At 48.6% G+C, this 70,070-nt stretch overlaps 2 protein-coding genes and 1 long non-coding RNA gene across 4 annotated transcripts in view; 2 read left to right on the forward strand and 1 right to left on the reverse strand.

Moving 5' to 3' along the window:
* The first annotated feature begins 1,676 nt into the window (after positions 1-1,676).
* TNFRSF4 (TNF receptor superfamily member 4) lies at positions 1,677-11,618 on the forward strand. The gene is made up of 7 exons (XM_071575789.1): positions 1,677-1,822; positions 3,403-3,525; positions 4,354-4,452; positions 5,991-6,057; positions 6,551-6,780; positions 7,792-7,917; positions 10,775-11,618. Exons 1-7 carry the CDS (start codon positions 1,687-1,689, stop codon positions 10,843-10,845), a joined length of 852 nt encoding a protein of 283 aa, XP_071431890.1. The 5' UTR covers positions 1,677-1,686; the 3' UTR covers positions 10,846-11,618.
* A 12,582-nt stretch (positions 11,619-24,200) lies between these two features.
* TNFRSF18 (TNF receptor superfamily member 18) lies at positions 24,201-32,384 on the forward strand. 2 transcript variants are annotated; one of them, XM_071575724.1, is made up of 6 exons: positions 24,201-24,427; positions 25,823-25,957; positions 27,444-27,531; positions 28,029-28,117; positions 29,176-29,313; positions 31,145-32,384. In XM_071575724.1, the coding sequence occupies exons 1-6, from the start codon at positions 24,268-24,270 to the stop codon at positions 31,303-31,305; spliced, it is 771 nt and encodes a 256-aa protein (XP_071431825.1). In that variant the 5' UTR covers positions 24,201-24,267; the 3' UTR covers positions 31,306-32,384. The 2 variants fall into 2 exon arrangements, with proteins under 2 accessions (XP_071431825.1, XP_071431823.1); XM_071575722.1 differs by having other exon boundaries at positions 31,167-32,384.
* A 27,705-nt stretch (positions 32,385-60,089) lies between these two features.
* LOC139682015 (uncharacterized) overlaps positions 60,090-70,070 on the reverse strand; it is a 10,128-nt gene continuing 147 nt past the window's right edge. Inside the window, exons 1-3 of the long non-coding RNA XR_011699584.1 lie at positions 69,962-70,070; positions 64,201-64,313; positions 60,090-61,478 (exon numbers count right to left, since the gene is read on the reverse strand). The exon at positions 69,962-70,070 is cut by the window's right edge and continues 147 nt beyond it. This is a non-coding gene — a long non-coding RNA (uncharacterized lncRNA). The remainder of the gene's footprint in view (positions 61,479-64,200; positions 64,314-69,961) is intronic.

Consider the following 70,070-nt stretch of genomic DNA (forward strand, 5'->3'; position numbering starts at 1 on the left):
CAGATCTGTGACCAAATGAGTGACATTTCAACAGACTAGAAAGTTAAACTCACTAATTCCTGCTGTAATACTCTGATAGACTAGAAAATAAACTCACTAATTCCTGTTGTAACATTGATAGACTAGAAAATAAAACTCACTAATTCCTGTTGTAACATTCTCATAGACTAGAAAATAAAACTCACTAATTCCTGTTGTAACATTCTCATAGACTAGAAAATAAAACTCAGTAATTCCTGTTGTAACATTCTCATAGACTAGAAAATCAAACTAATTCCTGCTGTAACATTCTAATAAACCAGAAAACAAAACTCACTAATTCCTGCTGCATTCTAATAAACTAGAAAATCAAACTCACTAATTCCTGATGTACCATTCTAATAAAGTAGAAAAATAAAAATAATTCCTGCTGTGAGTAACATTCTGGTAGACTAGAAAATAAAACTCATTAATTCCTGATGTACCAGACAAGAAAATCAAACTAATTCCTGCTGAAACATTCTAAGAAACTAGAAAATAAAACTCACTAATTCCTGCTGAAACATTCTAAGAAACCAGAAAATAAAACTCACTAATTCCTGCTGAAACATTCTAATAAACCAGAAAAAGAAACTCAACTCATTCCTTCTGTGAGTGACATTCTGATAGACTAGAAAGTAAAACTCATTAATTCCTGCTGTAAAATTCTGATAGACTAAAAAACTAAACTTGCTAATTCCTGCTGTTTGTGTTGGGAGAGGGCTCAGCTTCCATGTTCACCCTCCCCATCCCTGCTTTTCCTGGCATTCCCAGCCTGAGCTTTGCTGCTCCTGGAGGGGAATGGACCTGCCTGGGGGGGAATGGACCTGCCTGGAGGGGAAAGGAGCTGCCTGGGGAGGAAAGGACCTGCCTGGAGGGGAAAGGACCTGCCTGGAGGGGAAAGGACCTGCCTGGGGGGGAATGGACCTGCCTGGGGGGGAATGGACCTGCCTGGGGGAGAATGGACCTGCCTGGGGGGAATGGACCTGCCTGGAGGGGAATGGACCTGCCTGGAGGGGAATGGACCTGCCTGGAGGGGAATGGACCTGCCTGGAGGGGAATGGACCTGCCTGGAGGGGAATGGACCTGCCTGGGGGTGAAAGGACCTGCCTGGAGGGGAAATGACTTGCCTGGGGGGAAAGGACCTGCCTGGGGGGGAATGGACCTGCCTGGAGGGGAATGGACTTGCCTGGAGGGGAAAGGACCTGCCTGGGGGGGAATGGACCTGCCTGGGGGCGAATGGACCTGCCTGGAGGGGAATGGACCTGCGTGGGGGGAATGGACCTGCCTGGAGGGGAATGGACCTGCCTGGAGGGGAATGGACCTGCCTGGGGGTAAAAGGACCTGCCTGGAGGGGAAATGACCTGCCTGGGGGGGAAAGGACCTGCCTGGAGGGGAAAGGACCTGCCTTCGGGGGGAAAGGACCTGCCTGGAGGGGAATGGACCTGCCTGGAGGGCCCTGCCAAGAGCAGAACCCTTCTGAGAATGCAGTTCAGCATCTTGCCTTGCTGCCCGTGGATGTTTCAGAGCACAGGGCTGGGGAGGAGTGGGAAGAAGGAAGGGGGGGTGGAGCTGGGAATTTCCCAGGGCCCCACACACCCATTTCTGCTGCTCCCCAGGGCTGTGCAATCACTTCTCCCAGAGCACAGAACGTGTGCCTGGCCAGGGATGGCACTTGGGGGGTTGAATTTCTCTGCTTTTCTCTCCCTGCTGCTGCTGGTTGCTGTGCCCCCTTCCCTGGCACTGCAGTGCAAGGAGCACCAATACCCTTTCCATGACAAATGCTGCAGTGACTGTGCCCCAGGTAAGTCCCTGCCACTGGAATTCTGCTTGTTCCGTGTAAAATCTGTTTATTTGCAACCCTGGGGTGGCACAAAACAGCTTTGAGGAATGTTTAAACACGGGAAAAATAACATGGAGAAAAAGCATCTGGTGATGAGGAGCTTTGACAGATTTTTTTTTTCTAGAAAACAAAATTTAAGAATCTTTTTATTCTTTGCCTTCTTTTCTGTCTCTCTAATGTGTCAATCAAGGGCATTTTCATTTTGGGAGTGTTACCTGAATAAAAAGGTGGAAGTATTTATGTCACTGCCCTTCACCACAGAAAGAACCTCAGAAGTTCTGCATGATAAAGGAAGTGAATTAATTCTGTTGCTAAAGACGTTTTTTAAGCCTTCCTTTGTAGCAGGTTTAGAGGACTTTGTATTAACTCCCATCACTGGGCTTTTCCTGAGGGAAAAATCAATATCCCTGGTTATGGAGATCAGCAAAGTGTGACAAGACTTGGTGGGGTTTCTTTGAAGGAAAAACAGGATTCACAGATGAAGTTTAGCAAAGTTTGACTTGACAGGGATTGTAATTATTTCTTCTTTTTCTGTTGTAGAAATAAAGTTTTTCTACAATCCCCAACTCTCCAGGAGGGATTTGAGCCTTTTGTCAGGAAAATCCAGCTCGGTTTTCCCTCCTTATTTTTTATCTTCATAATTAAGTCTATCCCCGAAATGGTGTGAACTGATGCAGGAGTTTTATCCTCAGAGATGCTAATTGGAATAATTATGGAATTATGGAATAATTAAATGAATATTAAATTATGGAATAATTTAATCTAAGACTTGGGGCAGTTTGTTGCATTATTCTCAGAACTACTTAAACCTGAGTGTTTCTGAGCTCAGTTTAAAGCCAGGCATGTTTGGGGACAGAGGCAGATAACTCTTTTATCTCTCAAGGTCTGTTCCCCCTTCAACTGACAGAGCTCTTATCGTGTTTTTGGTTGTCAGAAGATCTGCTGCTGTTGGGGAAATGTTTTTATCACAGTCCCCTCCTGATGGTGCAGATACCAAAAATGGCATTTTTTACACGTATTATGATCACAAGAAACCATTTTTTTGCCTCTCAGCCCTCGACAGAACACAGAACTAGGGTGAGCAAGAGGCTTGGGGCTCCTTGTCGACCTGCAGGAGGGAAAACAGAACCACAGTGAGGAGGAACAACCATTTTTTCCCCCTGTCTGGGATGTCTTTGGGCTGGATTGAATCATTTAAGCCCTAAGGGAAGGCAGGTGCTGTTGCAATGCTAAAACCTGCTTTTTTTTTCTTGCCACTGGCTGCAAACTGAGGTATCCAAACCACATGGAAAGCTGGTCTGGAGAAGTTGGGATCTGCTGGGAGCATCACCTGGGGCTTTGCCTCCCCCAGGCCCTTCGGATCCCGTTCCAGCAGCTCCTGGAATGCCAGTCCTGCCACGGGGCAGAGTTTTTAGGGTGTCCAAACCAGCTGAGTGTGCGAGCTGGGAGTGGAACTGGCACACTCTGGGCACTCTTTGCTCCTGCTGGGCAGGCTGCAGGAGGTTTTGTGGTGCCCCCAGCCTGCTGTGGGTGTTTTGCAGGGCAGAGGATGCGGCACCGCTGCACGGCCACGGCAGACACCGAGTGCAGCCCCTGCCAGGACGAGTATTTCAGCAGTCAGCACCACCACAGCTTCTGCAACAGCTGCACAGTCTGCAACACCAGTAAGGCACCTGCCCAGGGGGCATTTCCTTCCCCTCAGTTGGGCAGGAGCTGCTTTCTCCGCTCTGTGTGCTCCTCCATCCCAATATCTGAGCCCTCCTGTTTGGTGCTCCTGGGGCTGCCTGAAAACTTCTCTCTTCAGGGTTGGTACAAACCCTGAGATCAGCTCAGTTGGTTAAAATTTGGTTGTAATAACACCAAGGTCGTGGGTTGAATCCCCTGTGTGGGCCATTGACTTAAGAGTTGGATTCATGATCCTTGTGGGTCCTTCCAGCTCAGAATAGTCTGGGATTCAGTGAAAAGTCCAACCCTTAATCCAACCCCTTTGGTAACCAGATCATGGCATTAAGTGCCATATCCAGTCTCATCTTAAACACCTCCAGGGTCAGAGAATCCACCCCCTCCCTGGGCAGGACATTCCAGTGCCTGAGCACTCCTTGTGCTGCAGAGCTGCTGGTTGGCTGAGCAGCCACACAGGGGGCTCCCTCCTCATTGGAATGATCCCTGGGATCCTGGGGGAAGCTGCAGCCTTGCCATGGGTACAGGTGGGTGTAGAATCACAGAATCATAGAATCAGTTGGGTTGGAAGAGACCTCTGAGATTGGTTACAACGTGGTTGCAATAACACCAAGGTCATGGGTTCAATCCCCTGTGTGGGCCACTGACTTGAGTTGGACTCATGATCCTTGTGGGTCCTTCCAGCTCAGAATAGTCTGTGATTCTGTGAAACTGTTTTCTCTGCAGGTGCTTCTACCCACAGTGGGGAAGTAGTTCTTGTCCTTATCTGAATGTATTTCTTGTCTCTCCCTCCCCCTTCAATCTGTTCTCAGAGAGGGGCAGTGTGGAGGTGAAGAAGTGTGAGAAGACCTCGGACAGGGTGTGTGTGTGCCGGGCAGGGTTCATGCCAGCTGGGCTGCCCCTGGGCAGTGGTAAGTCAGGGCTGTGCCAGGCTCTCCCAGCTGCTGCCTCCATGCCAGGGAAGGGGGTTATTTCCAGTGGAAAACTGTTGTCATTTACCTCTTGGAGAGCAGGAGAATTGTGCAAACTGTTGCTCTGTGGTTCCTGTTGGAAATGGGAACCTTCTCCTTGGTAATATCCAACTGTTGCTCTGTGGTTCCTGTTGGAAATGGGAACCTTCTCCTTGGTAATATCCAACTGTTGCTCTGTGGTTCCTGTCAGGAATGGGAACCTTCTCCTTGGTAATATCCAACTGTTGCTCTGTGGTTCCTGTCAGGAATGGGAACCTTCTCCTTGGTAATATCCAACTGTTGCTCTGTGTTTCTTTGTCAGAAATGAGAACCTTTTCCTTGGTAATATCCAACTGTTGCTCTGTGGTTCCTGTTGGAAATGGGAACCTTCTCCTTGGTAATATCCAGCTGTTGCTCTGTGGTTCCTGTCAGGAATGGGAACCTTCTCCTTGGTAATATCCAACTGTTGCTCTGTGTTTCTTTGTCAGAAATGGGAACCTTTTCCATGTTAATATCCAACTGTTTCTCTCTGTTTTCTGTTGGGAATGGGAACCTTCTCCCCATTAATATCCAGCTGTTGCTCTCTGGTTTCTGTCAGGAATGGAAATTTTTTTCCTTGGTAATATCCAACTGTTGCTTTGTGATTCCTTGTCAGAAATGGGAACGTTTTCCTTGGTAATATCCAACTATTGCTCTGTATTTCCTTCTCAGACATGGGAACCTTCTCCATGTTAATGTCCAACTCTTGCTCTCTGGTTCCTTGTCAGAAATGTAAACCTTTTCCTTGGTAATATCCAACAGTTGCTCTGTGGTTCCTGTCAGGAACGGGAACCTTCTCCCCATTAATATCCAACAGTTGCTCTGTGGTTCCTGTCAGGAACGGGAACCTTCTCCCCATTAATATCCAACTGTTGTCCTGTGGTTCCTGTCAGGAATGGGAACCTTCTCCCCATTAATATCCTACTGCTGCCCTGTGGTTCCCTGTCAGAAATGGAAACTTTTTCCTTGGTAATATCCAACTCTTGCTCTGTGGTTCCTTCTCAGAAATGGAAACTTTTTCCTTGGTAATATCCAACTCTTGCTCTGTGGTTCCTTCTCAGAAATGGGAACCTTCTCCCTGGTAATATCCAACTCTTGCCCTTTGGTTTCTGTCAGAAGTGGGAACCTTCTCCCTGGTAATATCCAACCGTTGTCCTGTGGTTCCTTGTCAGAAATGGGAACCTTCTCCCTGGTAATATCCAACTCTTGCCCTCTGGTTTCTGTCAGAAATGGGAACCCTCTCCCTGGTAACACCCAGGAGGAGCCAGCAGGTGAAGCAGAAAGTCCTGCCCAGCTGCTGATTAGAATGAGCACTGGGTGTGTTGTGTTACTCCTGCCCCAGTGTCTCTGCTCTTCAGAGGCTTTTGTTGGGTCTGTTCTACAAGCCAGACTGTTCTGTGTGTCTGTCCCCCAGTGTGTGCTCACTGACCTCAAATCCTGCTTTATTCCCTTTTTTCCAGTCTGCTCCCCATGTCCTGAAGGAACTTTCTCCACGGGAAGGAATGAGAAGTGTCAGCCTTGGACCAAGTAGGTGTCAGTGCCCCAGAGATGTTCAGAGCAACATTCTGGCTGTCCATCTCTACCAGCTGATGCCCAAATCATGCTGGGCAGAGTAAACCTCCTTGGGTGCAGTGAAACCATCTCCCTGTGGCCCTCAGGAGCCTTGAGCAGCCTGATCTGAAGCATCTGCCTTTGGCTCTTTCTCTCTTCACCTCCAACAAGAGAATTCTCAGCCTTTTTTTCAAGCTCTGCTGCTTTGTTTCTGTAGCAAAGGTTCCCCTGCAGAGGCAGCAGAGCTTTGGGGCTGGTCCTTGCACACAGGCTGAGAAAAACACAATAGAATTGGGTTTTCCAGTGATAACTTGGATTGGGTTGGGTCTCCAAATATCTGGGGATTTCAGGAAAGGCAAATCCTGAGTCTGTGCTGATAAAACTGGTGATGTTCATTCCTGGTTCTGGGGCTATCCCTGAGGAAGTCACTGCATGGAGTGCTTGAAAACCCTCCTGAATTTGTTCCCAGCTGCAGCAGCCTCGGGAGGACCACGCTGAGAGCAGGCACAGAAGCCCAGGATGCCCTTTGCAGCAGCCCTGGCACCCCCCCAGAGGGGCCTGGCACTGCCAGCCCTGCCCTGAGCCCCCTCAGCACCACCCCCAGGGACAACAGCTCCACTGCCACGGTGGCCCCATCCAGGCCTGGGGAGGGTCCTGCCATCTGCCTGGGTCCCACCAGCCCCTCGGACGCCAACTGGGGTAAGGAGGGCACTGCCCAGCCGGGCTTGGCAGGGCTGGCCAGGAGCTTTCACCTCCAACTGGGGGCCTGGGAGGTGGAATCCCAGTGGATTCCTGGGAGGTGGAATCCCACTGGGTTTCCTGGGAGCTGGAATCCCACTGGGTCTCCTGGGAGCTGAGATTCCAGTGGATTCCTGGGAGCTGAAATCCCACTGAGTTCCTGGGAGCTGGAATCCCACCGGGTCTCCTGGGAGCTGGAATCCCACCGGGTCTCCTGGGAGCTGAAATCCCACTGGATTCCTGGGAGCTGAAATCTCACTGGGTCTCCTGGGAGGTGAAATCCCACTGGATTTCCTGGGAGCTGAAATCCCACCGGGTCTCCTGGGAGCTGAAATCCCACTGGATTTCCTGGGACCTGAGATTCCAGTGGATTTCCTGGGAGCTGAAATCCCTCTGGATTCCTGGGAGCTGAAATCCCACTGGATTCCTGGGAGCTGAAATCCCACTGGATTTCCTGGGAGCTGAAATCCCTCTGGATTCCTGGGAGCTGAAATCCCGCTGGATTTCTTGGGAGGTGAAATCCCTCTGGGTTCCCGGGAAGTGAAATCCCTCTGGGTTTCCTGGGAGCTGAAATCTCACTGGGTTTTTGGGAGCTGAAATCCCACTGGATTCCTGGGAGCTGAAATCCCACTGGATTCCTGGGAGCTGAAATCCCACTGGATTCCTGAGAAGTGAAATCCCTCTGGATTCCTGAGAAGTGAAATCCCTCTGGATTCCTGGGAGCTGAAATCCCACTGGATTCCTGGGAGCTGAAATCCCACTGGATTCCTGGGAGCTGGAATCCCTCAACTCCTGGGAGCTGGAATCCCATTCTCTCTCAAAACCACACCTGTATTTTCCACATCCTTCCAGTCAATCCCAGATTTCCAGGCTTTGTGGCTCAGGACTGACCCCTTCTTTCACAGCAGGAAAGCTCCAGCTCCAGCCATGACTGTGTATTTTTCCTTCTGCCTTTATTCTGGATTTTTCCAGGCTCTCTCTCACTCCTCCTTTTCTGTCTGGTGTTGCTGATGGTGAGTGGCACGTCCATCCTCCTGCTGATCATCCAAGCAGCCAAAAAAGACACCCAGAGGAGACCCTGTGGGAGCAACAATCACAGTGAGTTTCTTTTCATGGGGGGAAATAGATGGGGGGAAAAAGAATCATCAGGGCCCCCTGCTGGAGAATTGCTAATTAATCCTAATTAACTACCTGGCTGGGGAGAAGAGTGTCCCCTGTGTGGTCCTGGTGGTTGGAGGGCACCGTTTGCTGCCTTTGGAGCTCAGATTCCCCAGGAGGGGCCTCTCTGAGTTTTAGAATCATAGAATCATAGAATCATAGAATCATAGAATCGATTGGGTTGGAAAAGACCTCCAAGATCATCGAGTCCAACCCTTGGTCCAACTCTAGTTCATTTACCAGATCATGGCACTCAGTGCCACGTCCAATCTGTGTTTAAAAATCTCCAGGGATGGTGAATCCACCCCCTCTCTGGGCAGCCCATTCCAATCCCTGATTACTCTCTCTGTAAAAAATTTTTTTCTGATCTCCAACTTCAATTTCCCCTGGCAGAGCTTGAGCCCATCGTGCCCCCTTGTCCTATTGCTGAGTGCCTGGGAGAAGAGACCAACCCCCACCTGGCCAGAACTTCCCTTCAGGCAGTTCCAGACAGTGCTGAGGTCACCTCTGAGCCTCCTCTTCTCCAGGCTGAACACCCCCAGCTCCCTCAGCCTCTCCCCACAGCACTTGTGCTCCAGTCCCTTCTCCAGCCTTGTTGCTCTTCTCAGTTGGGTTGGAAGAGACCTCTGAGATCATCAAATCCAACCCTTGATCCAACCCCACTGTGATCACCAGCCCAGGGCACTCTGTGCCCTGGGCTGGTGATCACAGTGGGGTTGGATCAAGACATGTTGGATTCTCTGTCCCTGAAGGTGTTTCAGAGGACACTCAGTGCCACATCCAGTCCCTTCTCCAGCCTCGTTGCTCTTCTCTGGCCCCGCTCCAACCCCTCAATCTCTTTCCTGAACTGAGGGACCCAGAACTGAACACAACACTCAAGGTGTGGCCTCCCCAAGGCAGAGTCCAGGGGAAGGGTCACTGCCCTGGCCCTGCTGGCCACGCTGGTTTGGATCCAGGCCAGGATCCCATTGGCCTTCTTGGCCACCTGGGCACACTGTTGGCTCCTGTTGAGCTTCCTGTCAATCAGTACTCCAAGGTCCCTCTGCCTGGCTGCTCTCCAGCCACTCTGTGCCCAGCCTGGAGCACTGGCCTTTTGCCCTCCCCGAATCCCTGCCCAAGTTGTGTAATCCAGGCAGGGAATTCCGTTTGGTGCAAACAGGACCAGAATTGGCTTTAAGGAGTTTAGTGTGAGTTTGGTTCTCCCTTGGAGAAGTGAAATGTCTTAAGTGTCTCCTGCAAACACAGGGAAGGTCTGACTGAGAAGAGCTGGGTTTGGTATTCAGCAAGAATTTGGTATTCAGAATGAGGAATTTTGTATTTAGAATGAGGAATTTTATATTCAGAATGAGGAATTTGATATTCAGCATGAATTTTATATTTAGAATGATGAATTTTATATTTAGAATGAGGAATTTGATATTCAGAATGATGAATTTTATATTCAGAATGAGGAATTTTATATTCAGAGTGAGGAATTTTATATTCAGAGTGAGGAATTTTATATTCAGTGAGGAATTTTTTATTCAGAATGATGAATTTGATATTCAGCATGAGGGATTTTATATTTAGAATGAGGAATTTTATATTTAGAATGAGGAATTTTATATTTAGAATGAGGAATTTTATATTCAGAGTGAGGAATTTTATATTCAGAGTGAGGAATTTTATATTCAGTGAGGAATTTTTTATTCAGAATGATGAATTTGATATTCAGCATGAGGAATTTTATATTTAGAATGAGGAATTTTATATTTAGAATGAGGAATTTTATATTCAGAATGAGGAATTTTATATTCAGAATGATTAATTTTATTTTCAGCATGAATTTGATATTCAGCATGACGAATTTTATATTCAGAATGAGGAATTTTATATTTAGAATGAGGAATTTTATATTCAGAGTGAGGAATTTGATATTCAGAATGATGAATTTTATTTTCAGCATGAATTTTATATTCAGAATGAGGAATTTGATATTCACAATGATGAATTTTATATTCAGAATGAGGAATTTGAGATTCAGAATGAGGAATTTTATATTTAGAATGAGGAATTTTATATTCACAATGATGAATTTTATATTCAGAATGAATTTAATGTTCAGAATGGTGAATTTTATATTCAGAATGATGAATTTTATATTTAGAATGAGGAATTTTATATTCAGAATGATGAATTTGATATTCAGAGTGAGGAATTTTATATTCAGAATGAGGAATTTTATATTTAGAATGAGGAATTTTATATTCACAATGATGAATTTTATATTCAGAATGAATTTAATGTTCAGAATGGTGAATTTTATATTTAGAATGAGGAATTTTATATTCAGAATGAAGAATTTGATATTCAGAGTGAGGAATTTTATATTCAGAATGAGGAATTTTATATTTAGAATGAGGAATTTTATATTCACAATGATGAATTTTATATTCAGAATGAATTTAATGTTCAGAATGGTGAATTTTATATTTAGAATGAGGAATTTTATATTCAGAATGAAGAATTTGATATTCAGAGTGAGGAATTTTATATTCAGAATGATGAATTCGATATTCAGAATGAATGTTATATTCAGACTGATGAATTTTCTGTTCAGCCCAGATCTGCCCCGTGTTCCATGGCCAGGGGGATCCTCTGCCCCCTACACTTGGGGTTTCCCAGCTGGAAAGACAAACACCATCCCAAATGTCCCTCATTTTCTGACCATCCCCAAACCCAGCAACGTCCCTGCCTTCCCTTTTCCTGCCCCTTCCCCTCTCCAGGACTGATTTCCCCATTCCCTGCTGCCTTCCAGAGGACAGGAGCTGTCGAATCCCCATCCAGGAGGAGCAGATCGACTCCAATTCCAGCCTCATCAAGAACTGACTCCCCAGGAGCTGCTGAGTCCTGCATTTCTGAGCCAGAGGGTTGGCCCGAGGGCTGGGCCTGTCCTGGGGCTCTCAGTGCTGTGTGGAACTGATTTGGTGCCCCTTGGGTGCCCCTTGGGTGCCCCTTGGGTGCCCTGTGGCATCAGGAGCTGTTCCACCAGCTCTTCCTGGTGGGACTGGGGGGCTCTGAGGCAGATCCCGAGCTGAGATCTCCTCTCTGCATTCCCAGACACTGAGGTTTGGATGGGACAGTGTTTAGGGAGCTGATCATTGCAAACCCCAGGATGGTTTAGAAAAGATTAACTCCATGAATGCTCCCTGGGAAGGGGCAAGAGCTGAATTATTAACCCAGTGCTGAATGTCTGGGCAAAGACTCTGCTGCCTGAACTCTGCTCTGCCCTAAACTCTGCCCCTGGATGATCCCTTTGTGCACCCTGGCAGTGGATCCCACATCCAGAACTGAGCAGTGTCCTTGATCCCTGCAATTAAAAATTCCCATACACTGCACAAAGTGAATTTTCCTCCTCTGATGCTTTCCCCCAGCTCAGGCAGCCTGGAAAGCATTCCAGTTTTACAGAGCAAGTTCCAAACCTGGAGTGTCTGGGAGGAACCTGAAGTGTTGCTGTGAGGAACTCTGGGTGTGTTTTAGATGCCTGAGTGTCAAAGACTCAAGAGGAAGGAAACTTTAAAATGATCTCCTTTAGGAATTGTTTGCACTTCAGTAGGGAACTCATCAGAAATGGTGCTTTGGACCCACGGTACCAAAACATGCAGCAGAAAATGTATTCAAGGATACAGGTGGGGTCTGAACCCATGTTTTGAAACATGTGTCTCCTTATATGTTATACATATGGTGGATTTGGGGGGATTTCCTGGTTCCAGGGCCATATACAATGTATAGAAACGTTTGTATCGTATACAAAGTGTGAGAGTGACCTGTGGAAATAAACTGTGGTCTCAGCTCTGCACCTCTGTGGGGTTGGGGGCACCTGCAGGAGGTGGGGACACTGGGAAGGGACACCAGAGCTGCTGCAGCTTCCTCAGGAAGGGCAGGACCCAGGAGTGGCTGGAGCTGTGCCAGGGAGGGGGCAGGTGGGCATCAGGGAAAGGGTGGTGGGCACTGACCAGGCTCCCCAGGGCAGTGGCACAGCCCCAAGGCTGCCAGAGCTCCAGGAGGGTTTGGGTGATCCTCTGGGGCACAGGGTGGCATTGTTGGGGTGTCTGCAGGGCCTGGGCTTGGACTCTGATCCTTGTGGGTCCTTTCCAGCTCAGGATTCAACGATCACCAAAGGATCAGTCCTGTGGCTTGGAGTTCCCCCTGCCCTGCCCTTGGCTTCCTGTGTGACCTGAGAACAACCTGAGCAGTGTTTCCTCTGCAAGCCTGGCCTGGCAGCAGCTCTGACCACAGGGGTGATGGCACGGGCAGGGTGATGGCACGGGCAGGGTGATGGCACGGGCAGGGTGATGGCACGGGCAGGGTGTTGGCATGGGCAGGGTGTTGGCATAGCCAAGGTGATGGCATGGTAAGGGAGATGACATGGCCAAGGTGATGGCACGGGCAGGGTGATGTCATGGGCAGGGAGATGGCATGGGCAGGGAGATGGCATGTCCAGGGTGATGGCAGGGGCAGGGTGATGGCATGGGCAAGGTGTTGGCATGGTAAGGGTGATGGCATGTCCAGGGTGATGGCATGTCCAGGGTGATGGCAGGGGCAGGGTGATGGCATGGCCAAGGTGATGGCATGGTAAGGGTGATGGCATGGCCAAGGTGATGGCATGGTAAGGGTGATGGCATGATCAGGGTGTTGGCATGGGCAGGGTGATGAGGCTCAGCCCCTCCAGAAGAGCCCTGGAGGTGTCTGTGCTGTGGCCTGGCAGGACCCTGGAGGGCAGAGGACCCTGGAGGGCAGAGGACCCTGGAGGGCAGAGGGCCAGGGGGTTCCAGGGAACCCCCAGCACGTTCTGGGAAGATGAGCAGCAGCCCGTGGGCAGCCCCCACATTTCCACGGAAGTGAGCAGGGTGCTGATAACTGTGAGCCACCCACTGTGGGCTGTGGGGAGAGCAGCTCACAGGAACACATGAGCTGTGCTGCCTGGCACAAGTGCTGCTGTGCCAGCCTGGCCCCTCTGCCCCCTGGGCTCAGCAGCTGCTTCCAGGAATCCCCCTCATTTCCTGGCCCAGCTGCCCTAGGCCAGAGTGTTCCTGTGCCTTCCTGCAGCCTCCCCACCCTGAGCTTTCCAGAAAAAACAGGGCAGGGCTTCCCTCTGCCTGGAGAAGGAGCAGATACTGGCCCTGCTGGGGGAGCTGAGGACAAGTGCATTTGCTCATCAGTGTTGGGAAAACTGGACAGACAATTCCTCCTCTAGAGTTGGATCCCAGCCCTGTGCTCTGGGTGATCCCATCCCATCCCTGTGCTCTGGGTGATCCCATCCCATCCCTGTGCTCTGGGTGATCCCATCCCATCCCTGTGCTCTGGGTGATCCCATCCCATCCCTGTGCTCTGGGTGATCCCATCCCATCCCTGTGCTCTGGGTGATCCCATTCCATCCCTGTGCTCTGGGTGATCCCATCCCATCCCTGTGCTGGGTGACCCCATCCCTGTGCTGGGTGACCCCATCCCTGAGCTCTGGGTGACCCCATCCCTGAGCTCTGAGTGATCCCATCCCATCCCTGTGCTCTGAGTGATCCCATCCCATCCCTGTGCTGGGTGATCCCATCCCATCCCTGTGCTCTGGGTGATCCCATCCCATCCCATCCCTGTGCTGGATGACCCCATCCCATCCCTGTGCTCTGGGTGATCCCATCCCATCCCATCCCTGTGCTGGGTGATCCCATCCCATCCCTGTGCTCTGGGTGATCCCATCCCATCCCATCCCTGTGCTGGATGACCCCATCCCATCCCTGTGCTCTGGGTGATCCCATCCCATCCCATCCCTGTGCTCTGGGTGATCCCATCCCATCCCATCCCATCCCTGTGCTCTGGGTGATCCCATCCCATTCCATCCCTGTGCTCTGGGTGATCCCATCCCATTCCATCCCTGTGCTCTGGGTGATCCTATCCCTGTTCTCTGGGTGATCCCATCCCTGTGCTCTGGGTGTGATCCCATCCCCATCCCCATCCCCATCCCCATCCCATCCTCATCCCATCCCCATCCCCATCCCATCCCATCCCATCCCATCCCATCCCATCCCTGTGCTGGGTGATCCCATCCCATCCCATCCCATCCCTGTGCTCTGGGTGTGATCCCATCCCCATCCCCATCCCCATCCCCATCCCATCCCATCCCCATCCCCATCCCCATCCCCATCCCTGTGCTGGGTGATCCCATCCCCATCCCATCCCCATCCCCATCCCCATCCCATCCCATCCCATCCCTGTGCTGGGTGATCCCATCCCATCCCATCCCTGTGCTCTGGGTGTGATCCCATCCCCATCCCCATCCCCATCCCCATCCCCATCCCCATCCCCATCCCCATCCCCATCCCCATCCCCATCCCCATCCCCATCCCCATCCCCATCCCCATCCCATCCCATCCCATCCCATCCCATCCCTGTGCTGGGTGATCCCATCCCTGTGCTGGGTGATCCCATCCCTGTGCTGGGTGATCCCATCCCCATCCCCATCCCATCCCCATCCCATCCCATCCCATCCCATCCCATCCCATCCCATCCCATCCCATCCCATCCCTGTGCTGGGTGATCCCATCCCTGTGCTGGGTGATCCCATCCCATCCCATCCCTGTGCTCTGGGTGTGATCCCATCCCCATCCCCATCCCATGCCATCCCTGTGCTCTGGTGATCCCATCCCTGTGCTGGGTGATCCCATCCCTGTGCTGGGTGATCCCATCCCATCCCATCCCTGTGCTGGGTGATCCCATCCCTGTGCTGGGTGATCCCATCCCTGTGCTGGGTGATCCTATCAAATATTTGACAGGATTGGAGGCCTTTTTTGGCTCCCTGCCCATGGCAGGGGTTGGAACCAGCTGATCTTTCAGGTCCTTCCAACCCAACCCAGTCTGTGATTCGTGTTTGGATTTTTTGAGGCTTTGGGTGTTCGTTGGTGATAAAACTCCCCCAGATATTTCCCTGGCCAGAAAGGAACAGCAGTTTATTTTTTTTTTAACTGCCATAATCACTTTGCTGTGCCAAACTCAGCTTGGAGTTTTTCATGGTTGATTTGAGTTCCTTCCAGCTGCTCCAGGCAGGAATTCCAGCCCCTTCCATCATTTGGGAGGAGCTGCAGAGCTTGGATTGCTCCCAAAAATCAGGAGGAAACCCCAACAAACCCCCAAATCCTTTTGCCTTTCTATCCACAGGATTTTTTTCTCTCTCTGTTGGGAGTTGTATCAAGAACTTTCATTTAAAATGAAGGGAATTTTTCTTTCCCCATTGCTGTGCTGTGTTCAGTAGTGGAGAAGAATTGAGGCAAGACCAGACAACATTTGAAAGCCACAATGGAAAAAATGATAAATGAGCTGTTTTTTGCCATTCTTGAACCCTCCCTCAGACTTGGCAGTTACAGACGTATTTCATGTTACAAGCACTTATTATATTTTTTTAAAAATACCTCAAACCTCCCCCCCATCTGTAACTTTATGCTTTTTATGTTCACTTCCTCCTTTGTCTTTTTTAGGTTTTTTTTTCCCCTGCGAATCTCTGACGAGTTTCTGTTGCTGTGGCTACACCAGATCCTTTATCTCCTGCTTTTTCTCTTCACATCCTCCTCTGCCTCCGAGGAGCCCCCGAGTGACTCAGGTTTGCCACGAGACACTCCAGAAATGTCACCCAAGGCCACTGTGCCACATGGGCAAGAAACACAAACCCTGCCTTTGTCTGCTTGGCTTTGCCTCTCTGGGTATCACCTTTGTCACCACCTTGGGGTTGGCACCTCTTTTTGGACTCCAGAGAGGTGGATCTTTGTTCAGCAGGTCCTTGGGAAGGATCCAGGGGGGTCTTACAAAGCCCTGAAGGTTTGGGGTGAGGGTTTAACTCCTTTTGGGAGCCCCTGGGTGGCACCACGATGGTTGTGCCACGTTGTGTGGCTGTTGTGCCCCCCCCCAGCCTCACCTGGGCACTGATTCTCCCTGTGGGACAAAGAGGGCAGGAATTGGGCACTGCAGGACCTCAGGACTGGGAGCCCCAGGGGTCCTGTCACTGCAAATCCACTTCTAGGAAAAAAAGAAAATTAAGAAAGGAAGGAACACAACAATTTTATCTTCTAGTTTCAGACAGCAGATAAATGATTTGGCCTTAATCTTTGATCACCCAGTTTTTTGGGCTGCCCTGGGTGAGCTGTCCCTGCCCAGGCTGTCCTGGGGAGCTGCTGGCCCCGTGCCACCCTCACTGATGGGCACTGCCCATCCCTCCAGGCTTCCTGCAGCCCAGCAGAGCTGCTGCTCTGCCACAGGGGCACAGAATTTATCCCTTGAGGTTGGAAAAGACCCCCAAGGTTCTTCATTCCATCCTGTGCCCGATGCCCACCTTGTCCCCCAACACTCAGTGCCATGGCCAGTCCTTCCTTGGGTACCTCCAGGGGTGGGGACTCCAAACCTCCCTGGGCAGCCCCTTCCAAGGCCTGACCATCCTTCATGAGGAGATTCCTCCTGATGTCCAACCTGAACCTTTCCTGGTGCAGCTTGAGAACGTTCCCTCTCCTCATGTCCCTGTTCCCTGGAGCAGAGCCCGACCCCCACCTGGATCCATCAGGGATTGCAGGGAGCCAGAAGGTCCTCCAGAGCCTCCTCTTCTCCAATTGACCCCCTCCCCAGCAGAGCCAGAAGGTCCTTTCTGAGCCTCCTCTTCTCCAGTTGACACCCCCAGCAGAGCCAGAAGGTCCCTCCTGAGCCTCCTCCAGTTGACACCCCCCCAACAGAGCCAGAAGGTCCCTCCTGAGCCTCCTATTCTCCAGTTGACCCCCCCAGCAGAGCCAGAAGGTCCCTCCTGAGCCTCCTCCAGTTGACACCCCCCCAACAGAGCCAGAAGGTCCCTCCTCAGCCTCCTCTTCTCCAGTTGACACCCCCAGCAGAGCCAGAAGGTCCCTCCTCAGCCTCCTCTTCTCCAGTTGACCCCCCCAGTAGAGCCAGAAGGTCCCTCCTGAGCCTCCTCTTCTCCAGTTGACCCCCCCAGTAGAGCCAGAAGGTCCCTTCTGAGCCTCCTATTCTCCAGTTGACCCCTCCAACAGAGCCAGAAGGTCCCCCCTGAGCCTCCTCCAGTTGACCCCCCCAGTAGAGCCAGAAGGTCCGTCCTCAGCCTCCTATTCTCCAGTTGACACCCCCAACAGAGCCAGAAGGTCCCTCCTCAGCCTCCTCTTCTCCAGTTGACCCCTCCAACAGAGCCAAAGGTCCCCCCTGAGCCTCCTCCAGTTGACCCCCCCAGTAGAGCCAGAAGGTCTCTCCTGAGCCCCCTCAGCTCCCTCAGCTGCTCCTCACATGACTCACTCCCTTGACCTTTCACTAGTTGCGTTTCTCCAAGTTCTCTCCATGACAAATCTCTCCATCTCACATGAGGAACATCTCCTGGTGCTGCCCCAGCAAAGGGCTCTCCACTCCCACACTGACACACCAGTTTCCCATGAGCCCAAACCAGGATGTGAGTCCTGCAGGTCCTCCTGGAGTTCTCTCCAGAGGGATGAAAATAACTCATGAGTTGGAGCTCACAAGGCAATTTGGGCCTAAGAAACCTCATTAGTCATTGAGAAATTAGGCAGATTTCATGTGAACAGCCTCTTCCAGGAGAACTGGAGGGTTTCTTTGGTCACCCATTATGGGGAATCAGCAAAAACTCAGTGTCAGGAAACCAAATATTCTCTCTGATGACAAAGGTCTCTCCCTGCTGACGTGCAGTCCAGGCAGTGCCAGTAAAGCTGCTGGACCCACAAGAACCAGTTTGGGGTTCTGAAGTGGTTGTGCTCTTTAATTTTGGTTCTCTTTTGGTTTTTTTCCAGCAGATTAATCACTGGGACAGGTCAGCCCAAGTTGTGGTTCCAGTGGCCAAAAGGGAACTTGGTGTGTTTTAAACATGTTTAGCTCATGGCTGGATGTCCTTAAGGTGGGAAGAAGAACTCACAGCCATTTCACAGAACCTCAGAAAAGCCCTCCAAGATTATTGATTCCAACCTTTGACCCATCCCCACCTTGTCCACCAGCACTGAGTGTCATGTTCAGTCCTTCTTTGGGCACCTCCAGGGGTGGGACTCCAAACCTCCTTGGGCAGCCCCTTCCAAGGCCTGACCACCCTTTCCATGAGGAAATTCCTCCTGATGTCCAACCTGCCCCTCCCCTGGCCCAGCCTGAGGCCATTTCCCCTTGTCCTGTCCCTTATTCCCATGGAGAAGACTTGACCCCACCTGGCTCCACTCTCCTTTCAGGTTCTGCAAACCCCCTTTGCAATGGATTCCTGGGTGAGAAGATTTCTGGGTGGCTCCAGTGCCCTGAAGACAGAGGTCCAAGTGCCACATGGGGGCTTTTATTCTTCTCAGATCTCCTCCCTGAGCACTCCTTGCAGTGCTACCTGTGCAGGTGAGGAGGGACAAGGGCTCAGGGCACCTGGGACATCCTTCTCTCTGTCCCACCACAACGTGCCTTCATGTTTCAGCCTCAGGTTGCCCTGAGCCAGGTGTGGGATGAGCAGGGAAAGGTCCAAGGGATGTTGGAAGGGGTTCCTTCCCCAGAGTAGGAACTGGCCACTCCATTTGGGTTCAAATGTCACCTTCCAGCACACCCAGGTGAGGGTGGCTGCAGAAAACCCCAAAGATTTTAGGGCCAGATAGTCAGGTTGCCTCTCAAAGGTCACTGCTGACTCGAGACAATTTTTCTTGCCTTCAACAAGTGTGGTGTGACTGGAAATGTTCCATCCTCTGACAGGCTCTGGGCACCACTGAGCCCTCGAACGAGAATGAAAACACGCAGAGAGCGACTTGGAAAAACAAAAAAACCCCAACAGTCAAAAAAGAGAAATAAATAATGATCAGTTCTGACTCTGACAAACAACAGGTGCCCCAAGGGCAGCCAGGAGGGGAGTCCCTTGGGTGCCACCTGCCCGTGGGGGCCCTCAGGGGTCCCCTCTCTGTCACTGTGTGTGACAGGGAGGGGAGTCCCTTGGGTGCCACCTGCCCGTGGGGGCCCTCAGGGGTCCCCTCTCTGTCACTGTGTGTGACAGGGAGGGGAGTCCCTTGGGTGCCACCTGCCCGTGGGGGCCCTCAGGGGTCCCCTCTCTGTCACTGTGTGTGACAGGGAGGGGAGTCCCTTGGGTGCCACCTGCCCGTGGGGGCCCTCAGGGGTCCCCTCTCTGTCACTGTGTGTGACAGGGAGGGGAGTCCCTTGGGTGCCACCTGCCCGTGGGGGCCCTCAGGGGTCCCCTCTCTGTCACTGTGTGTGACAGGGAGGGGAGTCCCTTGGGTGCCACCTGCCCGTGGGGGCCCTCAGGGGTCCCCTCTCTGTCACTGTGTGTGACAGGGAGGGGAGTCCCTTGGGTGCCACCTGCCCGTGGGGGCCCTCAGGGGTCCCCTCTCTGTCACTGTGTGTGACAGGGAGGGGAGTCCCTTGGGTGCCACCTGCCCGTGGGGGCCCTCAGGGGTCCCCTCTCTGTCACTGTGTGTGACAGGGAGGGGAGTCCCTTGGGTGCCACCTGCCCGTGGGGGCCCTCAGGGGTCCCCTCTCTGTCACTGTGTGTGACACTGAGCCCCAAAGGCTCATTGATGTTCCTGTTGGGTGTTCAGTTGGTTGTTGTTGACCCCTGGAACCACCACCCTGTCCTTGGCTCTTCTGCTGAGGGACTTGGGATTGTTCAGCCTGGAGAGGAGAAGCTTTGGGTGGCCTCATTGTGGCCTTCCAGGACCTGAAAGAGCCCCCAGGAAAGATGGAGAGAGACTATTTATAAGGGCCTGGAGTGACAGGGGAACAGAGAATGGGTTCAAAGTGACAGAGAGGAGGTTTAGGTTGGATATGGGGAAGGAATTCTTGGCTGGGAGGGTGGACAGGCCCTGGCACAGGTTGGGCAGAGAAGCTGTGGCTGCTCCATCCCTGGGAGTGTCTAAGGACAGGTTGGACAGGACTTGGGGCAACTTGGGACAGTGGGAGGTGTCCCTGCCCATGGCAGGGGTGGCACTGGGTGGGCTTTAAGCTCCTTCAAACCCAACCCATTCCATGGTTCCAAGTTGTACTGACAGATGAGGAATGTAAAGCATCAGGAGCAAAGATGTGGAGAAACTTCATCTTCTGCTCCTCAAACTTTCCGGTTAATTCTGAAACCCTCCGTGCCAAGGAAGTCTCAGCTGCTCCTGGGGTTGATCCCAGGGAGTGCTCCTGGGCACCATGGGCTCTGCTCAGGGCACCAGCACTGCCCTGGCACTTGCTTTGGAAGAGGAATCCCCATCTGGGGACTGGCCCAGGATCTGGGGTGCCCACATGGGCAGCGCCCGCAGTGTGCCCACGTTCCCAGTGCCAGGGGATGGAACAGGCTGTGCCCAGTGAGCAGCACAGCTGTGTGGGAAGAGCAGGGGATCTCCTGGATGGCAGAAGCACCAAGTGGGAGGCTTTTGGTTTCTGAAACACAAGAGTTCAGGGCGTTGTGTGGGGAAATGTGACAGCAGAGCCTCGTGTGCCCTGCCCGCTCCCCACGGCCTTGGATGGCACCCTTGGAGGGAAAGGGTTCACTTGGTACCTCAAAGAGCTCAGGCAGCTTTGCAGCAGCACTTTTACATCTGGAAGGGTCTGTTGCACACCAGGTCTGTCTGTCTGTCTGTCTGTCTGTCTGTCTGTCTGTCTGTCTGTCTGTCTGCAGCTCATGGCTCAGCCCTGAACAGGGCAAAGATGAAGTGAAGGGTGTTGGAGGTCCATGAGTGAACCTTCAGGAGGAAAGTGTAGAACACGCTGAAGGAAGAGCAGGAGGACCTTGTGGGAAGTCAATTCAGGCTTCATTGGATGTCTGGTAAAGTTGGGAGTCAGCAGGACAAGTGTCAGAAGCTGCAGATTTGGCATTTTCTAGGGGTGCTTCTCTCTGGGCCTTGAATCCATTAAGAGTTGCTTCTGCAGCAGAATCATCTGCTCATTCATCACAACTCATCTGCTCATTCATCAGAAATTCATCTAATCATTCATCAGAATTCATCAGAATTCATCACAATTCATCTGATCATTCATCACAATTCATCTGCTCACTTGGGAACGGGGTTGGATCTTGAAGAAACTTCACTGCACCCACGTAAGAGCAACCACAAACTCCAGGATTAGGAGCAAACCTGGGGATGGAGAAGGGCAGGGGGGAAACAAACAGCACCTTTCCAGCAGAGGTGGAAGTTTGTGCCTGTGTTTGTGTAAGACAACACTTTTGGGAAGTGAAACCCAACAGCAGGTGATGACCACAGGGCTGACCACTGTGCCCTTCGCTCCCCAAATCCCAGGGATGATCCCACTGTGCCCTTTGCTCCCCACATCCCAGGGCTGATCACTGTGCCCTTTTCTCCCCACATCCCAGGGGTGATCCCACTGTGCCCTTTGCTCCCCAAATTCCAGGGGTGATCCCACTGTGCCCTTTGCTCTCCAAATCCCAGGGGTGATCCCACTGTGCCCTTTGCTCCCCAAATCCATGGGGTGATCCCACTGTGCCCTTTTCTCCCCACATCCCAGGGGTGATCCCACTGTGCCCTTTGCTCCTCAAATCCCAGGGGTGATCCCACTGTGCCCTTTGCTCTCCAAATCCCAGGGGTGATCCCACTGTGCCCTTTGCTCTCCAAATCCCAGGGGTGATCCCACTGTGCCCTTTGCTCCCCAAATCCCAGGGATGTTCCCACTGTGCCCTTTGCTCTCCAAATCCCAGGGATGATCCCACTGTGCCCTTTGCTCCCCACATCCCAGGGATGATCCCACTGTGCCCTTTGCTCCCCAAATCCCAGGGGTGATCCCACTGTGCCCTTTGCTCCCCAAATCCCAGGGGTGATCCCACTGTGCCCTTTGCTCCCCAAATCCCAGGGATGATCCCACTGTGCCCTTTGCTCCTCAAATCCCAGGGGTGATCCCACTGTGCCCTTTGCTCCCCAAATCCCAGGGATGATCCCACTGTGCCCTTTGCTCCCCAAATCCCAGGGGTGATCCCACTGTGCCCTTTTCTCCCCAAATCCCAGGGATGATCCCACTGTGCCCTTTGCTCCCCACATCCCAGGGGTGATCCCACTGTGCCCTTTTCTCCCCAAATCCATGGGGTGATCCCACTGTGCCCTTTGCTCCCCAAATCCCAGGGATGATCCCACTGTGCCCTTTGCTCCCCAAATCCCAGGGGTGATAACTGGGCTCTGGAGAGTCCATTGGAGCTCCTTCCAGGCTGGGGCCCAGGGCTGATCCTGCAGGATTTGTCCTTTTGGTCTCATGGTGTCCATATGGAGTCACATCAGCTCTGGAAAATCATTGGAGTCTCCAGAGTGAAGAGCAACAAACAGAGCCAGAAACTCTGAGTGGATGGGGGAATGTCCCACTCTCTGCCATCTGATGGTTAAACCCTGGAGGGTTTCTGAGTGCATTAAAAAATGCCTACAGTTGTTAGAAACTCAGAGTTGAACCTTATTCTGCTGGAGAGTCCAGAGGTGGCACCAGGATGGTCAGAGCTGTGCCCAGCCCTGGGGTGCCAGCACAGGAGGGATGTGGAGCTGCTGGAGAGCCCAGAGGAGGCACCAGGATGGTCAGAGCTGTGCCCAGCCCTGGGGTGCCAGCACAGGAGGGATGTGGAGCTGCTGGAGAGTCCAGAGGAGGCACCAGGATGGTCAGAGCTGTGCCCAGCCCTGGGGTGCCAGCACAGGAGGGATGTGGAGCTGCTGGAGAGCCCAGAGCAGGCACCAGGATGGTCAGAGCTGTGCCCAGCCCTGGGGTGCCAGCACAGGAGGGATGTGGAGCTGCTGGAGAGTCCAGAGGAGGCACCAGGATGGTCAGAGCTGTGCCCAGCCCTGGGGTGCCAGCACAGGAGGGATGTGGAGCTGCTGGAGAGCCCAGAGCAGGCACCAGGATGGTCAGAGCTGTGCCCAGCCCTGGGGTGCCAGCACAGGAGGGATGTGGAGCTGCTGGAGAGTCCAGAGGAGGCACCAGGATGGTCAGAGCTGTGCTGGGAGGAAAGGCTGAAGGACCTGGGGTTGTTCAGCCTGGAGAGGAGAAGCTTTGGGGTGACCTCACTGTGGCCTTCCAGACCTGAAGGGACCAACAGGAAAGATGGAGAGAGACTATTTATAAGGGCCTGGAATGACAGGACAAGGGGGGATGGATTCAAACTGACAGAGAGGAGGTTTAGACGGGATATTGGGAAGAAATTCTTGGCTGGGAGGATGGGGAGGCTCTGACATGGGTTGCCCCATCCCTGGAAGTGTCCAAGGCCAGGCTGGACAGGACTTGGTGCAACCTGAGCTGGTGGAAGGTGTTCCTGCCCCACTGGATGACTTTTAAGGTCCCTTCTGACCCAAACATTCCACAATTCTGTGAATGAAAAGGTCTGAGGGCACTGAATTCCCACAGTGACTTCATTTGCTTTAATTCTCAGTTTAAATCAACTTGCCCAACCCCTTGAGAACCACGTTATGTGATGCTGCACTTGCTCTTAACCAGTTCCCTTCCTGGAGTCACTGGGGCCTGACTGGTGACTTGCTCTTAACCAGTTCCCTTACTGGGGTCACTGGTGCCCAGTGGGTCACTTGCCCTTACCCAGTGCCCTCCCTGGAGCCCCTGGTGCCCGATGGGTCCCATGCCCTTACCCAGTGCCCTCCCTGGAGCTTCTGGTGCCCAGCAGGTGACCTGTTCTTAACCAGTTCCCTTACTGGAGTCACCGGTGCCCAGTGGGTCACTTGCCCTTACCCAGTTCCCTCCCTGGAGCTTCTGGTGCCCAGTGGGTGACTTGCTCTTAACCAGTTCCCTTCCTGGAGCCCCTGGTGCTCAACTGGTGACTTGCCCTTACCCAGTGCCCTCCCTGGAGCCCCTGGTGCCCAGTGGGTCACTTGCCCTTACCCAGTGCCCTCCCTGGAGCCCCTGGTGCCCAGTGGGTCACTTGCCCTTACCCAGTGCCCTCCCTGGAGCCCCTGGTGACCAATGGGTCACTTACTCTTACCCAGTTCCCTCCCTGGAGCTTCTGGTGCCCAGTGGGTCACTTGCCCTTACCCAGTGCCCTCCCTGGAGCCCCTGGTGACCAATGGGTCACTTGCCCTTACCCAGTGCCCTCCCTGGAGCCCGTGGTGTCCAGTGGGTCACTTGCCCTTTCCCAGTGCCCTCCCTGGAGCCCCTGGTGCCTGGCGGGTGCCCAGCCCCTGCTGGGCTCAGATTTGGTGACGTGGGGCACTCCTTTCCCCGCCCCTCCAGAGCAGGAAGAGCTGAGACCACAAAAGCCCAGCAGGTGCTGCAGTGCCAGGAGAAGGAGCCCCTTGGCAGGCTCTGGGTGCCCTCGCTCCAGACATGACCCAGAAGACCCTCAGGGCACGGCTGGTGCCGCTGCTGCTGCTGTGCCTGTGGCTCTGGGCACTGCCAGCTGTGGGCATGCAGTGCCAGGATGGGGAGCTGAGGAGGATCAGCAGAGATGTGGAGAAATGCTGCCCCAAGTGCATCTTGAGAGCAGGTAAGGGAGGGCTGGCTCTGTGCCCTGCTCTCTGCCAGGAGGGGTCTGTGCAGCAGGGGGGTCCTGAGGGAGTGATGGGCACAGCAGAACGGGCAGAGCTTCCTCTGAGCCCCAACCCCAGGAGGTGGCAGAGACCCTCACCAGGGCGAGTGGAGGGGCAGCTCTGGTGCCCAGGGAAGGGCTGGAGCTGTGCCAGGGGAGGTGCAGGTTGGACATGGGGAAAAGATTCTTCTCCCAGAGGGTGGTTGGGCACTGAACAGGCTGCCCAGGGCAGTGGGCACTGACTGTGCTCATCCCAGAGGGCACAGACAGGGCATCACCCAATCCTTAGTCCCAACAGCCTCTTCCAACCTGTGCTCTTGCCCCATCTCAGGGTGGTGCTGGGACGGTGTTGGATTCAGAGGGCACGTTTAGATTGGATTTTAGGAAGAAATTCTTCCCTGGGAGGGTGGGCAGACCCTGGCACAGGGTGCCCCTTCCCTGGAAGTGTCCAAGGCCAGGCTGAATGGGATTTGGAGCAACCTGGGCTGGTGAAGGTGTCCCTGCCCATGGCAGGGGGTGGAACTGCATGGCCTTTAAGTTCCCTTCCAACCCAAACCACCCTGTGAGCTCATGATTCCAACTCCCCTGGAATTTTCAGTCCAATGAAGGCAGGAGAGGTGGAACAGGGAAACTGCAGGACCACCCAGGGGACACTCCTGTGTCTGTGAGACTGAAGGACAGACCAGAAGGTTGTCATGGCCCCTTCCACGGCCCCAGGAACATTCAGGGCTGTCTCTCAGGGCAGTCAGAGCTCAGCACGGGGGGATTTTCAGCAAGAACATCCCCAGGCTGTTTCCACTCACTGCCCACTTGAAGATGTTTTGAAGGTCAGTGAGAGGAGGGCAGGTGGCACAGGAAGGTGTGGGCAGTGCCCTGGTGATCCTGTACATTCCCTCACCAACCTCAGGAGATAATCTTTGCCTGATCTCTGCCACTCTCTGTGGGTTTCCAATCACCCCCTTGAGCCAGGTAGCACTTCCATCCCTATTTTCCCTCTCATGTTGTACATCATCAGGGCTGAATCTTTTCTCCTTGACTGGTCTCCACCTGCTTGGTGCTGTTTGCTGGTGGGCTCAGGAGATAGAACCAATCCTGAGAATGAGAGGTGGTATTTTCTGAGTGCAAACCCAGTTGATACCAAACCAGAAGGACACAGGGTGGGAAAGGTGCTGCTTTAATGGCTTGGACTTAGACCCCCTTCTGCCAGCAGATAAAAATCTGAGTGGTGCTGATTTGGGGCACTGCAAACATCACCCAGCGCGGTGGCACCTCCAGGAAGGGGCTTTCCCAGGAGCCAGCTGGGAATGTCTGGCCTCTGTGGAAAGGCAAGTCTAAGCTCTTGCTCTTTGGCAGGAGGGAACAACCTGTGCCAGGGCATCGAGGACCATGACTGCAAGTGCCCCTCAGGCCACAGGTGTGCCGAGGACAGCTGCCTGTTCTGCACCAAAGTGCCCGAGTGTGCCGAGGGCGAGGAGCTGGTCAGAAGCGGTAACTACACCCCACCCAAGTGTCCCCCCTCCATCCCAGAGCCCCGGGGTGTCCCTGCCCCTCCCACCTCCCTGAATCCATGGATATGGATATAACTCCCTGAAGGGAAAGTTCTGGCCAGGTGGGGGTTGTTCTCTTCTCCCAGGCACTCAGCAATAGGACAAGGGGGCACGATGGGCTCAAGCTCTGCCAGGGGAAATTGAAGTTGGAGAGCAGGAGGAAATTCTTTGCAGAGAGAGTGCTCAGGGATTGGAATGGGCTGCCCAGAGAGGGGGTGGATTCCCCATCCCTGGAGGTTTTTCAGCTGAGCTTGGCCGTGGCACTGAGTGCCATGATCTGGTAAAGGGACTGGAGTTGGCCCAAGGGTTGGACTTGATGATCTCAGAGGTCTTTTCCAGCCCAATCCATTCTATGATTCTGTGGATGTGGAACTGAGGGAGAATCCACCATGTCTTGATCCAACCCCACTGTGATCACCAGCCCAGGGCACAGAGTGCCCTGGGCTGGTGATCACAGTGGGGTTGGATCAAGGGTTGAATCAAGGGTTGGACTTGATGATCTCGGAGGTCTTTTCCAACCCAATCCATTCTGTGATTCTATGATATGGACAGTATCCCTTATTCCATGGATTTGGACAGTATTCCTTATCCCAGGGATATGGACAGTATTCCATGGATGTGGACAGTATTCCTTATTCCATTGATATGGACAGTATTCCTTATTCCATGGATATGGGCAGTATTCCATGGATATGGACAGTATTCCTTATTTCAGGGATATGGACAGTATTCCTTGGATATGGGCAGTATTCCTTGGATACAGACAGTATTCCTTATTTCAGGGATATGGACAGTATTCCTTGGATGTGGACAGTATTCCTTGAATACAGACAGTATTCCTTATTTCGGGGTTATGGACAGTATTCCTTATCCCAGGGATATGGACAGTATTCCTTGGATATGGACAGTATTCCTTATCCCATGGATATGGACAGTATTCCTTGGATATGGACAGTATTCCTTATCCCATGGATATGGACAGTATTCCTCGTTGGAAGCTGCTTTGGGGCAGGCAGGTGGTGCAGGAAGTGGCTCTGCTGCTCTGGAGGAATCCCCTTCCTTCCCTCCTTGGGAGCTCTTCCCTTCCTAAATTGAGACTCTCCCTTGTGTGCTCAGAATTCCAGCGGTGCTTTCCCTCCTGGAATGGCCCAGAGGGGTCTGTTTCCCTCTGTGGGGCCTCTGCCCACCCTGTGCTGGCAGGTGGCACTGTCTGTGCCCCACAGTGGCAAGAACCACAGAATTATAGAACCAGCTGAGCTGGAAAAGACCTTTGAGATCAGATCCAACCCCCAGAAGTCCTGGAATGTTTCTCCAGGGGTTCATTCCCCACCCAGAGGGAATTCCTGGTGCTCTTGTCTCCCTCTCACCTGTGCCCCTTTCCTGCAGGGGCACTGCCCACTCACCCCCCACATTCTCTTCCCTGGCAGGGAAAATACATTATGAATTCAGATGCAAACCCTGTGAGGTGGGAACTTACTCCAGTGTGAAGAACGGCTGGTGCCAGAACTGGACTGAGTGAGTATTTATTGAGGTTTCCCTCCCTGGAAAACAGGAATGACAATTATCATATGATACTAATTAATGTTTAAATAGCAGTTAAATATCGAGTGCCGACATTAGAAAATAAAATTTGATCAAAGACAAGATCACAGTAAGATTAAGTGATGAGCTTTCTAATGAAGCAAGATAATTAATCTGTCTCTTCAGGCTTTGTGGTCTGTCTCAAAGCAGAACTGAAGACAAACTGCTGTTTGCAATTTGCTTCCAAGTCAAGCTCAGACTGATGGAAAACTGTTCCAAACAGGGACATCAGTGGGAACAGAGGGAAAAAAATGGGCAGAAAAAGCAATTTGCTGTTACCTCATTGGGGAACAGCCTTAATTTTATTTGTGCTGCTGTTAAAGGGGATAAAAGAACCAAGTTGTGGGAAGAGAGAAGGGACAAAGGGAGCCAAGGGAGGAATGAAGGGACAGGCAGAGAAATTCTCAATGTGCCTCTTGTTCCCCTTTCAGCTGTGAAAGTTCTGCCCGTGTAACAGTCCTGCAAGGCAACAGCACCCACGACTCCAGGTGTGGTGACCCTCCCAATGATGTGGAGCAAGGTACCTTCTCTCCAGCATTTATTCCTTTGGGAATTCCTCTGGAACTTCTCTCTGAGCTTCCTCAGCTGGATTCGCTGCCTCTTTATCATGCAGAGCCACCAAAGTTGGCTTTGGAAACTCCAGCTGGGTTTCTATTTCTATTTCTATTTCTATTTCTATTTCTATTTCTACTTCATTTGTATTTCTATATTTCTATTTTCTTTTTCTATTTCTTTTTCTTTTTCTATTCCTATTTCTATCTCTGTTTCTTTATCGTTTTGCTTTTTCTTTTCCTTCTCCTTCCTTTTCCTTCTCCTTCTCATTTTCCTTCTTCTTTTCCTTTTCCTTTTCCTTTTCCTTCTCCTTCTCCTTCTTTTCCTTCTCCTTCCCTTCTCCTTTTCCTTTTCCTTCTCCTTCTCCTTCTTTTCCTTCTCCTTCCCTTCTCCTTCCCCTTCCCCTTCTCCTTCTCCTTCTCCTTCTCCTTCTCCTTCCCCTTCTCCTTCTCCTTCCCCTTCCCCTTCCCCTTCTCCTTCCCCTTCTCCTTCTCCTCCTTCTCCTTCTCCTTCTCCTTCTCCTTCTCCTTCTCCTCCTTCTCCTTCTCCTTCTCCTCCTTCTCCTTCTCCTTCTCCTTCTCCTTCTCCTTCTCCTTCTCCGTTTCCTTCTCCATTTCCTTTTCCTCCTTCTCCTTCTCTTTCTCCTTTTCCTTTTCCTTTTCCTTTTTCTTTTCCTTTTCCTTTTCCGTCTCCTTCTCCTCCTTCTCCTTTTCCTTTTCCTCCTTCTCCTTCTCCTTCTCCTTCTCCTTTTCCTTCTCCTTCTCCTTCTCCTTCTCCTTCTCCTTCTCCTTCTCCTTCTCCTTCTCCCAGCCCTGATTTCTTTCCCCTTCCCTTTCCCCCCTTTTATTTCTTCCTTCCTCCCTTTTCTCCTCTATGATTCCTTTGCACCTTTGGCTTGGAACTCTCACTCTTCCCTCGGGAAATCCTTTCCCACAGAAGAACCAAACGAACACTTAAACGCCCTTGAAATCTCATCACTTCCTTTAACAACAGCCCTTAACTCTTAATTAAACCTCTTAATTGCAGCTGTGATTGCCCCCAGCTCGCTGCCCACCACCATCCTGGCCATCCTGACGGCCGTGGCTGTCTTTGTGCTCATCCTGCTCACCTTCCTCCTGCACTTCTGCATCTGGACCCTGAAGGACAAATATTTCTCAGCTGATGGTAAGGGCACCTCAGGGGGCACCTCAGGGGGCACCTCTGGGGGCACCTCTGGGGGCATCTGGGGCTCTTCAGGGGCCGAGTGGGGCAAGTGGAGCTCAATAAATAGAATTAATGTGGATTTATTGGGTGGGTGGCTGAGTTCCCTCAGGTCACCTCCCAGAGTGGTTGGGGTTGGAAGGGGCCTCTGGAGCTCATCACCTGCCAGAGGGCAGAGATGGGACGGGGGGGGAAAGTCCTACCCTGGGAGAGTGGGGGCACCTTGGAATGGATTCCTTGGAATTGTCCAAGGCCAGGTGGCACCACCTGCTCTAGTAGAAGGTGCAGAGAGTGGGTTTAACATCCCCTGCAACCCAACCCAACCCATTCCATGACCCTTTCTTGGAGACACCCCAAGGTGGGGAGCTCTTGGGGCCACCTGAGGCACGTGAAGACTCTTGTTGGAATTGTCCAAGGCCACACTGAGACTGACTCTGTGTTGGGCAGTTGGCATTTTGCCAGCTCAACCCGTCACCTGCTCCAGTGGAAGGTGGGGAGAGTGGGTTTAACATCCCCTCCAACCCAACCCTTTCCACCATTCCATGACCTGTCCCCAGAGAGAGCCCAAGGTGAGGAGGTCTTGGGGCCACCTGATGCATGTGAAGACTATTTTTGGAAGTGCCCAAGGCCAGGTGGCACCACCTGCTCTGGTGGAAGGTGCAGACAGTGGGTTTAACAACCCCTCCAACCCACTCCACAATTCCATGACCTTTTCCTGGAGGGAGGCCAAGGTGGGGAGGTCTTTTGGGCCACCTGAGTTGTGTGAAGACTCTTGTTGGAAGCATCCAAGGCCACCCTGCTCTGGTGGAAGGTGCAGAGAGTGGGTTTAACATCTCCAGTCCAACTCAACTCAACCCAACTCAACCCAACCCAACCCACTCCATGCTTCCATGACCTTTCCCTGGAGAGACCCCAAGGTGGGGAGGTCTTGGGGCCACCTGAGGCATGTGAAGACTCTTGTTGGAATTGTCCAAGGCCAGGTGGCACCACCTGCTCTGGTGGAAGGTGCAGACAGTGGGTTTAACAACCCCTCCAACACAACCCAACCCATTCCACGCTTCATGACCTTTCCCTGAAGAGACCCCAAGATGGGGAGCTCTTGGGGCCACCTGAGGTGTGTGAAGACTGGTTTTGGAAGTGTCCAAGGCCAGGTGGCACCACCTGCTCTGGTGCAATGTGCAGAGAGTGGGTTTAACATCTCCAACTCAACCCATCCCACCACTCCATGACCTGTCCCCAGACAGACCCCAGGGTGGGGAGCTCTTGGGGCAACCTGAGTTGTGTGAAGACTCTTGTTGGAAGCATCCAAGGCCACCCTGCTCTGGTGGAAGGTGCAGAGAGTGGGTTTAACATCTCCAATCCAACTCAACTCAACTCAACCCAACTCAACCCAACCCAACCTAACCCATTCCACCATTCCATGACCTGTCCCCAGAGAGAGCCCAAGGTGGGGAGCCCTTGGGGCCACCTGAGGCATGTCAAGACTCTTGTTGGAATTGTCCAAGGCCAGGTGGCACCACCTGCTCTGCTGGAAGGTGCAGAGAGTGGGTTTAACATCCCCTGCAATGCAGCCCAACCCAACCCAGCCCAACCCAACCCAACTCAACCCAGTCCAACTCAACCCAGTCCAAGCCAAGCCAACCCAACCCAACACAACAGAACACCAAACACAACCCAGCCCATTCCACCATTCCAGGACCTTTCCCCAGAGACACCCCAGGGTGGGGAGCTCCTGGGGCCCCCCAGGTGTGTGCAGACTGTGGTGTGTGCAGAGGCTGTGTTGTTCTCACTGCAGACGTGGACCATCACTCTCCTAGGCCGCCGCCGCTGCCGCCGCTGCCGCCCCACGCCGACGACACCTCCAGCATCCAGTTCCCAGAGGAGGAGCACGGGGACAAAGCCCCAGAGGAAAAGCTCTCCATGCTGTCCCTCAGAGTCTACAACGAGATCAGCTGAAGGCCAAGGGCTTGTGGGCACGGGCAGCTGAGCCCAGCTGGCCCCAAGGATGGGCAGGAGGGGCATGGGGGCGAGTTATGGCCATGGCAAAGCACGGGGGGCTCGGGCTGAGCTTGGCTTTGTCTGTCCTTGGCAAACCTGGCATTTTGAAACCACAAACCTGCTCATTCAGGCTGACATTAATTCCTGAGGGCACTCCCACAGCTTGCCCAGGCTGTCCCTGCCCCCAGGGTGAGTCCTGGTGCCCACACCAAAGGAATGTGGCATAAGGATAAGGAAGGGCAGCCCTTGTTGTCCCCTGAGCTGACAGTGCTTTCCACCCTCCTGGTGTCCCTCTGGACCCTTCCCATCCTCTCCTGTCCCATCCCAGCAGGAGGTGCTGCTCAGGCCCAGCTCAGGGCACAGAGATGCCCTTGGCACCCACAGCATTTGTAGGGAAACCTGGAAAAACAGGGAGCAATTCCTCTTCTCCTCAGCAATCCTCCACCTGGAATGGTGGATTCCCAAAGGGACACTCCTGAACAGCTCAGGTGAGGATCAGCCCGTGGAGAGAAAGACTTGGGGTTCGAGGAGTTTACAGTGGAAAACAGGGCAAAGCCCAACACTGGTGGTTCCCTCCCCTGCCCCAGAGGGAAAAGAACCAGAGCTGACCCTTTGTCTGCACCAGGACAGTCCCAGGGACTGATCCTCAGCTCACAGATGTTCCCCTGACTCAAAAGTGGAGCCTGGGGGATTTTTGAAATGTCAGATGAGTTTCCTCTGCTTTCCTGGAGCTCCAACAGGCCTGGAATGAGTTGTCTTGGCTGGATGTCAATGGGCAGCTGGAGTTGGTTGATTAAAATAAGGACCCACCCTGTGGCTTCAACCAGTGAAGCTTTTTAATGGGATTCTTTTGGTGTTATGTGACTGTAACCTGCACTCCAAGCTCTGGGTGCCTTCTGGTGAAAGGCCTTGGGGTGGACATTTCTGACCAAATCAGCTGGAGGCAAAAATGACTTTTGAGCTTCAAAAATTATTTTGAGTTTCAAAAATTATTTTGAGTTTCAAAAATGACTTTTGAGCTTTAAAAGTGACTTTTTTGAGTCTCAAAAATTACTTTTGAGCTTCAAAAATGACTTCTGAGTTTCAGAAATTATTTTGAGTTTCAAAAATGACTTTTGGGTTTCAAAAGTGACTTTTTAGAGTCTCAAAAATGACTTTTGACTTTCACAAATGACTTTTCAGCCTCCCCATGAAGGGTATAAACCCCTCCCAGCCCATCCACCACATCAGCCACCTCCTTGCAGCTCATGTGAACAGTCCAGACCTCCTCAATTAAACCCTGACAGGATAATGACTTTGCTGTTAATCACCCAGAGGGGATTCTCCCAGGTTGGAAGGGCAGGCTGGTTCCAGCAGGATTGCTGGAGGAGCTCCAGAGATGCTGAGGAAGAACTTGGCCAGAGAAGCCCAAACCTGGGTCAGCTGTTGCCTCACAGAGCTTGGAGGGACTGGATCACCACAATGGACTTCATGGAATCCTGGAATGGTTGGGGTTGGAAGGGACCTTAAAGAGCATCTCCCCATGGGCTGGGACACCTCCCAGTGAGGTCACTCCAAGAAATCCAGTCCATAACTCATTTATGGCAGAGAAGGAGAGGCCATTTATTGGTTAAAATTTCAATTGTCCTTTATGGTTATGAGGAATTCTTGACTCTCCAACCTTCACAAACTGTCCCATCTCCTTGGCTTCTTCAGGGGCTTGTCCTGCCTCACAGGTTGTTCCTGGACACCCTTGGGTGGTGTTTCTTGAACCCTCCTCTGAGGAGCTCTTGGCAAGCTTGAGTAGAGCTGAAGGATTCGTTCCAACATTCATGGACATGGTTTTATTGCCACAATCACTGAAGAAATGACCCTTTTTTGGCCTCTTTTCTTTGCCTTCTTTGATCCTCATTTACTGAGAAATTTTCTTTATCTGAAATTCCCTTGGAAAGAGCAACTCTCCCTCCACTGCTGTGGGAAAAGTGCAGGTTCTGAACCAGAGACTGAGCCAAGGAAAGGGGAATAAACAGAATAACTTCAATTTTAAACCTTCAAAGGTTGTCTCTGTCCTGAGAGCATCTTCCCTGGGGGGTTTATTCCACTCAGAACCCCAAATGCTGCACAGCAAAGACACTCCTTGCTCTGTGTTGGCTCTGGGTATTCTCAGCTCTTCTTGGTTTGGGGTTTTTTCATGTTTTCACCAAGATTTCTGGTTTTATTTCATGTTTTCACCAAATTTTCTTTTTTTTTCATGTTTTCACCAAGATTTCTGGCTTTATTTCATGTTTTCACCAAAATTTCTCTTTTTTTTCATGTTTTCACCAAGATTTCTGGTTTTATTTCATGTTTTCACCAAGATTTCTGGTTTTATTTCATGTTTTCACCAAGATTTCTGGCTTTATTTTCTTGTGTTTTCACCAAAATTTCTCTTTTTTTTCATGTTTTCACCAAGATTTCTTTTTTTTTCATGTTTTCACCAAGATTTCTGGTTTTATTTCATGTTTTCACCAAGATTTCTGGCTTTATTTTCGTGTTTTCACCAAAATTTCTTTTTTTTTTCATGTTTTCACCAAGATTTCTGGTTTTATTTCAAGTTTTCACCAAGATTTCTGTTTTTATTTCATGTTTTCACCAAGATTTCTGGTTTTATTTCCGTGTTTTCACCAAGATTTCTGGCTTTATTTTCGTGTTTTCACCAAAATTTCTCTTTTTTTTCATGTTTTCACCAAGATTTCTGGTATTATTTCATGTTTTCACCAAGATTTCTGGTTTTATTTCATGTTTTCACCAAGATTTCTGGCTTTATTTTCTTGTGTTTTCACCAAAATTTCTCTTTTTTTTCATGTTTTCACCAAGATTTCTTTTTTTTTTTCATGTTTGCACCAAGATTTCTGGTTTTATTTCATGTTTTCACCAAGATTTCTGGTTTTATTTCACGTTTCCAACAAGATTTCTGACCATTTTCTTGTGTTTCCAACAAGATTTCTGTCTTATTTTTTTCATCTTTCCAACGAGATTTCTGACTGTGACCTTTTGTAAAGGCAAAACAAACTTGAAAATTCAACCAAGTGCTTTGGGAGTTTAATAAATTAATAAATTAATAACTTGCCAAGGGAGGGGGGGTGTTATTATTTAGTTTTACTTTCCCAGCCCACTCCCCTCTGTTGTTTCAGACACTTCCCCCCCAACCAAACTCTTTTCTCTTGGAATTTGGTGCTGCTTCACTTGCACTTTTTTTTTCCCTTTTTCACCCAAGGCTTTGTCATTTCCTGCCTCTTGAGCTCCCACCACACCACGAGCAGGAAACTGTCGCTGGGGAGCGTTTCCTGCAGAGAAACAGCAGAATTTGGGGCCAAAACCCCAAACCCAAACCCTTTAGCTGAGGCCACAAGGTGAGGGCTGGAGTGTGAGTGGCTGGGGGAGCCTCTCTGGGGGTGGTGAAGAGCCAAGAGGATGGTTCATTCTGAAACCCCACGAGCTGAGCTGGATCATTCGGTGGAAACTTCTGCAGTGGCTTTTTTTTTTTTGGGGGGGGGGGTTTCTCTGAGCTTACCTTGAAGGGCAGTTCCACTTTCTGCTGCCTCAACCACCTGCTGGGAAAGAGCTGCTGCTTTCTTGGCTTCTGAAAACTCCACTTGAGAGGGGGAAACCCCACGGGGTGAATCACTGGAGGATTTTGGGGTCCAAGAGCTGCTCTTTTTGCATCAGAGGAAACCAAAACTCCTGGCTCGGAGCTGAGGCCTTGGAAGGAGGTGTTGGAGGTTCCAGCAGAAAGAACAATATTTATTGTGCCCTCACTGAGATATTTGAGTCAGAGCAGGATTTTTAGGTCAGGTCTCAGAGTTTAGGGGAGTTTTGAAGTGCTGGTTTGAGCAGCAGGTTGATCTCTGTGGGGTTCAAAAAGCTTCTCCCTCCGGTTGTTGGCACCCAAGGAAATGTCTAAAACCTTTTTGTGTTCTTGAATCTCTTCTTGAAAGAGAAAATAAAATATCCCAAAGGTGTTGGAGGTGAAGCAAAACATAGAAATGAAGAGAATTTAGAAACTTTCATTAACTTTATAGTTCTGAGTAGAGTTAAAATCTGATTTATAGAATCACTAAGGTTGGAAAACCCTCCAGGACCATCAAGGCCAACCATTAACCCAGGAAAGTTCACCACTGAAGTGCCACATCCACATGTTTTTGGGACACCTCCATGGTGGGGACTCCAAACCCCCCTGGGCAGCCCCTTCCAATGTCTGACCACCCTTTCCATGAGGAAATTCCTCCTGATGTCCAACCTGAACCTCCCCTGGTGCAGCTTGAGAATGTTTCCTGTCCCATGTCCCTGTTCCTGGAGCAGAGTCCGAACATCCCCTGGATCCCTCAGGGATTGCAGAGCCAGAAGGTCCCCCCTGAGCCTCCTTTTCTCCAGCTGAGCCCCCCCAGCTCCCTCAGCTCCTCCTGATGCTCCAGCCCCTTCCCTGGACACGCTCCAGCTCCTCAATGTCAAACACAACAAAGTTTTTTCCCATTTTTCCCCCTCCCAGAGAACCGGAGGAGGAAAACCTGCCCAGCGGTGCCAACAGAGGGCACCGACGTTCCACGCGTTTTTCTTGACAAGCTCCTCCTTCCTCGCCAAATGTTCCTTTTCCTCTTAAAGGCTCACTGAGGTTTTGCGGTGCCAGCCAGACCTCCCGAGCCCTCGGTGAGCAGGAACTGCAGGACTGAGCCAGGGCTTTGTTCTGCTTCTGATGAAACCTCCCTATTTCCTTCTTTTAACCTGTGGAGAATTGAACATCCCACCGGGGTCTCCATCCTGGAATCCATCCTTGCTTCCAGAGAGCCAGGACTGAGTGGGAATGTGGGAATATGGACCTCTTTCTCCATCAGAGCTTGTCTTAGAGAGGCCAACCTGGTCCAGCTGATGTCCCTGCCCATGGAAGGGGATGATCTTTGAGGTTCCCTCTGACTCAAACCACTCCATGTTCACAGAATCCCAAACTATTCTGAGCTGGAAGGACCCACAAGGATCATCAAGTCCAACTCTTGAGTCCATGGCCCACACAGGGGATTGAACCCATGGCCTTGGTGTTATTGCAACCAAGTTTTAACCAACTGAGCCAATCTCAGTCCCTCTGGTTCCAGGAGGCTGCAACATCTTCAGGGCTGTTCTGCTCTGGGTCTGGGGAGCCTCTGGCTGGAGCTTCAGCAGCCCCAAAACAGAGTCAGAAACAGGGATGACCCAACTCACTCTGTGCCCTCTGTGGGCACAGCCAGAGCCACCTGCATGGGCACAAACCTGAAGGGCCACTCAGGTGCTGCTGACCCACCAGACTGAGGCACTGGGGGGTGTTTTCCAGCCTTAACAAGCTTTTATCAGATTGTTTTGTCGTTGTGCCCAGGGCTGGCGTTGTGCCCAGGGCTGGCATTGTGCCCAGGGCTGGCATTGTGCCCAGTGCCAAGGACCCCTGTGGTGCCTTCTGGGGGAAGGGAAAGTTGTGACACTGAGGTCAGAGGACTGTCCCTGCTCTGATGGGGCTTGGGGTGTTCTTCACTCCTGCCTGGCTCTTCTCTGCTCAAAGAGAGCCCAATCCCTTTCTGGCTGGGGAAATCCCAGCTGTGTTCCCAGGAAACCTCTGGAATGAATCCTTTTCCCTCTGCAAACCCACTGACACCAGAGCTGGGCAGAGACTTTGGCATTTCCCAGGAAGCTCCAGAAAACAGGAGAGGGAAAAGCCAAGAGGAGCAAACCCACATCCATCACCTCCTCTGCCCTTAAATCCCTGCATTCTTTCCTCAGCTTGCACATGGATGTAGAAAGCTCTGGAAAACTGTGGTTTGACAGCAGGAAAAACACCTTCCAAAGAGTGAATCAGGATGGGGCCTGTGGGAATTATTAGGGATGTGCTGGGGGCATTTATAGCTCAGATAAATAAGGAAGAGGGAAAGGAATGATGAGCTGGAGGATTGAATGAATTAATGGTGATTAATGGTGTTAATTGAGCCACAAAGCTCAACTGGGAAATGGGATGACAGGGCAGGAAAAGGGTGGTGGGTATTACAGGAATTGTCATCCCACAGAAAACTGGGAATTCCCTGCACTTCCCAGTGGGTTAGAGCTGTCAGTCTGTCCAGCTGCTGCCTCAGGCTCTGAGGGGGTGAACAGGCACCTCTTGATGCCACCAAAGGAGGACAAACCTTTGCTAAATAAATCTTGAAGTCACAGAATATCCTGAAGTGGGAGAGACCAACAAGGACCATCAAAACCCTGCACAGCCCACCCAAAAAATCCCACCCTGTGCCTAAATATCCACATTTCCCTCTCTAAGGGAAATTCCAGCTTCCAGCTGGCTCTGTGCCCACCAAATGCCCAGAAACTCTCACCCTTCCTGTGGATGGCACTTGTCAAAAAGCAGGTTTGGGTTCTCTCTCCATCAGTAAAACACACAGAGCTGCCACAAAAGGCTGACACTGGATCTTCTATTCTACTTAAAGTTTACCCAGCCAGGGCTTTGCATGCCAGAGCTGCCAAAGACAATTCCCCTGAAACCTGAGAAGCAGCAGCAGCTTCTGTGCCTGTGCCACGACTCCCCCTCCTGCACAAAGGGGCCCTTTGTTGGGTGCTTTGCCCGCTCCTGCCTGAGCTAATTCCACTCTTCCCGTTCCCACTGCCCTTTGCTGGGATGTGCTGGGAGGTCCTCTCTGCTCTGGCAGCAGCAGGAGCTGCCACCTGGTTGTGTGTTGTGGTCAGCCCAGGTGCTTCGGGAGGGTTGGGCTGCTCTGCAAGCACCTCCATGGCTGCATTTAATATTCCCCTTCCTCCTGCCCTCCCTTGTCTGGGTTTTATTCCCCCCTCACAAGTTGGAGATGTCATTTGAGCAGGTTTGAAAGGCCCTCTGGGATGACCTGCTGCTCACTGGGCAACTGCAGGGGCTGTGGAGATGCTGGTGCTGCACCTGGAGGGATAACCATGGAAAATTCAGGGTGGGGAGCAGGAGTTGGTCCTTGCCTTTGGTGGACAATCAGTCAGGGTGAATTCCATGGGATGGTTGAGGCATCACACCTGGAGTTAAACCTCTCCTGGGTGATCATCTGGAATGTGGGGCAGGGCTGGAGCTCCTCTGTGCTGGAGACAGGCTGGAAGAGCTGGAATGTCCAACTTGGAGGAGATGGAATGTCCAGCCTGGAGGAGCTACAATGTCCAACCTGCAAGAGATGGAATGTCCAACCTGGAAGAGATGGAATGTCCAACCTGGAAGAGATGGAATGTCCAGCCTGGAGGAGATGGAATGTCCAGTCTGGAGGAGATGGAATGTCCAACCTGGAAGAGCTACAATGTCCAACCTGGAGGAGCTGGAATGTCCAACTTGGAGGAGATGGAATGTCCAACCTGGAGGAGATGGAATGTCCAGTCTGGAGGAGATGGAATGTCCAACCTGGAAGAGTTACAATGTCCAACCTGGAAGAGATGGAATGTCCAGCCTGGAGGAGATGGAATGTCCAGCCTGGAGGAGATGGAATGTCCAACCTGGAAGAGCTACAATGTCCAACCTGGAAGAGCTACAATGTCCAACCTGGAGGAGATGAAATGTCCAACCTGGAGGAGAGAAGGCTCCCAGGAGATCTCAGAGCCCCTTCCAGAGCCTAAAGAGTCTCCAGGAGAGCTGGAGAAGGACTTGGGACAAGGGATGGAGTGACAGGATGAGAGGGAATGACTTCCCACTGCCAGAGGGATTAGAGAGCAGGTTAAAACTCTCCCTGTGGGAGTTCTTGCAGCAGGTGCTGCTGTTTCCCTTGTTTTGGAGTGGAAATGCCCAGTGGGGAATTCCTGCCTGGAGAGAGAGAGGCCAGAAAGTTGGTTGCAAAGTTCCTGATGCCCTGAGAAACTTGGCAAACTCAGCTGGGTTTGTCTCTGAGTTTTCTCTGAAGAAACCCAGAGTTTAACAAAGATTTCAGCTTTGACATTTCCTTCATGCTTGGCTTTGAAGTGCAGCATTCCCAGAGGAAGCTGAGGGAGCTGTGCCCTCTGCCCTTGGCATTCCCACCCCGGAGAGTCGTGCAGAGGGTTGGGCCTTCATTAGGCTCAGGCTCAGATGATTTCTCCTCTTTGTTCCCTCGGTGAGACAGAAAGGGGGTGAATCAAAGCACCTCAGTCCTGTCTCTCCTCCACGGTGAGAGAAGATCTGAGGCCCTGACGTGGCAAAATCAGACAGAAAGCAAATGATGAGACCAAATCAGAGGATCTCTGAAAGTGAGGACCCTTCTCAGGCTGCAGAGCCCCCAGAATGGACTTTATTTGCCTTTATTTGCCAGTGCAGGGCACGGCATTGGGCTGGGAGTGGGAAGGCCAGAACTGCAGTTTGATCACCCTTTTCCTCAGCTGTTTGCCCTTTTTATTGGAATTCAACTCTGTCTCTCCCCTCCTGTGTGAGGCACCTGCAGAGAAATGGTTGCCATGGGGCCACCAACCCCTCCCTGCTCTGTGTTTGTGTTTCCTTGGGGACTGCAGGGTGGGTTTGCCCCCTGTTCCTGTCTCCCTGACTGGGCAGCCTGGCACACACCAGGCCCTGGCACTGCCAGCAGATCCAGAGAAACTTTTGGGGAGCCTTTGGTGCTTCTGAGCCCCTCATCGTTGTGGCTGGTGGAGTTTCCATCCCCCAACCAGGTAAAGCCAAGCAAGGAAAGCTCAAATTTTGTACCACAAGCCAGGCCAGTCTCATTGTCTTTGGAGAAGCAGGACAAGCAAAGAGGAGAAACAGGAATTGTGGCTCTTGGAAAACAAAACTGCATCTTCCTATTCTTGGATTGAAGCACAACAGAATCAGCAACTCCACAGATTAATTGTCCTTCATGCTGGGGCTGCAATTAGAGAGCCCTGAGCAGCTCCTGCTCTGCCCATCCACGAGGGAATAAAGGCAGGAGGAGCTCCAGGGAGAGGAACTGCCAGGCTGAGCAGATCCCTGGCACAGAACCTGGTGCCAGCTCTGCTCCCTGGCACATCCATCCCCAGATCTCTGGCACAGAACCTGGTGCCAGCTCTGCTCCCTGGCACATCCATCCCCAGATCTCTGGCACAGAACCTGGTGCCAGACCTGCTCCCTGGCACAGAACCTGGTGCCAGCTCTGCTCCCTGGCACATCCCTTCCCAGATCCCTGGCACAGAACCCAGTGCCAGCTCTGCTCCCTGGCACATCCCTTCCCAGATCCCTGGCACAGAACCTGGTGCCAGCTCTGCTCCCTGGCACATCCATCCCCAGATCTCTGGCACAGAACCTGGTGCCAGCTCTGCTCCCTGGCACATCCCTTCCCAGATCCCTGGCACAGAACCTGGTGCCAGCCCTGCTCCCTGGCACAGAACCTGGTGCCAGCTCTGCTCCCTGGCACATCCCTTCCCAGATCCCTGGCACAGAACCTGGTGCCAGCCCTGCTCCCTGGCACAGAACCTGGTGCCAGCTCTGCTCCCTGGCACATCCATTCCCAGATCCCTGGCACAGAACGTGGTGCCAACCCTTCTCCCTGGCACATCCATCCCCAGATCTCTGGCACAGAACCTGGTGCCAGCTCTGCTCCCTGGCACATCCCTTCCCAGATCCCCGGCACAGAACCTGGTGCCAGTTCTGCTCCCTGGCACAGAACCTGGTGCAAGCTCTGCTCCCTGACACAGCCATTGCCAGATCCCTGGCACAGAACCTGATGCCAGCTCTGCTCCCTGGCACATCCCTTCCCAGATCCCTGGCACAGAACCTGGTGCCAGTTCTGCTCCGTGGCACAGAACCTGGTGCCAGCTCTGCTCCCTCACACATCCCTTCCCAGATCCCTGGCACAGAACCTGATGCCAGCTCTGCTCCCTGGCACATCCATTTCTCAGGCAGGACATGTCGATTTTTAGCCTCTCCGAAGTCTTTCCCCCTCCCATCTGTGCCAACCACACCCAGTTTTTCTCCTGAACTCGGTGACCTGAGTCTACCTGAGCCCCCAGAGGACCAGGCAGAGCTTCAGGAGCTGCATCACACCTGGCACAGGTCAAGCTGAGCAAAAAAAACCCCATCCCCTGGCGAGGAGAGGCTCACCCAGCCACAGCCTCCACCAGCACCTCAACCACCACCCACAGCACCCAGAGCTCACCCAACGCCCCAGCAGCTCCATCCCACTCCTGCCCAGCTCTTGGTCCCTTTCCCAGCCCTTTTTCAGGCGAGCGGCAGCAGAGGGAGCTCGTAGGGGAGGCTTTGGAAGCGCCGCGGCAGCTCCTGCCGGGAGGACCCGGGGAGCGGGAGGTAATTAAAGATTTACTAATAGTTACAGGAGAATATGCGAAGTTCATGTCGGAACACAAAGAGCCCTTTTGTTGTCGCGGTGATGTCACCTGGACATCGCTTCCCTTTGTCACCACAGCTGTGTCTGCACACCCATCGGGACATGGGCAGAGCCAGCAGTGCCAACTGAGCCTTCCCAAGGGACACAGAGCCTCCTGAAGGGCACGGGCCAGTCCTCCCCAAGGGCGAGCACGATGTGAAGCTCTCAGGCAGGTGCCAACCCCTGGCACCGCTGCTTGTCCACCCCAACAGCCACATTTTGCTCTAAATAACCCCTGATTTTGTTTGGCTCCATGTAGTGCCTCCTGCCCTTGCCAGGGAACCTGCAGGGTCACCATCCCACTCTGGCATTTTGGCACATCTCCCTCACCTTTTGAGCAAGGCCAACCCTGGGTTTGGTGGGAATGAGATGTTTGGATGATTGGAGGCAGAGAATCCCCCACTGCAACTGCAGAGCTGTGCCCAGCCCTGGGTTGCCAGCACAGGAGGGACTTGGAGCTGCTGGAGAGCCCAGAGGAGGCACCAGGATGGTCAGAGCTGTACCCAGCCCTGGGGTGCCAGCACAGGAGGGACTTGGAGCTGCTGGAGAGCCCAGAGGAGGCACCAGGATGGTCAGAGCTGTGCCCAGCCCTGGGTTGCCAGCACAGGAGGGACTTGGAGCTGCTGGAGAGCCCAGAGGAGGCACCAGGATGGTCAGAGCTGTACCCAGCCCTGGGGTGCCAGCACAGGAGGGACTTGGAGCTGCTGGAGAGCCCAGAGGAGGCACCAGGATGGTCAGAGCTGTACCCAGCCCTGGGGTGCCAGCACAGGAGGGACTTGGAGCTGCTGGAGAGCCCAGAGGAGGCACCAGGATGGTCAGAGCTGTACCCAGCCCTGGGGTGCCAGCACAGGAGGGACTTGGAGCTGCTGGAGAGCCCAGAGGAGGCACCAGGATGGTCAGAGCTGTACCCAGTCCTGGGGTGCCAGCACAGGAGGGACTTGGAGCTGCTGGAGAGCCCAGAGGAGGCACCAGGATGGTCAGAGCTGTGCCCAGCCCTGGGGTGCCAGCACAGGAGGGACTTGGAGCTGCTGGAGAGCCCAGAGGAGGCACCAGGATGGTCAGAGCTGTGCCCAGCCCTGGGGTGCCAGCACAGGAGGGATGTGGAGCTGCTGGAGAGTCCAGAGGAGGCACCAGGATGGTCAGAGCTGTGCCCAGCCCTGGGGTGCCAGCACAGGAGGGATGTGGAGCTGCTGGAGAGCCCAGAGGAGGCACCAGGATGGTCAGAGCTGTGCCCAACCCTGGGGTGCCAGCACAGGAGGGATGTGGAGCTGCTGGAGAGCCCAGAGGAGGCACCAGGATGGTCAGAGCTGTGCTGGGAGGAAAGGCTGAAGGAGTTGGGATTGTTCAGGGGGAAAGGGGAAGGGGAAGGGGAAGGGGAAAGGGAGAAGGGAGAAGGGGGAAGAGGGAAAGGGGGGAAAGGGGGGAAAGGGGGGAAAGGGGGGAAAGGGGGGAAAGGGGGGAAAGGGGGGAAAGGGGGGAAAGGGGGGAAAGGGAGAACGTGCATTCCCCTCTTAATCCCAAACCTCTTTAAGGTCCTACAGGTGATCCCTGGAATGTGATTATCACCAGGATTAGCATGGAAAAGCAGCCCCTCTCTGCTTCTGGGTCCTTCTCCAACACCAAGTTGTAACCAGGGTCACCCAATGCTGATTTTTGCCAAAATGAGCCCCTTGATGACGATGACAAATTGCTCTTTGTGCAGGGGCCTTTCCCCCCTCACATTTTTGTTTTTATTGGACCATTAATTACCTGAGGGCAGTGAAAAGTGGCTGAAACAATGGGAGCCCTGATTTGTGGGTTTTTTTTCAGGCAGCTGCTGCGTGTGACCAAACTATTAAACCATTTTGATACTTATGGAGCCTCAGTCAAACACAAAAAGGTCAGGAGGGTGATCTGGGGAACTTTGAATTGTATGTGGAGATTTTTCTGTCCTTCAGAAAAGTTATGGGCTTTGCTTGGAGGTTTTTTTGGGGGGTTTGGTGACCTCAGGTGGTGCACAAAGGGCAGGTCATGGCCAGGGTTGACATCAGAAGGTGCAGACAGGACAGGAAATCTCTGTCACACCTGCCAGCAGCACCAGGGATCATGGAATAGGTTGGGTTGGACCTCCAAGTCCACGGGCAGGGACACCTTCCACTAGACCAGGTGGCTCCAAGTCTTGTCCAGCCTGGCCTTGGACACTTCCAGGGATGGTGAAACCTGCTGGGTGAGGAGAATGAATGAAACCCCAACAGCAAATCTGTTGTCTCCTGTGGCAACTCCCCCACCCCACCCCAACCCAAAGGGCTGAGAAAATTCCACAGGAGGTGGAATTTGGCCACGATTGTCCCTCTGGGCTGGCCCTGCACCCCTGGGCAAGGCTGAGTGAATACCCTGGCACAGCTCCTGGTGGGCAGGGCAACCTTGAGGAGCATTCCCTGTGCTGCACAATGGGCTGTGCTCAGCTCCAGTGCTCCCAGAGCCCGTCCTTGCCTCACCTTCCACCTCCTGGATCTGCTGAGCTGCCCAACCCACCCAGCCCGGTGGCACAGGGAGTGGGAGGGCAGGGCTGGGGCAACCTGTGCCACTGCAAATGCCTTCAGCAAACGTTCCACCCTCTAGGAAATGTTGCCTCATCGTGGGAGAGGGAGAGGCTGAGCTGAAAGAGGCATTTCCTTCACCCAGGACGTTCTGAGCTGGGTTTTTTCCTCTGTGTTGGGGGAAATGGGACCTTCTGCAGGGAATGAACAGGTCTGTGTTCTCAGAGCCCTTTTTAAATGCACTTTGGGCAGCTGTTTGCCCACCCTTTTCTGTCTGGAGCCTTTAATTCAATGGATCTGGAGGTTTTCCTATGGATGGGAGGAGACAGGGAAGGGGAAGGAACATCATCAGCTGCCTCTTCACACGAAAACCTGCAGGAATGTGGGAGGTTCTAAAGCTTCAACTTCACCAGGAGACTTTAAAGTCTTCAAAGTGAGACATGACAAAGACAAAGGGACTGGTTAATGTTTATCATCTTGGAAACTCAGGCTCAAAAAAAAAAAAAAATAGAAAAGAAATGGAAAAGATTCTGCCCTGCCAAAACAGAGCCCTCACTGCAGGTGGTTCTTCTGTCCAGGAGTGTCTGGGACTTGGTTTGTTGGCCAAGCCAAAGCAAAAGGTTCCTGTTCCTGCTGAGTTTTACTCCTTTGTCTCCCCCCACGACTTTCAGTGGCCTTTTATTTCCTGCTCTCCGGGTGTTTTATTTCACACATCCCTTTGTGAGACCCTCCAAAGCCTCCCTGGGTACAAACCAGCCCTTGGCAGGACTTTTCCAGAGGCTGAACAGATTTCCCAGGGCTGTTCCAGCCTGGCTGAGTGTGTGTCCTCCTTCCCAAAGCCACGAGCTGCTCATGTGCCCCTGGGATGCCCCCTGGGCTCTGAAGTGATGCCAGGGAGCTGGGAAGTGATGCCAGAGGGGTGGGAAGTGAAGCCAGGGGGCTGAGAAGTGATGCCAGGGTGATGGAAATTGATGCCAGGAGGCTGGGAAGTGATGCCAGGGGGTTGGGAAGTGATTCCAGGGGGCTGGGAAGTGATGCCAGGGGGCTGGGAAGTGATTCCAGGGGGCTGGGAAGTGATTCCAGTGGGCTGAGAAGTGATGCCAGGGTGATGGGAAGTGATGCCAGGGCAATGGGAAGTGATGCCAGGGGGCTGGGAAGTGATGCCAGGGCGATGGGAAGTGATTCCAGGGGGCTGGGAAGTGATGCCAGGGGGCTGGGAAGTGATGCCAGGGTGATGGGAATTAATGCCAGGAGGCTGGGAACTGATACCAGGGAGTTGGGAAGTGCTGCCAGAACAATGGGAAGTGATGCCAGGGCAATGGGAAGTGATGCCAGGGGGCTGGGAAGTGATACCAGGGGCTCAGAAGTGATTCCAGTGGCTGGGAAGTGATTCCAGGGGCTGGGAAGTGATGCCAGGGAGCTGGGAAGTGATTCCAGGGGACTGGGAAGTGATGCCAGGGAGCTGGAAACTTGGGATCTCCTCCCAGCAGCCCTGGGAAGGGGACAGGGACGATGCCCACGAACTCTGGGGAAGGAATTTGGGCTCAAAGTTGATATTCCAATAGTCTAAAGGCAACTTCCAGTCAAGTTTTATGGGATAAGTGTCATTCCAGTCCCTTCTTTGCCCCCTGGGAGCCCCTCAGGCCCCCCAGGACTCACTGGCAGTGAAGTTGCTGCTTCACAGCATCAGGTGGGGCCAAATTTTCCTGCAGGTTTTCCATCACGTTCTGCAGGAACCCTCTCACTGCTGGGAAAGAAATTCAACTCAGAGCTGGGTTAAGTTTCAAGTGGTTTATTAAATATGAACTAAAATGCCTAAAATTAACACCCTCAGCTCCAGGGCAGTGAAACAGCACATTAAATAGCTGGAAAATGTAAAAAAGTGGCAGCTACTGAAGCTTTTTTTCCTAATTCTACAGAGAAAACCATTTTTTTTTTGTCCATGTTTATCCACACAGGGATGAAAACAGCGAGGGCAGAATGTCCATCTCAAGAATTCCAGCAAGGGGTGAACTCAACATTAGTGACCAGAGCAACTTCTTCATCTCTTTGCCTTCTTTGAGGATGTTTTAGGCATATTTACCCTTGGAAAATTGACTGTTCAGGGCATCTCATGAGGGGTTTTATTACCCAGGAACACGTTTTAATAAAAGGCATTTAGTTCTTGTTTTCACTTGTTTGAGAAGATCATTAGGAAAGAGTTGCTGAAAGGTCACATTTGTTTCATTTCAGGAAGAGCCACAACTCCAAAAAAAACCCCTTTACCATCACGTTGGGCATCTCATGAAGGCAGAAATAGGGAGTGGGAAAGTTCCAGCAGAGGTTGTGGTGTCTGTGGGATCCAGAGGGAATCACAGGAAGGGAAACAGGGAATCCAACAGTGCAAGTTCTGGGATAAAAGTATAAAACACAGAGGACTCCCTTCCATCTTCATGAGACACTTCAACGTGCCAAAGAAAGAGCAAAATTTCACCCAATGATTGTGTTATGAAAAACATTTTTACCCTGAAAAATGAGTTGCCAGAGAGAGTCACTTGAAGCAGGAGACAAAACCCAACCTGACCTGGGCAAGGCCATTCCCACCTGGGAAATTCCTGCCATTTATTGAGGCCTGGCTTCTCCTTCCCTGGGGCACTGGGGGGAAATTGGAGCTTTTCTCAGGCCTGAGATTTCCTTACTTGGGTAATCTCAGTGCTTTTGTTAATTGAGGGTTTGGCAAACCCTGGTCATTTTATAACACACCTTTAAAGGTGGTTTTCTGCCAGTGTTCAAACCAAACAGACCTTGTTTGAAGGTGCAATTTTGTAACAGGGTGACCTAAAATTCCAAACAGAATTTAATTTCCAAACAGAATTTAATTTCCAAACAGAAGCAGCTCCTTAAAGAACCAACAGCCTCAGATATTTGAATTTAGCCAGAGAAATTCTCTTTATCTGAAGCAGCAGCACAAAAGCCTTGAGGGCTCTGTATTGAGGATGGGGGTGAGTCTTTGGGATGAAGGTTTGGAGGTTCAGGACTATCAGGGCACTATCCAGGGCACTGGAGGTGCCAGCTGTTCATCAGTGGCACCAACCATGGGCTCTGCTCAGCTCATTCACAATCAGGCTGTTTTTCCTCAAAGCTCTTGGGGTGTGATGTTTGCACCCCCCAAATTTCAGACAAGGGAGATATCAGGGCCAGAAGTTCCTGAGGTGCAGCAGAGCCTCAATCCTTAGGGAAGCAGCATCAGGAAGGATTCCTTGACCTACCTACTCATGGTGGACATTCCAGCCCATCCCCTCCTGGTTTCCTCCTCTCTGTGTTTCTTTAGAAGGTGCAGCAGAGGAGCCTCATTCCTTAGGGAAACAGCTTCAGGAAGGATTCCTTGACCTACCTACTTATGGTGGACATTCCAGCCCATCCCCTCCTGGTTTCCTCCTCTCTCTTTGTGTTTCTTTAGAAGGTGCAGCAGAGGAGCCTCAATCCTTAGGGAAGCAGCATCAGGAAGGATTCCTTGACCTACCTACTCATGGTGGACATTCCAGCCCGTCCCCTCCTGGTTTCCTCCTCTCTCTTTGTGTTTCTTTAGGAGGTGCAGCAGAGGAGCCTCAATCCTTAGGGAAGCAGCTTCAGGAAGGATTCCTTGACCTACCTACTCATGGTGGACATTCCAGCCCGTCCTCTCCTGGTTTCCTCCTCTCTCTTTATGTTTCTTCAGGCGTTGTAGAAGACGTTTGGGTGTCAGCAGGACACACTTGAAGCTTCCAGCATCCCCCCAGCCTGCAGCAGGAGGGCTCAGCCCAGCTCAGGCTGTGCTGGTTCTGCTGCCAAGGGCAGTTTGTGCCCTCCGTGCCCAGCCGAGTCGTGCCCATGCGATTGACGGCATTACCAGACAGTATTAGACACCCATAGCCAGATCTAACTTTGCCTGGTAAGACAGCAATCAGCAGGCCAGGGGGCACCACCAGCCAGCCAGGAGGCACCACCAGCCAGCCAGGAGCCAGCTAGGTTGGACTTGATGATCTCAGAGGTCTCTTCCAACCCAACTGAGAAGAGCAACAAGGCTGGAGAAGGGAGTGGAGCACAAGTGCTGTGGGGAGAGGCTGAGGGAGCTGGGGGTGTTCAGCCTGGAGAAGAGGAGGCTCAGAGGTGACCTCAGCACTGTCTGGAACTGCCTGAAGGGAAGTTCTGGCCAGGTGGGGGTTGGTCTCTTCTCCCAGGCACTCAGCAATAGGACAAGGGGGCACGATGGGCTCAAGCTCTGCCAGGGGAAATTGAAGTTGGAGAGCAGGAGGAAATTCTTTGCAGAGAGAGTGCTCAGGGATTGGAATGGGCTGCCCAGAGAGGGGGTGGATTCCCCATCCCTGGAGGTTTTTCAGCTGAGCTTGGCTGTGGCACTGAGTGCCATGATCTGGTAAAGGGACTGGAGTTGGCCCAAGGGTTGGACTTGATGATCTGGGAGGTCTTTTCCAACCCAATCCATTCTGTGATTCTGTGGATGTGGCACTGAGTGAGAATCCACCATATCTTGATCCAACCACATCTTGATCCAACTCTGTGCCCTGGGCTGGTGATCACAGTGGGGTTGGATCAAGGGTTGGACTTGATGATCTCGGAGGTCTTTTCCAACCCAATCCATTCTGTGATTCTGCACACCCAGGGGGAGAGGACAGGGCAGGGAGAGGCTCTGCCTCAGCCCCAGCAATAACCAGTCAATGGTTAACTCGACCTCCTTGCAAACACAACCCTTTCCACTCCGCTGGGATATGAATTTCCAAAGGGTGGGAAGGACTTACCTCCAGCTCCAGGCAGGGCATCCCTTCCAGGGCACATCACTCTGTGCTGCTGCAGCTCCCACAACATCTGGAGGCACATCTGAGCTGCACTCCAAAGCCCCTTGTGGGTATTAAAACTCCCCTGAGAGAGGCAGCTCTTTCAGAACTTAAACCTGACCCAGGCCAGGTCCTGAACCCCCCCAAGGACCAGCCCTGCCATGGAATGGCTCTGCTATGACTGGGTCTGGGGAAGATGAAGCACAGGAGAAGGGGAGGGGAAGATCTTGAGGTGGAGGGGAATTTTTCTGGGCTGCCCTGGCTCTGGTGACTCACTCTGTGTCCCAAACAAGATGGGATGGATGTTTTCCCAAGGGCAAATCAGCTGGGAGGGTGGAGGGATCTCCCTGTTCCCCAGTTTTTGTAAGGCCACATTCCCCTGCCTGCCAGGGATGATTAGAGTTATCTTTTCTCTTTTTTCCTTTTCTTTATTACTGTTTACTCTTTCCTTAATTTACTGTTTACTGTTTATTTACTCAGCTCCAGGCAGGGTCAGGTCAGGCCCCTGCTTTGTTTAAAGAGGGGATGGAGGGGAGGTTGGTGTGGGCTCCAATTCCTTCCTTTAAATGCTTGTTAAAAGCCAATTTGCAGAGTCACTCCAATTTCACACCATTTCCTCAATCCCCCCCAACCAGTTACTCATTAACACGGGAACTAATCACCAAGGAACTCTCCTCTGCTTCTTCCCTCTCCTGTTTCCCTGAGAATTTACGACCCACAAGGGCAAACACAGGGCTGGGCAGTTCCAGGGACTCAGGAACTTCCAAGCTCTTCACGTTGTAATCAAAGTAAGTTTAAATTAATGCCAATTAGTTCATTTTTTTCTGCTGTTTCTGTGTTACCTGCTGGTTTGGGCAAGGAATCCCAATGCCCAGTTTACTGCAGGGAACTGAAGGAAACACTTAAAGATTTGCAGTGATGAAGACAGAGAAACACAGACTTGTTTGGGTTGGAAGGGACCTTAAAGATCATCGAGTTCTGAGTCCTGGGGTGGGGCTGGACTTGTTCTGCTTTGGAGGGAGGAGATTCACAGTGGGATGAGGATGAGGATGAGGATGAGGATGAGGATGAGGAGGGTGTTGTGGTGCTGTGATTTAAACCCAACTCAGTCCTTGGAATCCATACAAAGACCCAGGGCAAGGCCTGAGTGCTCCCAGGGGCTGATGTTGCCTTATTTCTTACAGAAGGAGCTGCAAACCAAAGGGCACAGAACTGAGGGCCCAGGGCAAGGTCTGTGCCTGGTGCCCACCCAGGTCAGAGCCCCAGAACTTGCCCACAGGATGAGTTTGAAGCCCCAGCTCTGTTACCCCCCAGGGCTGAACTTGGGAACTTGCATGAAAGCAGCTCAAATGTGAACTTCACTCTGACAGAGTTCCAGAGGGGTTTGGACAACACTCCTGGTGGGAGTGCTGGGGATGGGTCTGTGCAGGGCTCTGAGCTGCACTTCATGATCCTTGTGGGTCCCTTCCAGCTCAGAATATTCTGGGAAATAGGTCAGAAGAGGAAGAAGTGTCCTCTGTCACCCCAGTTATTGAACTGGACCTCTGTGTGATCAGAGAGGAGTTCATTTCCCTCAGGAGTTCCACCTTCCAGTCCCAGCTTTGTCCATTCCCACCACACTGAGCTCTCCAAGAGCTCCTGCTCTGCTGGAAGGAATCCTTGGATGTTCCTCCACCTGCCTGGGTAGAGCAGGGTGAGCCCTCAGCAAGTTGTTCCCTGCCTGGGTTAAATTCCTGTGCTCCTTAATGAGTGATTAGAGTGATTAACCCCCCTGTTCCCTCAGCAAGGAGCAGTGCCTGGAACGGGGCAGGTTGGAAGTTCAGGGGCTGTTCAACCATGGAGGAATAATTGAACTGTGGCTGGGAATGACCTTTCCAGGCAGAGCCTGCCCTGAGCCACCTCTCCCAGCCAGGCATGGCAGTGCCACCAGCAGGTCCTGGTGTCCTGTGCCATGCAAGCCCCAGCTCTAACCATGGGTTAGGGAGAAGGAACCTCTGAAAACGTGGATTTTTGTAGGGCAGAGCTGGCACAGCAACCCCAAGTTTCAGTAGCACCTCTATGGTGATTTCCAGCAACTTCTTGGTAAGAATTTATCTTTACAACCCTTTATTAAGTCTAAAAACACCCATTAACACACTCAGCATCCTTACCCTCCTTGCCAATGGTCCACTTGGGTCTAAATCATGGCATGGGGTCTCCTCCTGAGGTGTGGTGGGGGTTGGTTCTCCCTTTAGACATCCTGGTGGTGGTTGGTTGACCCTCTAAACATCCTGGTGGTGGTTGGTTCACCCTCTAAACATCCTGGTGGGGGTTGGTTGACCCTCTAAACATCCTGGTGGGGATTGGTTCACCCTCTAAACATCCTGGTGGGGATTGGTGCACCCTCTAAACATCCTGGTGGTGGTTGGTGCACCCTCTAAACATCCTGATGGTGGTTGGTTCACCCTCTAAACATCCTGATGGTGGTTGGTTCACCCTCTAAACATCCTGGTGGGGGTTGGTTGACCCTCTAAACATCCTGGTGGGGGTTGGTTGACCCTCTAAACATCCTGATGGTGGTTGGTTGACCCTCTAAACATCCTGATGGTGGTTGGTTGACCCTCTAAACATCCTGGTGGGGGTTGGTTGACCCTCTAAACATCCTGGTGGGGGTTGGTTCACCCTTTAGACATTCTGGTGGTGGTTGGTTCACCCTTTAGACATTCTGGTGGTGGTTGGTTGACCCTCTAAACATCCTGGTGGGGGTTGGTTCACCCTCTAAACATCCTGGCGGGGGTTGGTTCACCCTCTAAACATCCTGGTGGGAGTTGGTTCAACCTCTAAACATCCTGGTGGGGGTTGGTTGACCCTCTAAACATCCTGGTGGGGGCTGGTTGACCCTCTAAACATCCTGGTGGTGGTTGGTTGACCCTCTAAACATCCTGGTGGTGGTTGGTTCACCCTCTAAACATCCTGGTGGTGGTTGGTTGACCCTCTAAACATCCTGGTGGTGGTTGGTTCACCCTTTAGACATCCTGATGGTGGTTGGTTGACCCTCTAAACATCCTGGTGGAGGTTGGTTCACCCTTTAGACCTCCTGGTGGTGGTTGGTTCACCCTTTAGACCTCCTGGTGGTGGTTGGTTCACCCTTTAAACATCGTTACCAGACAGTGTTAGAGTAGAGCCAGAAAATCCAGCACTGTCTAGTAAGATGCCCACAGAGGACCAGAGTCCTTCCAGCAGCTGCAGAAATGAAGCTTCTCTTCATGGATCCACTTCCTTCAGGTTGATCAGAGCTCCATAAAAACTAAGGAATGCCTTGAGAAAGATCATGGAGAGTGTAAATAATTTACTGGATGTGGGACACAGAAGGAAGAGGTTTGATTTTAAAGGATGGCTTGAAAACTGAGGTGGGTTCCAGAGAGCACAAAGAGCTGATTTCACACAGACCTGAAGTGGAAACATGAGGTGAAGTTCTAGTTCCACACCATGTAAAGGCAGGGAGGGTTCTTTGTTTCTGGGTTTTTTCACTCCCTCCTCCCTTCTGCATCCCAAAAAAACTGATTTAAGGCTTCCCCAGGACAAAGACAGGCTGAAAAGGGGTTTGCAAAGAAAACAGGAGTGGAAAGGGCACCAAAAAAAAGGGACCAAGGTGGGCTGGCCTTTAACACAGGGAGTTGTTCTCACAACAAACACGTTATTGTGGTGGCTTGGAGAGCACCTGGAGCTCTAAACTCAGGGACAGGAGGAGGGGCCAGGTGGGCGCTAATTAGCAGAGCGGGTGTTAATGACAAAGGTGAGAAAGCACATCTGCTTTGGGGCTGTCAGAAGAAGGGGAAGGTTGCAGAGAGCAGAGAAGGGAAGAATTCAGAGCAAGGAGCTCTGGGCTGTTCCACAGCTCTGCACCCAGCAGGATTTCATGCTCTCCCCTCCTTATCCCTCGTGATTATCCTGGCCCTGGATTGGGAAGGCTCCGAGTCCCCCTGTGTAAAACCAAATGGTTTATATCTATATCTATATATCTATATCTATATCTATATCTATATCTATATATCTATATCTATATCTCTATATCTCTATCTCTATCTCTATCTCTATCTCTATATCTATATATCTCTATATCTATATCTATATATCTATATCTATATATCTACATCTATATATCTATATCTATATATTATATTTATTTTTATTTATATTTATATTTATTTATATTTATAATTATATTTATTTATATTTATTTTATATAAATAGATTTTTATAGGTTTATATTTTATCTGTTTATATGTAAATATATATACAAATATATTTATATAGAAAATTATTTAATCATATATGTAATCATTTAATCTTATCTTTATTATTTTACTATTTTCCCCTATATTTTATGTGTATATAATTGGTTTCCTATGGGTTTTATATGCAGTTTTGTGCAGGTTAAGCCAAACTGTAGGAAAAATATATATATATATATATACATATACACACACATATATATAAATATATAAAAACTATAAATATATATGCACATATATGCATATATACACATATGTACATATATACACATATATACATATATATGCACACATATATATACATATATATACATATATACATATAAATACACACAGATATAAATATATATGAAAATATATAAATATATATAAAATATATATAAATAAAAATTCTATAAATAAAAGCATAAAAATAAAAAAAATAAAAATATAAATAGGAATATAAATATATAAATATAAAAATAGAAATAAAATACAAATATAAAAATAAAAATATAAATAAAAATATAAATATAGATGTAAATATAAAAATATAAATAAAAATATAAATATAGATGTAAATATAAAAATATAAATATAAATATAGATATAAATATAAAAATAAAAATATAAGTAAAAATATAAATATAGATATAGATATAAATATAAAAATATAAATGTAGATATAAATACAAAAATAAAAATGTAAATAAAAACATAAATATAGATATAAATATAAAAATATAAATATAGATATAAATATAAAAATAAAAATATAAATACAGATATAAATACAAAAATAAAAATGTAAATAAAAACATAAATATATATAAATATAAAAATAAAAATATAAATAAAATATAAATATAGATATAAATATAAATATATATATCTATATAAATATAGATAGATATATAAAAATTTGGTTTTATACATGACTTTATAGAGCCTTATCCACAGTTTCACACGGGTCAAACCCACCTGCCCCAGACCCGAGTGGGGGAGCCCAGAGGTGGGGCTGGAACTGGGGCTGTGCTGCTGTTGGTGCTGCACAGCTGGAACAGCTGGACCAGCCGGACCAGCTGCTGGGCTGGGTCACCTCCCAACACTCCTTGGCAGCCTTTGGTCCCCCCCCAACGCTCAGTGAGAGTCTGTCAGTCATTATTTATATCTCATTATTCCTTCAACAGCTGCCAAAGGTACAAATCCTTGTGCTGTTTTAATTCCAAATAAAGAACAAAAAGCGTCTTAAACAACTTTCTCACCTGCACTGAGTCCCTTGGGCTGAGCAGTTTTTTCAAGGTGACTTTAACTCCCATAATTAGGGGAAAAAAAAACCCCTCCTAGAACAAGAACCAAGCCCTTCATATCTTAAAATATGGAATATTAGTCCACTGAAACCATCCAAAGGAATGGGAGCTCAGCCTCGTTCTCTCTCCCCCACAAGAAGTGACAAATTCATGTGAAATTAAATCAGGATAAAAATAGAAAGGAATAGATGACAGAAATGTTCACGTTTTTTTGGAATAAATGGCTTTGCCATCAGAACATTGAGCTGGAGAGGAGAAGCCTGGAGGGTTTGCTGTGAAAAGCAAAGAGTAAATTCCAGCAGCAAAGCTGAAAAAGGAAACTCCACTTTCAGCCTTAAATTGTCTGAGACTGAGACAAAAAGAACATTTTGATTTGGAGAGAAAACGACGAACAGGGAAACTCAGATGTTCCATTTCAGTGAAGTGTTGGCTTTCCCTCCCTCTGGGCAAACTCCCAGTGTTTAAAAGGAGAAGTTTGGAGCAGAATCCCTGCAATTCTCTCACTGCTACAACACCAAACACTGGAATATTCCCTCCTTTCAGTGCTCCTGGGGTTGCGTTTCCAGGCTCACTCTGCCATTATTTGACAAAGAAAACTGCTGGGATGGGACATTTCCCTTTTATCCCACACCCCCCAAAGCATTTTCATCTGCACTTATTTCTGCCCTGGGGACTTTTGGCAGCCAAGGAGGGATTTTTTTCCTGCCCAGGAACCTCCAAAGTGCTGTTGAATCGCTCCACGTTGTGCACGAAACACCTTCATCATCATTACCAGGCAGTATTAGAAAAGCAGAAAACATCCAATGCTGCCCAGTAAGATGGTGATGGAATCTCCAGAGTCCTGGTCTGCACCCAGCAGGGCTCCCACCAGCTGGAAACCCTGCCTTGGTTTTGGAGGAGAAGGAAGGAGGGGAGATGCCACCTGGGGCTGGCCCTTCTTTGGGGGTTCAGCATTTCTGGGGGCATTTTTCAGCATTTTTGTGCTTTCATTTTGGGCCAGGCAGAAGCAACAACATCCTGAAGAGTCCTGCCAGAAATATTTGCATATTTAGAGTTCCTTCCTCTTCTCACCACCTCCCCACACACCTTCAGTGCTGGCACTTACCAAAAAATGCTCCTGTTTCTACTGACACCTTCCAGTTCCCTCAACCGTCTGAGCTTTATCTCTATTTTAATAATGTAATCTGTATTTACTGATTCCTTCAGTCATTATTTGTTCAGATTCAGATCTGGGGATCCCCAAGGCCTTGCAGAGCACAAAGAAACCCGGAATGTTTGAATGCTAAGAATGTTTGGAGCCTCTTATGCTTCACATCATCCCTTAATGTTCCCAAGATTTCACAAATCAGGAGTTGGACTCAAGTGATCCTTGTGGGTCCCTCCCAACTTTGGATATTCTGTGAATCTGGGATTGATTTTTGCCTCAGATACATTAAAAAAAAAAACCCACCTAAACATCTAAAAAACTCTGGAGCAACCAAACAAACGACTGTGATGTTCTCACAGCAAAGGAACTCAGAGTTGACATTTAATAGCCCTGAAAAGACAAGACTCATCACCTGACAAACACCTTCCTGTGCATCCCAAAAATCCCCTGGAATTCCCTGTTTTTCAGACCCTGCTCCACACAAACCTTCCCCAGCCCCAGGGTGGGGTTGGTCATTCTCTCCTCCTTTTCCTGTTTTCTTGACCAAGAGTTGATCTCAGTGACAAATCCACCAATAAACTGATCTCTGACAACGGCAAGGGATGCAAAAGGTGAAGCTCAAAGCAGAGGAGGAGAGATTTTCCTTTGGTTTTTGGATAACTGTGGGTCAGAGAGGTGGAATTCCTGAATAATGGGAGCTAGAGGTGGAATTTGGACAAGAAATTGTCACCTTGCTACGGTGACATCCAGGAAGGGAGAGGACCACACTGAGAGCTCGTCAGCAGGACTGACTGAGCACAAAAACGGGGACAATAAAGTGAAAATAGTGACAATAAAATGTGGTGAAAGGGCAAATCAAGCCCTGGCTGCAGCCAGAACCCACCTCAGTTCAAGGGCATGGAATGATGGACCTGGATCTTGTTGATCTTCTCCAGCCTTGAGGATTCTGTGATTCTGAATCATTTCACAAGATCCACTTTAGAGAAATTCCAGGCAAATCCTGATGGAAAGTTCTGGTACAAGAGCTCTTCAGACACCTTTTAATGTGTGTTCTCTTCTGGTTTGATGTCTTTTCATGCATGTCCTGCCCTTCCCAAGCCTTGGGAATGCAAATACATTTGGAGCCCTCCCTGTATTTCAGGCTGTTCTACAAGTAGCTCAATAGGCCAAAAAAAACACTCCAAACCCCCCTGGAAATGGGTTATTTTTGCATTTTTGGGGTGGTTTTTTGTCTTTTTATGATGATCCTGAGCCCCCATCAGTCCCACTTAAGCAATGAGCACACAGACACAACTCCTGAGTTACTCCAGAAAGTCTTTCCTACGTCACCAATATGGAATAAAACCAACAAGAAGGGGAGTTAGACAAGAATTCTTTGCCTCAAGTACCCTTAGATGTGACAACTGAAATCAAAGCAGGGAGAGCAGAGACTTCCCAAACACTCAAACCCCAGGCTGGGTTAAACTCAGTTTTAATCAGAGCAAGCAGCTCTGTCATCTAATTAATAAGGATAAGAAGAATAATGTGCTGGTATGAGTAGAGTTTACAAAAATCCCATGGTATTTAGTTATAATTAGAGGGAAAACTCTTCAATGGGTGATAACTCAGGAAATATAAACCAACTGACTACAACAACTCAGGGAATAAAGTGAGATTCTGACTGAAGGAATGAAGGTGCTCTCAGATATCTCATCATTCACAGCCAGTCTGGGGGCAGATATTGGAATTTATCAATGGGGGTTTGCCCTTAAATCTCATTCTGGTGATATGGTGCTTCTGGTGCCACCTCAGAGGTGCCAATTCAAGGCCAATTTAACTTCTGGTGTTTCAACACCAGGAGCAGGTGTGGGCACCGTCCTGCTCTTTTCCAATGGTGCAGGAATATTCCAGCCTGATCCAAAGGATTTCCAGCTGTGGCCCAGCTGGAACATCTCCTGCTTTTCTGGGCATGAGAAGAAAAACCCTGGCCTAGAAATACACTCCAAACTCTCCAATCTCTGCCCTAAGACCTCCAGCAGCAATTCTGCCCCTCCTGGGTTTCAGTGGATCCTTCCCTAAAGTGGATTTTGTTTGATTATTAGAACTATTATGGGCACCTTTCAGCATTTTCAGAGCTGTTCCTCACCCAAAAAAAGCCAAAAAACAGGCACAAAAGTGCCACAAATTGACCCTTAGAAGGTATGAAAGCCAATTACTGCCAAGGGATTCAACCAGACACCTCTCTGTGTGTCCAGAAGGTGTGGCCCAATGTCAGAACAATATCCCACCACCTCTCCCAGAGGAGGAGAACACCTAAAATAAAGACATATTTCAACAGGTTCTTTCTGCAGTAAGTGTAGGAAAAAGGGAAAGACAAAGGGGACAGGAAATTAGGAATTTTTTTAACCTTTTTTTTAGGGCATTTTCCTTCAAAACCACTTTCACCCTTCTGGTTTTGACACATTGTGTGATAGAAAAAAGCCCTTGAGGTCACATTAGGTCTGAGCTTCACTCCAGCCCTCACTAGAAATGTCCTTCCTTCTCCTAAAGCTGCTTGGAAGGTCAAAGTGTCTTCCCTAAAAGTGAGGACATGGAATGGGATCACTGGGAAAAAAACCTGGAGAGGAACCCACTTGTCCACCTTAAAATAAAACTCCTTCACTTCTTCTCTTGCCTTGTGCAACTGCAAACAAAGGGGACACTCCAGGAGGGGGAGAGGGCTGGAAATGCACCTGCTCCTGGAGGGTGGCACTGGTTCAAACACAGGGAAAGGTACCCAAAAAGGTGCCAGCCTGGAGGAAATTCACTTCAGCCCATTCTGTGATTTTCTACATAATAGAATTGTGCAATGGTTGGGGTGGAAGGACCTTGAAGGTCATTTATTTACACCCCCTGTCCTGGGCAGGGACACCTTCCCTGGTTACTCCAACCTGGCCTTGGGCACTTCCAGGGATGGGGCAGCCACAGCCTCTCCTGTGCCAACCTGTGCCAACGTTCTACCACCCTCATTGCCAGAGTTTCTTCCCTAGCCTTGATCTCAGTGTGGTCCAACTGGGTGAGGAGGTTTGGCCAGTTCCCTTCTGCCCCCCTGCCCAATTCTCCTGTGCCTCCATTGCCCAGTTCCCTTGTGCCCCCTGTGCCCAGTTCCCTTGTGCCCCCCCTGCCCAGTTCCTTTCTGCCCTCTCTGCCCAGTTCCCTTGTGCCCCCCCTGCCCAGTTCCTTTGTGCCCCCTGTGCCCAGTTCCCTTCTGCCCCCCTGCCCAGTTTCCTTCTGCCTCCTGTGCCCAGTTCCCTTGTGCCCCCCCTGCCCAGTTCCCTTCTACCTCCTGTGCCCAGTTCCCTTGTGCCCCCCTGCCCAGTTCCCTTGTGCCCCCCCTGCCCAGTTCCCTTGTGCCCCCCCTGCCCAGTTCCCTTCTGCGCCCTCTGCCCAGAGGGACAATAGAAATGCAAGTCATGGCCGTGCCAGGAGTGGTGCCAAGGGCAGGGCTTGGCTCACAGGGCTCTGAGAAGACAATGCTGGGATGTTACACCAGCAAAGCTGCTCAGCCAACCAGTCCTTCCTCCAGCTCTGGGTGCAAGGGAAGTGTCCCCAAAAATCCCTGGGCATTTGGGCTGCCCCTGGCTGGGCTTGGCACTGACCACCTTCTTCTCAAGCTCCTCCAAGTGTGTTCCCAGTGAAAACACGGACTCTTCCCACCAGTGCAGATGGAGGGAGTGTTGGTGGCACACCAGGAATCATCCAAACCAGTCAAAGCCACCAGTTAAGGCCACCAGTTAAAGCCACCAGCCAAAGGTGCCACTCAAAGGCATGAGTCAAAGATACCAGTTAAAGGCACCAGTTCAAGGCCACTGGTCAAAGGCCACCAGTTCAAGCCATCAGTCAAAGGCACCAGTCAAGGGCACCAGTTCAAGCAATCAGTTAAAGGCACCAGTCAAGGGCCACCAGTTAAAAGCCACCACTCAAAGGCCACCACTCAAAGGCACCAGTTCAAGGCCACCACTCAAAGGCACCAGTTCAAGGCCACCACTCAAAGGCACCAGTTCAAGGCCACCAGTCAAGGGCCACAAGTTAAAAGCCACCACTCAAAGGCCACCACTCAAAGGCCACCACTCAAAGGCCACCACTCAAAGGCACCAGTTAAAGGCCACCAGTTAAAGGCCACCAGTTAAAGGCCACCAGCCAAAGGCCACCACTCAAAGGCCACCACTCAAAGGCCACCACTCAAAGGCCACCACTCAAAGGCCACCAGTCAAAGGCCACCAGCCAAGGGCACCAGCCAAGGGCACCAGTCAAAGGCCACCAGTCAAAGGCCACCAGTCAAAGGCACCAGCCAAGGGCCACCAGTCAAAGGCCACCAGTCAAAGGCCACCCCTCCACCAGTGCCCCCCCAGCTGCCCCCAGATCCTCACCAGGCACTGAAATCCTGGAGCACCTTCCAGGAGAGCCAAACTAAGGTTAAAAATCAACAGCACAACCCATACCTGGAGTCAAACCCCCTCAAAACACCCCAACAACAGCCCAAAACCTGCCAAGGACCCCCAGAAAGCCCAAGCCCAGCGGGTGGGAGGGCACAGACCTGAGCTGGGCAGGGGGAAGGTGGCACAGCAGCTCCCCAGGCACATTTTTGTGGGCTGTGTCATGCCCTTCCAGGGAACAATCCTGAGCCTCAGCTCGGGGTTAATCATTGCTGAGCCTCCCAATGGCTGCAGGAGTTTCTTTTCCAAAACTTTGGATCGTTTATGGCTCATCCATCATCACCGAGCAAGGAAAATGAGGCTTTTTTTTTTTAAAAAAAAAGACAAAAAAACCAGAATAAAAATACTAAAATCTGACATTGTAACAGCAAAAAAAAAAAAGGGGGAAGGGTTTTCAAGAAGAATTAAGCCCTTCACGAGGCTCTGAAAGAGTTAATGTGTTAAAATAGTAATAATAATTAATTTGGTTTGTCTAAATTTATTAAAATAGCAACAGCAATATGTTGGGTTTGCTGTCAATAACAGAAGGAGCCTCTGGGTTATCATTTTTTCCCCCCCAGGAGATCCTTTAGATCTCAAACAAGTTGCAGAAGTGAATTAAAGATAATGAATTGAAGGAAAATTTGCATTAGATCCAAAATTCTGGTGGTTTTCTGCTTATGTCGGCGGGTAAAAAAACCACCATCCCACCCTGCTCACTGCCAAGATGTTCCAAAAGCAAAAAAAAAAAAGAATTTATAGAGCTTTAATCAGCACAAAATTGAGACGAGGAAATGAATGGGTTTATCCAAAGGTGCAAAAGCAAAAAAAAAAAAAGTGAATTTATGGAGCTTTAATCAGCATAAAACAGCCCAGGAATTAAATGGGTTTGTTGAGGGTTTAGTGCAAGGAGCAGCTGCTGCTTCAAAAATTCAACAGCAACATCCAGGAGGCAGGAAAACAACTCCCTAAAAATCAGCTTGAATGGCTGAGGGTCCTTTCAGGGGGTATTTTATTGAAAATGCCTTTTGGGTCTCACTTTGCTCCGAAGGAACTTTCCCAATTTTATCGTTTTTACTGCAGGAACCGCCAGGATTTCCCAGAGTGAGGAACGTTGTGGTGCCCACCAAGGGCACCCAGTCCCCCCTGTGCCCGTCCCTGTGCCCCCCACCAGCCCAGGGGATGCTGGAAATGCCAACCTGTGGGGCACAACACCCCAAAAAACCTCCTGGCACAACCTGCAGGTGGGTTTTGGAGCCCATCGACCAACTCGCCCCGCGCGGGACGAGACAAAGGGAGTCACTTTTAGTCCCCACATTTCTCAGGCAAAGGGTCATTTCCATCCCTACAGAAGTGAGAAAATTTGGATTTTTTAATACTCAGTCCCACGTGATTGAGTCTACCTGGTTTAGTAAGAAAGAAAAATAAAGAAAAAATAAAGAAAAAATAAAGAAAAAATAAAGAAAAAATAAAGAAAAATAAAGAAAAATAAAGAAAAATAAAGAAAAATAAAGAAAAATAAAGAAAAATAAAGAAAAATAAAATAAAAAAATAAAGAAAAATAAAGTAAAATAAAGAAAAATAAAGTAAAGAAAAATAAAGTAAAATAAAGAAAAATAGAGTAAAATAAAGAAAAATAGAGTAAAATAAAGAAAAATAGAGTAAAATAAAGAAAAAAAAAGAAAAATAAAGAAAATAAAATAAAGAAAAAGAGTAAAATAAAATGAAAAAATGAAGAAAAATGAAGAAAAATAAAGAAAAATAAAGAAAAATAGAGAAAAATAGAGAAAAATAAAGAAAAATAAAGAAAAATAAAGAAAAATAAAGAAAAATAAAGAAAAATAAAGAAAAATAAAGAAAAATAAAATAAAAAAGAAAAAGAAAGTAAAATAAAATAAAAAAATAAAGAAAAATTAGAAAATAAAGCAAAAGAAAATAAAGCAAAAGAAAATAAAGCAAAATGTAAAGCAAAGTAAAGCAAAGTAAAGCAAAGTAAAGCAAAGTAAAGCAAAGTAAAGCAAAGTAAAGCAAAGTAAAGCAAAGTAAAATAAAGTAAAATAAAGTAAAATAAAGTAAAATAAAGTAAAATAAAGTAAAATAAAATAAAATAAAATAAAATAAAATAAAAGTAAAATAAAAAATAAAATGTAAAATAAAAAAAAGATGATGATGATGATGACAATAATAATAATAATAATAATAATAACAACAACAATAACAATAATAAATCATCTCCTACAAGTCCTCATTCACCATTGGCCTATAAATCATTTCAGCTCATTCAGAGCCTTTTTCTGAGTGAGACTCATTTAATCCTCAGCAAGCACATGAATTATTAGCATTTAGTAATTACCAAAAAGGAAAAATTGCACATAATGCCCCCATTACTTTTGCATTGCCAGTGAGATGTTCCTGCCCACCAGAGGCCCGAGAATGAGCATTTCTGGCTCTGTAGGACACACAAAACCTGCTTTGAGTGCACACAATTAAAAGCAATTAAAGGCTTTGCGTGGACAAATTAACACCAAGTTCTTGTGGCTGAGGCAGGACGAGTTTCGAGACATCAGGAAAAAAAATTAAATCAAATTTCCCAGCCAATCTGAGAATAAATCCTTCTTTTCCCCTCCCCAGGGTGGTATTGAAGCAAATAAAAAAGGGGAAAATACACTTTAGTCTTTACAGGATTTGGGAAGTTGGAGAGCAAGAGGAGGAGGAAAGGAAAGGAGAGAAGTGAAGCCCAGCAGAGGGGGGGTCTGACCTTACCGTGGTGGCACCGAGTGAGGAGGGACTGAAAGAGGCAAAAAAAACATGGAAGAGCAGCAAAATGCCCCCACATGGACCAAAAATGGACCAAAAATGGACCAAAAATGGACCAAAAATGCCCCCAATGGACCAAAAATGGACCAAAAATGCCCCCAAATGGACCAAAAATGCACCAAAAATGGACCAAAATGCCCAAATGGACCAAAAATGCCCCAAAAATGGACCAAAAATGCACCAAAAATGCCCCCAAACGGACCAAAAATGCACCAAAAATGGACCAAAAATGGACCAAAAATGGACCAAAAATGGACCAAAAATGGACCAAAAATGCCCCCACATGGACCAAAAATGCCCCCAAAAATGCCCCCAAATGGACCAAAAATGCACCAAAAATGCCCCCAAATGGACCAAAAATGCACCAAAAAATGGACCAAAAATGCACCAAAAAATGGACCAAAAATGGACCAAAAAATGGACCAAAAATGCACCAAAAATGCACCAAAAATGCACCAAAAATGCACCAAAAATGCCCCCAAATGGACCAAAAATGGACCAAAAATGGACCAAAAATGGACCAAAAATGGACCAAAAATGCCCCCAAATGCCCCCACATGGACCAAAAATGCCCCCAAATGGACCAAAAATGCCCCCAAATGGACCAAAAATGCACCAAAAATGCCCCCAAATGGACCAAAAATGGACCAAAAATGGACCAAAAATGCCCCCAAACGGACCAAAAATGGACCAAAAATGCCCCCAAATGGACCAAAAATGCCCCCAAATGGACCAAAAATGCACCAAAAATGCACCAAAAATGCACCAAAAATGCACCAAAAATGCACCAAAAATGCACCAAAAATGCACCCAAACTGTCCCATGTGGCTCCCAGACCCCTCCTGGGGGTCTCTCCGGGGTGCCCAGGCCAGGGATGCCCAGGCAGGTGCCCACGTGGTCAATCATCCCCCCCATTCCTGGTGCCCAGACCTTGGGAGAAGGCAAAGAATGAGCAGAGAGGGTGGAAAACAAGGACCTCCCATCAGCTCCTCCCCTCCTTTATTTAATTAACTTTGTACCTGCATTCCCCTCCTTTCCCCTCCCCTCTTCTCCTTCCTCCCCAACTCACCCCCCAAGCACAACCTCAACCCCTTCAACTGGGGCTCAATCAGCCCAAAGTGGGAATATTGAGATGGCCAATTTTTATTTTAATTTTTTTTTTAAGAATTCAGCTCCAAAAAAAAAAATAAATAGCCTGTTAGTTAAGCTAAAAAATAAATAAAAAAAATAAAAATATATATATATATAACCTGTTAGTTAAGCTGAAGGGCTGAGCCTTAATCAATAGTCCCGGGCAGGGCAGGAACAAAGCAGGTGAAATTTAAGCCTTTCTATCTGGGAGCTCCATCAGATAAAGCTCGACCTGGAGTTTGAAAGGAATAAAAAGCTGCAAAGTCTCCACGTAAATGAAGTTGTGCTCTGAGCTCCTCCTCCTGCCCAGGTTGTTGGACCTGAGAGAAGCCCCTAAAAAGTCACTGATTTCACTTTAAAGTTGGGCAGAGCCATTAAAAAAAAAAACAAAACAAACCAAACAAACAAAAAAAAAAAAACAAGAAAACCCACAAAAAACCCACAAAAATCCCCCCCAAAAACAAACAAAAAAACCCCAAAAAAACTCCAAAACAAAACACCAAAACCCCCCAAAAAACTAAACAAAAAACCAAACAAAAAACCCAAACAAAAACCCAAACCAAACCAAAAACCCCAAAAAACCCACAAAAAAACCCCAAAGAAAAAACTAAACAAAAAACCAAACAAAAAACCCAAACCAAACCAAAAACCCAAAAAAACCCACAAAAAACGCCCAAACCAAAAAAAAAAAACAAAAAACCCAAACCAAAAACCCCAAAAAACACAAAAAAACCCCAAACAAAAAAAAAACCAACAAAAAACCCAAAATAAACCAAACCAAAAACCCAAAAAAACCACAAAAAACGCCCAAACCAAAACAAAAAAAAAAACAAACAAAAAACCCAAACCAAAACCCCAAAAAACACAAAAAAAACCCAAACCAAAACAAAAAAAAACCCAACAAAAAAACCAAAATAAACCAAACCAAAAACCAAAAAAAAAACACCAAAAAAACCCCCAAACCAAAACAAAAAAACCCACAAAAAAACGAAAACAAAAACAAAAAAAAACCAAAAAACACAAAAACACCCAAACAAAAACCAAAAACAACCAAACAAAAACCCAAACAAAAAAACAAACAAAACCAACAAAAAAACCAAAAAACCCAAACAAAACAACAAAAAACCCAAACGAAAACCCAAACAAAAAACAAACAAAAAAGACAAAAAAACCCCAAGAAAAAACCCCAACAACAAACCAAAAAAACCCAAACCAACCAAAACTATTTAAAGCAAAATGTTCATCCCGAGTGGAAAACGGAATTTCCTGCGACTCCTTTTCCCCAAAAGAGTGAAAACGTTTTAATTCTTTTGTTTTGCAAACAAAACCTCTCAAAAACCAACATCTGATCCCATTTTGGGGCCAGTTTGTGTTTGGGCAATTTGAAATCTCGGTTGGATTTTTACCTTCTTATTAAAAATGTAAAATATTATAATTTTCAGCCTTTTTCCCTGTTTTTCAGACCAAGAAAACTCCGTTTTCTACACAAATAAACCACCACAAAGAGGGACTTTGAAACTTTCAGGAAAATCAGCTTGAAGTGACTTTCAAACACCATCATTGGCTGATATTTTAATATTTTAATTTTATTTATAACTTTTAACATCATTTTTATTTATAATTTTTAAAAATTTTATTTATATTTTAATATTTTCTTTTAATATTTTAATATTTTCTTTTGGTATTCTAATATTTCATTTTAATATTTTACTATTTTATTTTAATATTTTAATATTTTAATATTTTATTTTATTGTTTTATTTTACTATTTTATTTTACTATTTTAATATTTTATTCTAATATTTTATTTTAATAATTTACTCTTTTATTTTACTATTTTACTATTTTATTTTAATATTTTGTTTTAATATTTTAATACTTTACTATTTTATTTTACTATTTTATTTTAATAATTTACTATTTTATTTTAATATTTTACTATTTTATTCTAATATTTTATTTTAATAATTTACTATTTTATTTTAATATTTTACTATTTTATTTTACTATTTTATTTTACTATTTTATTTTACTATTTTATTTTTTAATATTTTGATTTTTTATTTTAATGCTTCAATATTTTATTTTAATTTTTAATAGTTTATTTTAATATTTTATTTTTAATATTTTAATATTTTATTGTAATGTTTCGGTATTTTATTTTAATATTTTAATATTTTACTTTAATATTTTAATATTTTATTTTAATATTTATTTTAATATTTTAATGTGCCTTGATTTGGATTAAATCAAAAGCATCATTTCAAGGAGGTGTTTTTTTTTTACATTTCTGAATTAAATTTCTTTACAGCAATAGCTCCTTTTTTTACATTTATTTTATTTTTCCTCATCATTTCATTCAAAGGTTGGACTTGATGATCTTGGGGGTCTTTCCCAACCTGAATAAATCTCTGATTTCTCACTCAAACTGTGTCCAACTCATTCCCTGCCTGCACCAACCTTTAATATTCAAGAGATTCAAGGGATTTGAACAAGAATTTCTGGGAGGTGCCACATTTTGAAAAGGTGAATTTTAATTTCCCTGAAAGGCATTAAAGCAATTTGTGCTCCCAATTAGCAGGGGGAGTAACTTAATTACTGGGGGAAATCCTTGGGTGGAATGAGGAGACTGAGCTCAGTTTAAATGATACTTTCCAAACTCTTGGTATTCAGAGGATTTTCTATATTTCTATATATTTCTATATATTTCTATATATTTCTATAATTTTTCTATATTTTTTCCATAATTTTTTATAATTTTCTATAATTTTTCTATAATTTTCTATAATTTTTTATAATTTTCTATAATTTTCTATAAATTTCTATAATTTTCTATAGTGAATGTAACATAATATAATATAATATAATATAATATAATATAATATCATATAATATCATATAATATAATGTAATGTAATATCATATAATATAATTGATATAATACACTTGATATTATATAATATAATTGATATAATATAATGAAATTTAATAAATATAATCTAATATAATAATATAATTCATATAATATAATATAATGTAATTGATATAATTTAATAAAATAAATACTATAATATAATGGAATAAATACTATAATAAAATGAAATAAATACTATAATAAAATGAAATAAATACTATAATAATATAAGATAATAAATATAAGATAATAAATATAAGATAATTAATATAATATAATATAATATAATATAATATAATATAATATAATATAATATAATATAATATAAAAAATAGATAATATTTTCCTGCCTGATTTTATTTGCCCAAATACCCAAAACTGTCTTAAGAGCTCAAATTCTTATCCACTAATAATTCATAACAATATTAATACTTCCAGAGTTAATAACAGCCAAAAATACAGTTAATAAGGCCCAATAATTGATGAATTTTCAGGGGGATTTTGAGCAAGTTAAAACAGGCAGCAAAGGAAGGAAAAAGGCTGAAGCCACTCCTGAATTTGCCAATTTAAAATTCAGTGTTCAAATGTTTAAAATTAAATGTTCAAATGTTTAAAATTCAGTGTTCAAATGTTTAAAATTCAATGTTCAAATGTTTAAAATTAAATGTTCAAATGTTTAAAATTCAATGTTCAAATGTTTAAAATTAAATGTTCAAATGTTTAAAATTAAATTTTCAAATGTTTAAAATTAAATGTTCAAATGTTTAAAATTCAATGTTCAAATGTTTAAAATTAAATGTTCAAATGTTTAAATTTCAGTGTTCAAATGCTGGTTTTTTGTGCACAGTCAGAGCAGAACAGAATTCCTTGTATAGAATCAATCAGGAAATTGAATCTTTTGTTCCAGAGGAGTCTGGAATAAAAATATTTCACTCACGGGGTTCTTTCAAAGCAAAGTCAAATCAGTTGAATTTCAAGCCTTGGAATTACAGGGGAAAACAGCAGGAAAAAAAAATATAAAAATCAGGAATTGTGCTCACTGAGAACAAGGGGGAGAATAAACTGGGTGGTTTTCCTTGGATTTCTGGCAAAACTTTCCAGAAAGGAGCTTTTAAATAACTCAGAATTTAAGAAGTCAAAGAGCTGGGACGAGTCAGAGAGTTTGGGACGAGTCAGAGAGTTTGGGACAATTCAAAGAGATTTTCTGGGATAATTCAAAGAGATTTTCTGGGACAAGTCAAAGAGATTTTCTGGGACAAGTCAAAGAGATTTTCTGGGACAAGTCAAAGAGATTTTCTGGGACAATTCAAAAATATTTTCTGGGATAATTCAAAAATATTTTCTGGGATAATTCAAAAATATTTTCTGGGACAATTCAAAGAGATTTTCTGGGACAATTCAAAGAGATTCTCTGGGACAATTCAAAGAGATTTTCTGGGATAATTCAAAGAGATTTTCTGGGATAATTCAAAGAGATTTTCTGGGATAATTCAAAAATATTTTCTGGGACAATTCAAAGAGATTTTCTGGGACAATTTAAAAAGATTTTCTGGGATAATTCAAAGAGATTCTCTGGGACAATTCAAAGAGATTTTCTGGGACCAGCTTTGTGTTCTTGGAAAGGAGGATCCTCTTTGGGCCCAAATGAAGGATAATTTTGGTGTTGGGAACTTTCTAGAAGGTTGTTTTGCCCAAGGGGTGGAGGAAGGAGGGAGCAAACATTTCCTGCTGCCTCCTCCGTGTCTGCAGAGCCCAAACCCCGTCCCTGAATCCCACCTGGAGTTCCACAAGGAGCCTCCAGGCTTACGAACCCCCTCGCCCCGATGGTCCCACCACCATCACCTCCTGGTGGTCCCTCACCCAAGGACAAGGAGGGGCTTTGGAGGTGCCTCCAACCCACAGCCAGAATTCACACTTCAAAAAAAAAAAAAAAAAAAAGAAAATGAAGCAAAACCTCCTTGTTTTGTCTTCGCTCCTCATTTCAGTGTCCGACTCCAGGCTGGGGCAGGACCAGGAGTGGAACCAGCACAAGGCTTAGTTAGGTTGGGTTTGTCATGCACCAAAAAAAAGCTCAAAAATAAACCCCTCAAACCAAGTCTGAGGTAAGAAAAGAATCAACAAACCCAACCAAAATGGCTCCTCCTGCCACGGGAGGAACTCGATGGCTCCGGCAGGGCCAGGTCGTTCCTTCACCTCCCCTTGGGTGAAACAAAAGTGCTGCTCCCAAAGTTCCAAATCTGCCTCTTGCCTTCCCTTTATCTGAGCCATCAGTTTGGGCTCCAAAGGAGCAGGAAAACCCCCCCCCACACAACTGGGCAATGAAACACATCGAAACGCTGCTTAATTAATAAACTAATTGAAACGTGGCAGTCTGAAAAGGAGCCGACAGCAAAGGCACCTTTGGAACCCTCCCTGCACCACCAGAGCTGCCCAAACCTCTTTTAAACACAAATATCCCCCCCTCTGAAATTTTAGCCTGGTTTTAGGTTGCTCTTTTTTTGGAATTTAAAGGAGGTTTTTGGGTGAAAGCAGCTCTGCCCCCACGACTCCCTCCTGCTCCCCTTCCCTCTCCTGCCTCCACCTGCCCTGACTGGTTTGGCCAGTTGGCAAAGGAACGTTTGAATTCATAGGGCTGCTCTCCCCCTCCCCCCATCCCAGCAGACAAAACCTGAGCTGGGGAACAAAACCCTCTTTAATCCACCTGGGGGGGGGAAAGAGGGAGGAAGAGAAAAGAGGACAGAGCCTTGCAGAGAGTGGAGTGGAAAGGAGAGTTTGGATGGAGAGGCAGGAAAGGCATTAAAGTCGTCGTTCTTCACGCCGTTCCATCCCTTTTTCCCGCAGTACCTGCACACTGTGGCTTCCCAGGACCAAGAACACACACACCCCAAGCAACTTCAGTGCTGGAAGCACAACCACCTTCTCCCAAACCAAGAGCAGCCTTCAGAGTGGGTAAAAAAAAAAAGGACCTGGGATGAGCTGCCACGCAAGAGTTTTCCTCTTCTGCGTCCGAAGGGAAAAGGTTTCGCCGTCAGAGTCGCACCAAAGAAACGGAGAGCAAATAGAACTGGACCTGGA

The sequence above is a fragment of the Pithys albifrons genome, chromosome 22 (assembly GCF_047495875.1).
Source record: "Pithys albifrons albifrons isolate INPA30051 chromosome 22, PitAlb_v1, whole genome shotgun sequence".
Classification (NCBI taxonomy): Eukaryota; Metazoa; Chordata; class Aves; order Passeriformes; family Thamnophilidae; genus Pithys; species Pithys albifrons.

Bases quoted from the DNA above. Each gene is read 5' to 3' on its own strand.
- TNFRSF4 (XM_071575789.1), top strand. From the start codon at position 1,687: ATGGCACTTGGGGGGTTGAATTTCTCTGCTTTTCTCTCCCTGCTGCTG. The intron at 3,526-4,353 runs GTAAGGCACCTG...ATCTGTTCTCAG, and splicing joins CTGCACAGTCTGCAACACCA to AGAGGGGCAGTGTGGAGGTG. The intron at 7,918-10,774 runs GTGAGTTTCTTT...GCTGCCTTCCAG, and splicing joins CTGTGGGAGCAACAATCACA to AGGACAGGAGCTGTCGAATC.
- TNFRSF18 (XM_071575722.1), top strand. From the start codon at position 24,268: ATGACCCAGAAGACCCTCAGGGCACGGCTGGTGCCGCTGCTGCTGCTG. The intron at 25,958-27,443 runs GTAACTACACCC...CTTCCCTGGCAG, and splicing joins CGAGGAGCTGGTCAGAAGCG to GGAAAATACATTATGAATTC. The intron at 28,118-29,175 runs GTACCTTCTCTC...TCTTAATTGCAG, and splicing joins TCCCAATGATGTGGAGCAAG to CTGTGATTGCCCCCAGCTCG.